Source organism: Lactuca saligna, chromosome 6, assembly GCF_052625555.1.
Source record: "Lactuca saligna cultivar CGN05327 chromosome 6, ASM5262555v1, whole genome shotgun sequence".
Taxonomy (NCBI): domain Eukaryota; kingdom Viridiplantae; phylum Streptophyta; class Magnoliopsida; order Asterales; family Asteraceae; genus Lactuca; species Lactuca saligna.
In genome coordinates this window covers 137,913,898-137,985,986 of record NC_136422.1, presented here as the reverse complement: position 1 = coordinate 137,985,986, position 72,089 = coordinate 137,913,898, and the positions used below count along the sequence as shown (strand labels likewise).

General features: G+C 36.7%; 1 protein-coding gene and 1 long non-coding RNA gene across 2 annotated transcripts in view; one reads left to right on the top strand and one right to left on the bottom strand.

Annotated features, from left to right (window-relative positions):
• The first annotated feature begins 59,624 nt into the window (after window positions 1-59,624).
• LOC145000809 (3-oxoacyl-[acyl-carrier-protein] synthase I, chloroplastic-like) lies at window positions 59,625-62,326 on the top strand. The gene is made up of 8 exons (XM_078960092.1): window positions 59,625-59,996; window positions 60,097-60,443; window positions 60,530-60,961; window positions 61,126-61,299; window positions 61,527-61,640; window positions 61,742-61,843; window positions 61,938-62,004; window positions 62,089-62,326. Exons 1-8 carry the CDS (start codon window positions 59,831-59,833, stop codon window positions 62,154-62,156), a joined length of 1,470 nt encoding a protein of 489 aa, XP_078816218.1. The 5' UTR covers window positions 59,625-59,830; the 3' UTR covers window positions 62,157-62,326.
• Window positions 62,327-71,783: 9,457 nt separating this feature from the next.
• Window positions 71,784-72,089, bottom strand: part of LOC144999829 (uncharacterized) — a 5,647-nt gene continuing 5,341 nt past the window's right edge. The window contains exon 3 of the long non-coding RNA XR_013661013.1: window positions 71,784-72,089. This exon is cut by the window's right edge and continues 103 nt beyond it. This is a non-coding gene — a long non-coding RNA (uncharacterized LOC144999829).

Sequence of the window (72,089 nt, the reverse complement as noted above, 5' to 3'; positions counted from 1 at the left end):
TATGTATGTATGTATGTATGTATGTATATATATAGTAACATCTCATTGATGAGGTATTTCCAAATTGAACCCTAAGTATAAAGATTGTTGTATTTAACCCTTGTGTGTGAGAAATGTTGCAAAATGACTCATAATGGCATTTTTGTAATTATTAGCCCAACATCATGTACGTTGAGGGTGCCTAGCGTACGTAGGGCGTATGTGCATGATTCAGGAACCCTAATTTGTAGGGTTTAGACCCTATTTAAACATTCTTAAGTCCCCCAACCTACCTTCTTTCATCAGCCTCCAACTTGCCCTCATCCCCAAACAAACCTTAATCCATTTTGAGCATTATTGAGTTTTGTGTGTGTGTTTTGGTCACCTTGAATGAGAGAGGAAGAAAATAAGATCATCTTGGAGGAGTAGGACTCTTTGGATACAGAATCTCATCACCATTTGGCATCACTTAGAGGTAAAGAGATTTGAACTTGATGAAGTTATGCATAAATCTAAGTTAGCTATTGTGTCCTTTTGGTCCTATTAGTTTGGTATTTTGAGTATGAACTACTTTAATCAATTTAAGTTGTCCTTTCAAACATTTTTGAGGTGCTTAGAATGTAACGTCCCGAAAATCATAGGGTAAAAATTTCATTTTTAATATATATCCAAACATTCATTTATCTTTATCCAAACATTTATGAGTATTCCATAGTAAAAAAATTATCAGAGTAGAATCCCAAAATTACGAATTGCGGAAAAACACGGGTGTATGTGTTGCGGTCAAGTTGGGCCCTTCTCTTTCGAATTGGAAGTACCTGAAACCATAAACTACAAACTGTAAGCACAAAGCTTAGTGAGTTCCTCAAATACCACACACCAGACATAACAAAACATATTGCCAAGCATATTCGAGTGTTGGCCTACCCATTCGGTCTATTTCAACCGGATATTGTCAAGCATATATGGGTGCTTGACCTACCCCCTTCGTTCTATTTCAACCGGATAATGTCGAACATATTTGGGTGCTCGACCTACCCCTTCGGTCTATTTCAACCGGATACCGCGTCTATTTCACCCTTACCACTACCATATAATATCACATAGAAATCATCAAGCAAAACATGCACAATTGACAATTATCACAAAGACAATCACCATACTATAACATGACTAGTGGGCCGGCCTTAGTGCCTTCAACCTTCGGATTCTACGAAAGGAGACTCGCCTCAATAGTTGAACCCAAAAATATATCTCTGACTATAGATCCTCTAGAATCCCCGCACTAAAAAACATGAAGATACTCAATTAACATTTGGGTTCCAATACCTAATCTAATAATCCATATATGGGGTAAAAAGTCCATTTTACCCCTCACCTTGTTTGGTCCAAGACTACAGCCCAAAATCATAATCAAAGGCTCACAAACCAAATACTCATCCTAAGCCCACTTATGGCTAGATATTCCAAATTGGGCCCAAACCCTTACATGGGCCTTACCCTAAAACCTACTAACTTTTCCCCAAAACCAATACTTGTCTACAGATGGCCCAACAAATCCCTAAGAAAACCAAGCCTGAACGATAGCCCAAACCAGAAATGACACCATAAGACCCACTAAGGCCCAAATATCCAAATTGGTCCCAAACCCATCATGGGCCTAACTCGAGAAGGCTCAACATCCAAAAAGGCTCAAAATAACCAATAGTTAAACCTGGTTAAACTTCTGGTCAACACTTCATGGACAACAATTCAACAATACAAGAAAAGCCAACATGCTGAGTACGCCCCACATACTCAGCTGGTACGCCCAGCATACACCCTTTGTGTCACACCCCCAAACTAGAACGGAGGAATTGTTCGAGGGAGGATGACTCCATGTAGTATCGTAACAGTTGAATACATAGTAAAGACTGTAAAACAACCATCATATATATAATTTAAAAGTTACATTGTTGAATGATACTTGTTCAAAATAAAATTACAATATGATGACAAAAATGAGTTTTAAACTAACACCTTAGCATCCCTTCTCCAAAAGTTGGGGTTTACCTGTATTATTGAATCCCTAAGAAATATAAGTAGTTTTGAAAGAGTGTCAACAATTAAGTTGGTAAGTTCATAAGCGTTTATGTATAAAATTTGTAAGTTTAGTATAAAATCACTGAGTTTATTTCCGAAAAATCCAATATTTTTCCATGAGTGTGTGGTAGTTTAAAAGTTCCAAAACTGTAATGCATTAGTAGTTTTTCATGTCTAGAATAACAGATTTAAGTATGTATAAAATTACTAAGACATTTGATAACCCCGTAAATCATCGTGTTTTTAATACTCCATGTGAGTTTTATTTCCATGCTATTGGCCTAGACTGCCTGTAACAACGTTCTTCAAGCGTTGGAATTTTATGACGTTTTTCACCACAAACCTGCCGGTCTAACTGTAGCTAACAATTTAGGTGCAGGATTGTCAATCCCGTATAGATTTATACACATATATCACGCTCTCCTTACAAAAGATTATGGTATATAATGCAGGACTTTAACTGCATACTTGAAAGTACATGAAGTTGAATGTCTCACAAAACTTAGTATCAAGTAGATTTACGTATGAAAAGTGCATTTTTTATTGTATATGAAAGTATTTTCTTGATATAGTAATTATAGTATGTAAAATCTCATGAATATCTAGTAAACTATACCTATTATAGTTTTTCCAAAAGTATGTTTCGCTTGTATGGTAAACCCTAGTGTAGTGTCGACTTTGTATGTAAAGTATAAAATTATTCAACATATATACTCAAAATATAAATAAAGTGTTTGATATTTATATAACATGTTTCATTCCAAAAGACAAAGTGTTATCATGATACGTTGTATGAGAAGGTTTTCGTATGGTAGTTATAAATCACATATGATTGATTATAACAAAAAGTATAGCAAGAGATTGATGTTTTTCACACGAGGATAATCATGTGTTTACTTGTACTCCCCCCCCCCCCCCCCTAAAAGTGTATAAATCATTTGAAAACGTAGTTATAGGGGTATGAACTCACTTGTTAGTTTGAAGAAGGTGAGAGGAAAACCGAGCAGAACTTCGATAGGAGAAAAGGGGTTTCTTGGGAATCTCGAGAGCGTAAAACTTCCTTCGGCACTTGGGTATGAAAACCGGGGCTTCGGGATATTTCTTGCATCCAAAACGGAGTAAAAACGCAGGAGAAGGAGAGAAAATGAGCAATTTTGCCCGGAACCCTCGCATCCCTTTTATAGGGGGGCTGAACCGCCTTGGTACGTTGGGTGTACGAGGTTACGCGCAGCGTAATGGGACGTCATTGCTTACGCACTTCGGATGGGAGGGCTTCTATCCGATGGGAGAGCATGTGGCTGATGGGACGAGGCTCCTATCCTCTGGTTCGCGAGGCGTAAATGGATTTTTCCAACTTCAAAAATGCATAACTTTTGCGTACGAGCTCTGTTTTTCACGTTCTTTATATCCACGCGTATGTGAGAATGTACTCTACAACTTTCATTTAGACTCTGTCGGCTAATTTTGACTTTATTTTAATTATATTATTTTTCACAGCTCGGGACACGAAAGGTCCGTTAAAAATCCATAACTTCTTTATCTGATGTCTGTTTTGGATAGAATTTTTACCGTTGTGCTACCATTGTTGAGGTCTTCGATTATTATTTATATTGTTTCGGTCAAAAATCCCTCGATCTCTATTTCGAGTTTTAGTTGTCTACTGCTACATCCGAAACTTCGAAAAATCATAACTTCCCAATACGAAGTCAGATTTGGGCGTTCTTTTTAAAAAGTACTTTATTAAAACTTCGCATTTTACGTTTAATCGTATTGACGGTTTTGTTGTGAATCTTAGGTTGGTCGTAACTTCTTCGTTATAACTTGGATTTTAGTGTTCTTTATATTTCTGAAACCTTGACATGATAACTATCATTTATGAAATCCAGTAGATGACTTTTGAACAATTTATTGTCGACAATAATTTCATTATATTAAAAGGGTTTACAATTCTTGACTTTTCAGGTCATTACATTGATTCGAAATATTGGGTTATCACACTTTGGGGCTAGTACGCGCAACGTACTCCCCTGAACCCCCAACCTTCTCTATTAAGCACTTGACCACTTAAGTCCTTGCTTCAAGTTCTCATATTTGCTTCCCATGGATGACTTATCATGTAAAGCTAGCAAATTTACTTGCATACATGGCTTAATGGGAGTCTAGAGCTCAAAAGAGCCAAATAACACATGCATGAGTCCAAATAAACCATAAATATCACATTTTTATGACTTTAGGACACCTAAAATGTCCGAATCCACAAGATCAAACCACTGAAATAACCATAGCTCATAAGGACCACCAAAAGAGGCTAAAAGGACTATGAACAAACCCAAAAAGAAGATCTAACCAAAGAGTGATCAATATCAGATCTTTTTACATTCAATAGATTGCAAAAGATGACAAACTTCTGGATCCATAAGCTCCTTTCCAGGTGGTGATTCTTCAACAAGCTCCAAGCTCTTCAAAGTGCATAAAAATACTCCAAGATGCTTCACAATGGCTTAAAAGATCCAAGATATAGGCTAAGGGTCGACTCTTAGGGTTTAGGAGGCTTAGAGGTTGATAAAAGATGAGGCTCATGAAAGAAATGAGGTTTGAATAGGCTCAAGGGTCACAATTTAGGGTTTCATGGCTGAAAGGAGTACGCTCAGTGTACTCGAAGGCCACTCACGACTACTCTACTCGGTACGTCATGCATACATATCTACTCGATACACCCTGCATACATATCTAGTACGCCCCGCGTACTAGATGGCCCTCTAAAACACTCAAACTTCATTCGACCATAACTCCTTCGTCCCAAGTCCGTTTCCAACGAACTTTATATACACGGAAAGGTGACGAGATGCTTTACACTTCTAAAAGCTCACCATTTCCTTAAAACTTCCTGATCAAGAACTTAAAATTTATAAAGGCCCAAACTAGCAAATTACAATTATACCCTTGGGCTTCGAAACACCATCGGACACTTGGATCACTTAAACTGTAGCACCCCCAAAAAGGGGGCAAATCCTTTCTTCCCCAAGGCCCTAAGCATCATGATAACTGATGATTGGGCCGCAGCCCCGAATAATGAAGCAATAAGAAACCAAGTGTTACATAGAAGCATAAAAATGTGGTCTTAATTATTTCTTCCCTTCCATGCATGGGTTACAAGGTCTTAATGGGTTAAGCAGTTTTGGTTTTTAGTGTTAAGCACTTATTGTCCACGCAAAGCCATAAAGTTGGAAACTTTATGGTCAAGGATGTCATCTGGGGTTTGGATCTGATTTTGGACGTAAGGATTTGATGTATTAAGTTCTTAATGAGAAAAGGGGTGACTTGGTGCATATGTTGGCGTACCAAATAGTATGTTGCACGTACGCGGTCAAAGTCCCAATTTTTGGGTCAAGCAGGGTACACCCCGCGTACAAATGAGTACGCCCAGAGTACTCAGTTGGGTTGACTTGATTAGTTTGTTGACCTTGTACCTTTGACCAAGTTTGACCTAAGGGTGTTCTAGGTAATTTGAGTGGTATTTGAGATCGGTCATTATTTGGTGTTAGGTGACCAGTTGATTTGTCATTCGGAGCTATGTTCTATCAGATATTTTTCAGACTGAGAGGTGAGTTTTCCTCACTGTACTGGTGGGTCGAAGGCACCAATGCTGACCCACTAGATTATTTATCCTGGTTAGGATATTGTTATGCTAGTATATGTCTGATTACTAGATCTTCATGATTATTTGTGTTTTTTGGTTCTGTGTTTATGTTATTTGATCATATATCAGCATATTATGGTTGGGTTGAGGCGGTCATGCTTTGTGCTAAAAGGATAAAACACCCGGGGTGGTATGGATAGGCTGTAGGCCCTATGAAGCAGTCCAGTCATGTTGAAGGCTCGTAAAGCGGTCCAAATAGGTTGTAGGCCTTGCGAGGTGATCCAGTCAGGCTGAAGGCCCATATTTGCATGCTTTGCTTTGCTTTGTAGTGTGTTGGTACTTTATGGTAACTCAATAAGCTTTGGCTTACAATTTTAGTTTATTGTTTTAGGTACTTCTAAGGATCATTGGAAAGCAAAGGCTTGATCATGCACACCTTCCTATTTCTATGATATGGATTTTTGGGATGCTTTGATATGACTTTACTTTTGAAGCAATGTTTTTTTTTTTTTTTTTTTTTTTTTTTTTTTTTTTTTTTGTAAACAATGATGGTTAATGGTTGATTTTAAAATTTTAAAATTTTAGTGATTTTTTGAGTGTTACAAGTTGGTATCAGAGCCTTGGTTTGAGAGAATTGGATGAACATTTGTATGAATCCAGACTCAAACTAGGGAACTGCAAAAGTTTTAAACTTGGTTTCAAAATTGTTTTCAAAAGTAACCAAGTAAGGATGTGATGTGTACGATCAGCTGGAGCAAGAAAGTGTACTCCAAGTTACCCACACTGTTATTGATATTATGTTTATGTTAGAACAACATGCTAGTGGTAGGCTAGGGATCTTCAGGAATTGCATGATAGAATTGATTGATATGTGATGCCTGATGGCCTAGGATTGTTTCTTGTATGGAATTGACATCATTATTGCAGTTGCTTAGTGTGTGCATCGTAGTTGTACATAACTAAGATTATATAGCCTAAGAATGTTTGGTTTGGCCTTATTTACTAATATTGTTTAATGAAGGGCTTAGGGTATAATCAATTATTCGACTGTCTATAGGATCCAATGTTATGTATGATTAGCATACATGAGTGTTGTAGGGTTGGTGGAGGTTTCATGGATGGGTTATGTGTGAGTAGTCGACTAGCTGACGAACGTCTAGCCTTTCTCTAGGGAATGAGAATAAGATGTATGCGTATTTTAGTGTGTGTTGTTAGGGTTGTTGTGATGTTCTTCTAAGACAAATACGGGTAGGTGTGGAAGGTAGTATGGGCCCGTACTACCGGAAGCACATGATCCGTACGTGTAGCAGGGAAGTGACAACCCTTAGGGTTTCGTTATTTAGAATAACTCGTATGGTATGAAATGCGTCTTGTTTGATATTTTATGGTTTATTTTCAGTATGTTTCTCACGAGGGGATCTGGTTCAGGAGCTGGAGCGAGCTGTGCCATCCCCAAATTTACGGTCATTCTAAATTTTTTATTTATGCTTATTTTAAAATCAAAGTATCCTTTTTAAAGAACAATGTTGCAGAATTTTGTTCCCAAAAAACATTATAAAGGTTTTATCAAAGCATTCCCGAAGAAATGTATTTGTTTATATTAAAACATTGGGATGTCATCGTCAATACAGAAACATAAGCATAAACAGACCTTACATTCTTTTACACTAGTGATTTATATCTTATTTAATCTCTTAGTGTAATGTCACTTCGTATCGACACCTATGATACAAATAAACTGAGTGGGTCAGGTTGGGAAACCTAGTGAGTACATAGGGTTTTCAACCCATAATAATAAAGTTATTATGTTTAATCATCAAACAATAAACTCAATTTCTCATCCCCATTATCTTCTTTATTCTTAAGTATCTTCCCTAAGAATCATCTATTCCTCATTATTTATTCCTAAGGATTGTCCTAAGGAATAGGCATGAAGCTCATCGTTGCCAGGGTTTATATAATAGGTACTAAGTGCATAGTTGCCAGGGTTCATCTAACAGGCGCTAAGTCCATAGCTGTTAGGGTTTATCTCATTTATTGATAGTATTATTTTAGGGAGTCCACCCATAATACATGTCAATGGGTTCTTAGAGTACACCGGGTAAACACATCGTTCACAACACCTATAGGTTGCGAGCCTACTAATGTTCAACTGGATTGTCTAGAATAGTATGTGGTTGTCATCTATACTCAGCTAGATGACGAGGTCATCGCTTGGCTCATAACTTCTCACTATCTTTTATCACTCATATATCATCACTCATCATTCATTTCATATTTCGTCGCTCATCATTCATCTCATCTTTAATCTACCCATCTTTTAGCCATCGTAATTATATGTATAAAATATATATACAGTTTAACACAATTAAAACATGTATATTTTTGTTCATCCAACATAGATATCTGGAACATAAATAATATGCCCACATAACACGTAATTTATATTAAGTACGTCATATCTATGCATAGGATGAAAGTAACTATGCACTCACTTGTTAAAGTGATGATTCCAAACTTAGACAGCGCTTCGCTTCTTAACAATATAATTTCCTTCGACGAAACCTAGTATTATTACCACTAGATTTTAGTCTAATATTTACCGTGACTAATTATTAGTATTAACATTATTATTATTATTATAATATAAGCGTTTAAACAATATTTTCCAACCACTATGTACAGATAGGGGCTAGACATAAAACACCAGAGGGCAGGACCATTTTAGCATATAGCACTTCTGAAATCCAACAAACCTATGCGGCCCTTTAAACCAGATTCTCTTTACCGCGAGTAGTTAAAAAGATATTATAACGACACTTATATAAGTCATAATAATAGCTCAAATATTTATTATAAGTTCATAATAACAATACTAATTTTAAATAGGGTAAGCATAACTTACTTACAATAGGGTTTTTGCTAGGAGTCGGGCTCTGCAGGGGCAAAATTTCATCGCTAAATCTTTCCAAGAAAGATTTTTGCAGCGCTTCAGCGCTCACCTTACTATACTAAAAGTACAAAAAGAGAAGTCGAATCACGAGGGACCGAAATGCTCGAGTGATAAGAAGAGAAAGATTCTTGAATTAGAAGAATAGTGCAAGAAATATGAGAGCCTAGAGGCTCTTATTTATATTAATTGAATTTTCAAAAACCACCATCTATATTTACTAAATGACTAAATACCTCTTTATAATACTATTTAAAATAAATTTAATGATATTTGTACTAAACTAATGTTGAAAGTACTCAATACTAGCCTTATAACGACCGCATCATCGATACCTTTGTAATGATATATACATATGTGTATATATATATATATATATATATATATATATATATATATATATATATATATATATATATGTATACGTATATATGATTTACACTTTATTTTAATACTTAAATGTGCTATTAAAAATTATAACTCATTCATACGAACTCCATTTTTGACGTTCTTTATATCCACACATAGTTATCGACGAGATCTACAACTTTCGTTTAGACTCCGTCGGCTAATTTTGAATTTATATTTTTGTCCATATTTTTATAAAATTCGTAGGGACTCCGTTTTTGGCATTCTTTTTCTCAAAATTCATATTTTAGGGAGTACTACGATTTTGTTTTTTGTCGCATTAGCTAAAAGTCAATCATTCTCTTCGTAGCTTTTTACGTCATACATTCGTTGTGCGCTGCTGACTTTTATATCTTATAAAAATCATATCTAATTCATACGGAGTCGGATTTCTACGAAATTTATATTTTTGGGATTAGGAAGACGTGTACTTTACATATATATATATATATATATATATATATATATGTTTTAACGCACTTATTATTATGATTTACGAACAATTCGACTGATTTTTTTCTATTTTATTATATTATAGTAATCATGAAACATATAATATTCACATAATTCTTATTTATTAAATCAAATAGGTTACAATTGTTGACCATAACTATTACTTTGGTTAAGATTATTTATCCTAGATAGAAAAATCATTTTTAACGCTTGTTATTGACTAGCCCGAATTTGCGGGTGTTATACGGACGGCCAGGATACGCTAGGGTTGACTAAGGATTAGATTAGGGAGTTGATTTCCACTGAGGTTGTTACTGCTGTCTGGAGATCGATACCGGAGTTGTTTGGGTCTATCTAGACCACCATGATTGAGCTTTTCGACGATCGTTATGCGGTACTTTCTAAGGATGTTGTTGTTGTAGCTACCATAGTCGTTGCAACTGCTATGGTTCATGGAGAGAGAGCCTTCCAGTATTGGGACTTCGATAATACGAAGCCCCCGTTTTTCGATGGAGTTCAGGATCCAATCATTGCAATGAGGTGGTAATCTGACGGTGAGGGGAGTTTCTTTACGTGCTCATGCCCTGCTAACGAGAAGGTCAAGTGCACCCTGAACCTTTTCGGCCAGGAGCGAAGGACCGGTGGAGATTGGTGACTAATTCGTACACCCCTAAGCAGAGGGATGTTGTGCTATAAGAGCAATTTTCTGAGCTGTTTCACATGAGATATGTTCCATTGGTGGAGAGGGAGAGGCTGGCCCAGGAGTATTTGGATCTAAGGTAGGGGACTGAGTCGGTGACTGAGATCACCAAGAGTTTTACTAAGACAACATTATTTTGTCCCGAGTTATCTGCTTCTGAGCAAGCTCAGATAGCCTAGTACTTGACCATGCTCAAGATGGACATCCGCCAGTTTGTGTCAACTCAACGCTATGGTACACTTGTGGAGCTTCAGGAGGACACAAGAAGGAGGGAGAGTGAGATGGAGCTCCAGGCTAGGGAGAGGAGGCAGGCACCAGCGCAAGTGTAGGATGTGGCGAAGCAGTTCAAGGCCACTGATGTGAGATTTGGGGGTCAGAGGGGTCGCACTTGTGGAAAGTGCAGCAAGATTCATGATGGTTCCTGTTGATCTTCATCTAGGTGCCACAAATGTGCAAGGAGGGGCAATATTCCAAGTATTGTCTGTAACATCCCGGAATATCAAGAGTAGAGTTAAAGGGCTAAAAGTGTAAATTTGAAGGGCAACTCGACGAGTCCATGGGTGGACTCAGCGAGTATGGTCGCAATTTTGGTCGCGTGTTAAGTGGCCAACTCGGCGAGTCGGCGGCTGGACTCGGCGAGTCGGCGGCTGGACTCGGCGAGTTGGTGCTGAGTGGAGAAAACCCAAATTTCGGAGGATGAGCCCTATATAAAGGACATTATGCCCTCTTCCTAGTCTCCTTACCTTCCCTTGAGACCAGAAAACCCTAGAAAACACGAGTGTGAAGGATTGGAGTGCATTTGAACCTTGGAAAAGAGATTTGAAGGAAGATCTTTGGGAGTTAGGAGGCTTGGAGCAAGGGGCTTTGCTTGGATTCAGATTTCATTGCTGTTGGGGCTTCCTTTTGAGGTATAATCTCCTTCTTGGGCTGTTATTCTTCTATATTAATGATTCTTGGAATGTATGGGAGGCTTAGCTTATGGTATCTTGAGTTTGAAGAATAGATCTGAGGTTGCTACCTCGGATCTGGAGTGGAGAAGGTCTTAAGTGCATTAAAGTCCCTGTTCTTGAGTGATTGGTGAAGCCATCATATCCCAAACCTTAGTCCTAGAGGGTAAAATGCCTAAATCTCTTTGGATTCACGTAAAGTTTGCCACTTTACGTGATGGATGGCCTTAGGAGGGGTAGATCTATGGTTTGGATCATCTGCATGGCTTGGAAAGCCTCTGTATGGATTCAGACCCGGTGGTACTCGGCGAGTCACATGGGTGGACTCGGCGAGTTGGATGAAGATGGCATGGAACTCGGCGACTAGGTTGAAGATAGTCGTAGACTCGGCGAGTCTGTTCTTGGACTCGGCGAGTCTGGTCGTAGGGTCCAAGTTTCTTTTGGGAAGGCTGTGACTCGGTGAGTCAAGGGATGACTCAGCGAGTTAAGTCGCGAATTGAAGGAGGTTCTGTGTATGGGGACTTGGCGAGTCATCGGGTTGACTCGGCGAGTAGAGTCAGTCAGGGGTAGACTTTGACTTTGACTTTGACCAAGGATTGACCAGTTGACTTCCAGGGGTAATTTGGTAATTATTGGTATTTATTGGACTCAGTCTTTTGGGTATTGATAGTGTTGGAGTTCGGGTAGGAGGTTGCAGCAACGTGATCTTATCCTTTCAGTCAGCAGTTGCGAGGTGAGTTATCCTCACTATATCGACAGGGTCTAAGGCACCAAGGCCGGCCCTTTATTTGATTGAGATTCGGATATGGTTGTTATGTTATTGCTTTGATATGTCTACATCCTGGTAGCTAGGATGGTATATGCTAGAGACCTGGTTAAGGTCGATTTCCCGATGTGTGGAGTGATGCTATGCTAGTGACCGGTTAGGTCGGTATCCCGGTTAGGGTAATTATATGTTATGTGATCTGTTTGATCGGTTTGTGGACTATGAACTGTTATATGATTGTATGTTATGTGCACATGGGTGTTTGGACTGGAGTTGGGTTGAGGCGGGTCCTGCTTTATGTTGTAGGCCAAGATACCCAGGGCGGACCGGTTGTTCCGAAGGCCCAGCGAGCGGTCCGGATAAGCTGTAGGCCCTACGAGGGCGGACCAGACATGCCAAGGCTCGGAGAGTGGACCAGGCCGACTGAAGGCCCAATGCGGGCGGACCAGTCATACTGTAGACTCAGAGAGTGGACCAGGTGGGTTGAAGGCCCGGCGCGGGCGGACCAACCACACTGCAGACTCGAGGGACATGACTAGACTCGGAGGGTGGACCAGGTGGATTGAAGGTCCGACACGGCGGACCAGTCCCACAGTAGACCCGATATGCATAGCTGTTCTGCGATTCGTTATGATATAGCATGTTATGTGTATGGTATATGTGGTTGGTATTTTGGGGGTATCTCACTAAGCTTTCGGGCTTATAGTTGTGGTTTAATATTTTTCAGGTTCTTTAGGAGACCGTGGCAAGGCGAAGGCGTGATCGTACCGTTCCTCGTGTTTATGTTTTATGATATGTACTTGGGAATGCTCTGATAATAAATGTATTGAAAACCTTTTTGTAATAACTTAATGAATTGGCATGTTTTTGAAAAGTTTAAATTTTGGTCGTTACATTGTCGCCAATAGGCCCCAGTATTGAGCACCAAGATATGTTATCACTGTGAGTAGGTTGGTCGTAAGAAGGCCAACTGTCCTTTGCTTACTATGAGACCGATGCAGGCTCCAACACCAACTACATTGAGGATCAATGATGGGTTCCAAGGTAGGGTGGAGGCCCTGAAGGCTCGAGTTCGTTCTTTTCAACTTACAGCAGAGGAGGCCAGGGCGGCACCAAACGTCGTTACTAGTATGTTTCCATTTATCATTCTGTCAATTATTTTAATGTATGCTTATGTTCATGCTTCAGATAGGTACCTTCTTAGTGAATTCTTTGTTTGCTCATGTGTTATTCGACTCAGGTGCGAGTCGGTCCTTTGTATCTCAGTCTTTTGGTAGGGGTTTTGATATGACTCTTGGAGAGATGGAGTGTCCGTCGCGGGTTTCTATCGCCAACGAACATGAGATTTATACATTGATTGTTTTCCGGGATTGTGTTTTGGAGATTTTTGGGGTCCCTAACTCAATTAAGTTGATCCCTGTTTCCATGGGAGATGTGTATGTGTGTATGTGATAGTAGGGATGGACTGGCTGAGTAGATTCGGGGCTATGATCGATTGTGAGGGTCAACAGGTAATAGTTTGATCCTCAAATGAGGGAGAATTGGTTATTTATGCAGAGGGTACCAGATTGGGATCAACCTTTTTTCTACTGCCAGAGCTCGACAGTATATTCAGCACGGGTGTATGGGTATCTTTCTTATGTGGTTGATGCTCGAGTTAGGAAGCATGTTTATATTTCAGAGGTGCCAATGGTTAGAGACTTTGTTGATGTGTTCCCGGAGGAGTTTCCTAGTGTGCCTCCGAAGTGTTGTGCATGAAAAAATTGTATATTTTTGCATTGTGAAGAACCAAAAACCCATAGCCCTTTCTCCATCTCACTCTTTCTTTCTTTTGAAGTTAGTCATTTGTGTTTTGGTGCTACTCTGTGTTTCTCCTTTAGTGATTATTTGTGTTAAGCACTTACAGGCCTAAGAAGCTCAATATACAAGAATGGTACTAGCATTCCATAATGTCTTACACTTGGTTGTCGATACTTGTAAAGAAGATCAAACTTATTATCTTTTGTCATTTACTTCAACACCCCAATACCAAGTGGGTTCAAGGGCTCTAAAGGTTGTCATTCTAAAACATCATATTATTGTTTTATATCATTCTAACCTATGTAAAAGGATCCTTGATAGTTTTGTTTTAAAATTATATAAATAAACTAGTTATTTTATAAATGCTTACATTGTCGTTTTTTTTTTTTTTTAAAAAGCTCTATATTTTATGCATCAAAACCCTATATATATATATATATATATATATATATATATATATATATATATATATATATATATATATATATATATATATATATATATATATATATATATATATATATATAATTTCCTTATTATTTTTACCACAACTCACTGCTCAAACACTTATAACTTTCTTTTCTTATCCTCACAACATACACTTATTTTATGAAACATATTTATAAAACTTAGTTGCATATGGTCGACGAAGATTTGGGCAAGAATTCTGACATGGACTCATACAAGGATTCTAAGTAATGTACTATTTTTTTTAATTGTGATGTGTTTTAGTTCATTTTTATCAACATTTTAAAATTTTAACTATTATAGTTTGAATTAATGAAAAAGACGCATCTTTATTTAATTTTTATATATTTATAAGTAAATTATATTTATTATACATTTTATATAAAAAAATTATATGAAGTACTAATGGGTGATCATTTCCTAGGTTAGAGGAGAGTGAGCAAAAATTGTGTCACGCTACATTAGCATAGCAAAGGAAAGGGTGTGATGAAATCATTACTTTTGGTCTAAAAAAACTTACTTTGTACTCACATATGTAAGTGGACTTAGAACTTTACAATTAATTAGTCAAACTGATAACACACTCACTAGAAAATAAGGTTTCCTTTTAAAAAAAAATTGGGGATTGATTTTTTTTTATGTAATAAATGTTTTTATAAGTCCCGGCCTCCTTCTCTATTTCACAAATTGCAATTATATATAATTTAAGAGGCAACCCTAACTTATTTATTATAGATAAACATGGAAATTATCTACTAATTCTATTATAAAATCATCTAGTATGTACGCACCACCTCAGTCGGAGGAAACTCTTCGAATAAAGTTTTTGGAAGCCCCTTAGTGAAATGGTTGGTGCTTTGATAGTGTAATTGGATACACAAAAATACAACACAACATTTGACAACATTTTCTTGAACAATATATAACTATATCTCTCAAAATGTTTGGTAATTTGGTGTCAGAGAGGATTTCCATATGTATAGGTAGCACTGACATCATTATACGATAATGGATTTAGTAATAGGAAGTGATAATTCCAAAAAGAAAATTATAAATACAACTAGTTTTCGAGACCATATTTGCAACCCCCTATAGTATTGTTTAACATTAGACCTGGAGATTGTGGCTTGTCTTTTGGAGGATCCGAAAATAAGATTGTTCCCGGTAAACACATATTAGAAAAATGTATATGTAACACTCCGAAAATCATAATAAATTTAAAATTTTCAAAATCAACCATTAATCAATATTGTTTACAAAAATAGTCATTGTTTCAAAAGCATTGTTTCAAATCGGAGTTTTTCCAAGACCCAGTGATATAAAACATGAAGTTGTGTACGATCACGCATTTGCTTTCCCACGATGTTCAGAAGTACCTGAAACGATAAACTAAAAGTTATAAGTCAAAGCTTAGTGAGTTCCCCGAAACTACCAACACATGCATTCATATAACAGCATATACTGGTTCCACAGCCAAAAAGACTGAATTGCCCATGAGCCCACAATATGAGTCTAGCATGCCAATTGGTCCCTCAACTCATAGTTGGATTTCTCCCGAGCCCACAATATGAGTCTGGCATGCCAATTGGGCCCTCAGCTCATATCCGGATTGCTCCCAGGTTTGTTGGCTACCAAAAAAAACCAGTACAACCTCAACCCAACGCAATATGTCGACATATGTAACATATAAACATAAACACTAAACCAAAAATACAGATAATCATACAGATCTACTAATCACCCACAATCCAACATAATACTATCCTAACCAAGATAAATAATCCAGTGGACCGACATTGGTGCCTTTGAACCACGGTACAGTGAGGAAAACTCACCTCTCAGTCTGAATGCAAGCTGAATAAATCTCGGTCCCGAAAATCGGCTCAGCGATCACCTAACAAAAAACAAGGACCTAATCTCAATTAATCAGCTCAAAATACCCAAAATACCTCTAGGTCAAACTTGGTCAAAACTCTGGTCAAAGGTCAAGGTCAATGAGTCAACTCGGTTGAGTACGCGGGGCGTACTCTACTCCTACGTTGGGTGTACTCAAACTTTGACCAACATCGGACAGTTAATCCCGTACGCAAGGCATACACTGGGTTACGCACGACGTACACACCGAAACCCTTTTTCCTCAATAAGAGCTTAATGTGTTACGCTCTCACGTCCCAACTGTAGATCCAAGGTCAAAATACCACTAAGAGTCATAAAGTTTCCAACTTTACGACTTTGCATACCCATTAAGTGCTTAATACCAACAAACTTAACTTCCTAACACCTAAAGACTATGATGCCTTATTTGGTTAAGAGCACGCCTTGCTCAAGAATCACCATAGTTGGGACAAAAAATGCCTTAATGACTAGATCTATAAGAAAAAACAATCAAGCTAGGAGATTTTTACCTCCTGGGGGTCGCTAGCAAGTAGAGAATCCCATATCTAAGCTTCTTTTAAGCTCCAAGGTCCTTCTACCACCTTCTTCTTCTTCAATAACACCACCAAAACACACAAATGAGCTCAAAATGCACTATTCTCACTTAAGGTTAGCTGGAGGACTATTGTTAGATGGAGGTTGATGAGGGTGAAGGTCTTGGGGCCATAAAGAGGATTATATAGGGTGCAAAACCTCAAACTAGGGTTTTGGGTCTGAACAGCGTACGCACCGCGTACCTGAGGAGTACGCCGAGTGTATGCGTGTAAGGCCCGCTTCCTTAATGCATAAGTTTGCCATGCATACACCCCGAGTACATACAACGTACGGACCAAAAATTCCAACCTTTAAAATTTAGGGTAAAATATGTATCTTCTCGAAACGGGTGTTACAATACATGTTTTAGTGCCAGATAGACAACATGATCAACATCATGGTATGTAATAAGTGTGTCAGATTTGCGTTCACTCAAGTAAACTAATGTCGTAATTGATAGTACCACCAATGTATCATATGATGAGTTTAAGGGCCATTATGTGAATGTCACAAGGGTCGTATATGTGGAAACATAACTATGACAATGCCAATGATGTCTATTATCTATAATAATAATAATAATAATAAGACAAATTGCAAAAATGGTCCCTGTGGTATGCATGGTCCAAACCACGAGTTTTTTGGATTCATGGTCCTTTTGGGCTAGTTTCATTGTAAAATTGGTCCCCGATAAACTTGAAAAAAATAACTTTGCCCTTTTAATTTGTCTTTTCCATTTACTTAATTATTTTTTTCTTTTATTTAAATACAAATGTTAAATCAAATCAAGAATGGGACCCACCTGCCCTCTTTCTCTCTCTCTCTCTCTCTCTCTCTCTCTATCTGTGAAAAAAAACCCACTTCCCCACCATTGGCTACCATTTGGCAACCAACAACCCTAACATCCTCTCTTGTTCTGATAATCAACCACCACCACCATTTTTGTTGCAAGGAAGGCCGAAAACCGCCTTCCACCACCTTCACCGGTGAGAAAACCACCCACTACCACCGTCACTGTTGATTCCGATCACTATCGAGTTCCCCCTCCTCCCCCACTCGTGTCTCCATCCAATTAAAACAAAAGCGAAGCGACATAAGGTCGTCAGAGCAGCCCCCTGCCGCACGCCACCATAAATCGCTACCATTCGGTACTGCTGCCGCCGATAGCCTCCATCCACCATCGTCCGATGCTGCTGCCGTCGTTGGTAAGCCATCCATCCCCTCATTCCATGTAGATTGGTCGTTTCATCAGTCGAATCGAGGGACGAATGTCTTGATTTTTTTTCTTGTGTGTTGAAGACGGGTCTATGAATCACGATTTGGAGAATGGTGGTGCAGGTAAGGAAGAAACATAAAGAATGTTTGAGAATGGTGTTGCAGGTAAGGACGAAGAAGAAGAAGAAGAAGAAGAAGAAGAAGGGGTGGGGAAGTGGTTTTTTTTCAGAGAGAGAGAGAAAGAGAGAAGGTGGGTTCCATTCTTGATTTGATTTAACATTTATATTTAAATAAAAGAAAAAATAATTACGTAAATGGAAAAAACAAATTAAAAGGGCAAAATCATATTTTCAAGTTTATTGGGGACCAATTTTACAATGAAACTAACCCAAAAGGATCACGAATCCAAAAAACTCGTGGTTTGGACCAAAACCCCAAAAAAGTGCATACCACAGGGATCATTTTTTCAATTTTGATTAATAATAATAATAATAATAATAATAATAATAATAATAGATTTTATTTGCTTTGGGTAATAATAGTTTCCGGTATAATATTTTAATTGATGTGAAAAAAATAAAAAACAATATGAAAAGTTATTATTGTTAAACGAAACATTGAGTTGTTAATAAGATTTAAGTAATTTATGTAAGGAAAAACATCATAAATAGTCGTTGTGGTTACCCAAAATCTGAAGTTTAGTCCCCGTGGTTTAAAAACCTCATAGATGGTCCCTGTTCTTTCAAAACTTTTGATGTTTGGTCCTTTTTACTAACTATATTAGCTTTCTACCGTTAAATGAAAGGTATTTTCATCATTAACTATCCAGGGACCTTTTATGAGGTTTGTTTTATTTTATTTATTTAAAAAGAAAAAAATAATTAAATTTAATATCCAATGGGTCTCTTTCTCTCGTGTCGTCTTCTTCCACCTGCACCACCAACCCGTCTCCACTTCCTTTCTTCCTAGATGCAACAATCTCTTTACCCAACTGTTATCCCTAACCTTTAAAGCTTCGTCTACCATCTAATCCTACAAAACCGAAACCCATATTCATTGTCTTCTCCATCAAGGTTTGCTACCAGGCTCCAGAAAGTGAGATCGAGGTGTCAATGGCGGTTGCCCATCGATCACTGCCGTATAACCAGATCCACGTTGTTGAGCGGCGATCGGATCATAAGAGTCAATGATTTCACTTTCCATTTTTTCAGGAATCATAATAATTAACAACTTGTATGATCGAACACAAAATAAAACTATTTCCACTCACTAACAGGTGTGTGAGTGTGAAATTTGCAATCGCTTCTTGTGTTATTTCTTCAGACTCTTTTCTGTTCACTTTCATTCATCATTCTACTTTCATGTTACTTTTTATAATTTGTTGCCTATAGATTGGATTTGGTTATAAGGAGGCTGTGATGATTTCATTTTTTGTAGTTGATCTGAGCATCAGATTAGGGGAAATGGTGAAATTGCATCCTGTATTTTGGCGGGGAAAACATTGTTGCAACCATGACGATGATGTCCCTTAATTTCTATCCCTTAAGGATCTGTGGCAAGAGAAATACACAATAGAAAATTTTCAAGGAGAGAGGAGGTCGTACAATAACTTTTAGTCTTCTTCATGTTCTGTTGATACTGATCTGTATTTGATTACAGTGAATACATTTTCAAAACAAATGAGAGAGAGATTCCATACCTAGGTTTGATTTTCTTGCTCTGTATTTGATTCCAAATCTGAGTATCTGTATCCTTGTGTTTATCATTCTATGGTTTATCAAATGGAGATGTGATTCATATCCTTTTTCTTTCATCTTCATGCTGCCATATCACAGCCAACACCACCACCTAAAATCGATTACAAGGGGGAAAGGGAAGAGAGAGTATCGATATAGGGATAGGGAGAAACAAGTGCATAATGAATTTTTGTTTGGTGAAATGTTTTGCTTGATAATTTGGTTAGATAACAAAGGAAACATTATTGGAAATTTCATTGGTTAAAGAACATATATGGATGTTGTTGGATTTACACACACACACACACACGAGAGAGAGAGAGAGAGAGAACCGTAGATATTAAGTTTATTTTAAGAAAATAAATAAATAAAAGAAAACTTCATAAAAGGTCCCTGGATAGTTAAATGACCGAAACACCCTTCGTTTAACTGTAGAAAGCTAACGGAGTTAACAAAAAGGACCAACCATCAAAAGTTTTGAAAGCACAGGGACCATCTATGAGATTTTTAAACCACAGAGACTAAACTTTAGATTTTGGGTAACCACATTGACCATTTATGATGTTTTTTCTTTATGTTATTTTAGATGTTAGGTATGAAAATAAAAAGGAAAAACTAAATTAAAAATCATCAACATAAGTAGTAGTGTGATTAAAAAAAGAAAAACATATATTAGTCATAGAACTCAAAGGATTAGACAATAGTAAAGAGTTAATATTGTACGAGACAACATAAAACAATGAAAAAAATACTAGCAATGCAACAATAAATAAACACAGTCAATAAAAGCTGAAACTAAAAATGAGACAAGCGTAAAACAAAATATATCAAACGAAAAGCACACACGATAGAAGGAAGACTAGTACATAGACCACTCATATACTCTTTCACTGTCTACATTTCGACTTGTAGCAGATCCTTCTACCAGAAGTCATTTCCCTGATAAAAATTAACTCATTTAAGTCTAAACTCCAAAGTCACTATATTATCTCTATCTGTTATCGAAAGTCATCTTCTCCTTGCATCATTGACACTTACCATATCCACTATCCTAATTGCAACCATCAATTTTGAATCACCCTTCGTGTGGGCTAGTGGAAATTAGTGATTTCATGAAAATCCTTTTTGTAATTTTTTAAAGATCAATGTGGAATATTTGCACCTGATTATAAAAACAGTTCAAAGTATTAAAGTTTTAAAGTATGAGAGTTTTCAAGTTAAATATCATAACATGATTTTAACTAAACCATACTTGCATGAACTTTAAAAATCCAAATATATGCTATGAGTCTTCAATCTCTAATCTGTGAGTACAAATCAAAATAATAGGTAAGGATTGAGTATCCTAATGAGTGATACTGAATCTAATTATGGAATGCAGTTGGGAATGAAGATGCCCAATTCTTAAATTTTGATTCCAAAAATCATTTGAAAACCTTTTTAAACCATTTGTTTGCATCATAAACCCTTTCCAAAAAATTTCAATGTGGTACTGGTAAATTTTTGGGTTAGTATAAGTTTAAAAGAGAGTCAATGCTTATGCATATGGAATTAACCCAATCCTCATCCACTACTCTCCATTAAGTCCTTTTCTATTAAAGGTCCAATGGTCAGACAAATATTGGATAAGCTACCCGCTTATAACTATTGATGATGGCTAACCGCCATCCTCAATAGGAATGGTTTAGGATAAACATATGAACATTAAACATGTCATCCATGGAATGGGATAGCATATCCCATCCCGAAGCATTGTGCTTTCATAAGGAGTAATGTTTCTCCTTTACACCAATATATTGGGTCGTTCATAAGGGAATTTCATCATCTATGTGTAATAAGTAATGGGGACTCTCATAACCCATCCTACAAGAAGTGCACAAGCAAGGATCCTCTGGATTCACTTTTCCAAACCATACAACATTTTTCAAAACCAATTTGTGTTCCAAAATGTATTTTCGTGTATGCATATATAGTTCATAAGGCCACATAGCATTCAATTCATATAAATATAAATATTACTTTCAAAATATTTCAAACAAGTAGCAACATGTACTCTGGGTATGTACTCACCTTAATCTAATTATATGCTTTTAATACCTCCTTCCTTAGTCGAAAATTATTTATAAAATTCAAGTATCGCCTATTAGCATCATTAGGAGTGTCAAAATCATATTAAGTGTTCCATTAAATCACTTATTACGGGGACCAATCTGGAGGTCAGATGCAAAACTTAGGGTTGTTATAAGTTTTGGTCCTATGTCACCATCTTTACGTGACCGCACGAACAAATAACCTACTAGTTGAGTGAAACATGCGGTTCGACATTTTGACTCTCACGTGGTCACATGAGTTGTTTTGATGTTTGCTTTTTTAGGCAATGTACATATCTTATTTGCATATAAACCTCTTATAGCTCACCCGAAAGACTCTAAGGGATGTAATAAATGTAATAAGCATATTTTGAACTCAATTACATCTTATTCACTTAAGAATTAAGTGATTAAGAGCTTAATACTTCAAGTGCCTAATATGGAAGCTTATGAAAGCATCAAAGCTCCAATTAACCTATAGCCCATAAAGTCTTAAAAACTTTCCAAAACACTGTTTATGACTTAATAAACCTACTTCTTACTAGAAAAGATTCAAATTATCTCAATGAAACCTTTATTACCTCATCAATACATCGATTCAAAGGTTGGAGGTGATGTTCCAATATTACTTAGTAAAAAAGACGAATCTAATTCCAATGAGTCGTTTAGGTTACAAATCACTTCATAAATCATTTTTCAAAATATATCATCAACCTTTCAACCTTAATTTGACATAGTGATCCCTTTTCAAACTTTTCATTATAGTTCAAATGACTAAAAAATGAGTTTGTTTCATGATTGATATTCAAAATTACCATAAGAATAGTAGGTCAAAGTTTAAGGTCACCAATGATTTAGTTGATCAATATCAATGTGGTTTGATGGATTCTAAGCTTTCAATGGTTTTTAACACATTGAAATGGCCTTATAACAAGACAAGATTTAATTCCATCTATATAAGAACCATGATTGCGATTCACCATTAGAGATGAATCAAGTTCATCAACTCTCCCCAAACTCCATAACAGTCTAATGGATGTTCTTATGAGAATTATAAAGTAGATGCTTGAAATAATTGAATAAAATAATATGTATCGCATTATACTAACATTTTTGGATTTGAGTGTATTTCTAAACCCAAGATCGACAAATCAAATAAGGGGAATAATTACTACATCTTGAGCTCCATTTCCAATTCCAACACCAAATGCTAGCTTGTTCTTCAAGTGATTCACTCTAGATATTTAAACTTCATGGGAATCACACCCTCTCTAGATCGATCTCAACTCAAATGGGGAGAAAACCTAACTAGTTTATGTATAATACTTTCTAATTTACATATTTAGTCTCTCATGTTGTATTTTTATTTTGGTCACCATATAATTCAATAACTTAATATTTAATATTTTACATATGTAGTACTTCTTCACCAAAATACATATCATTTAATAAACATTTGGTCAACTCTCTTATTCAAATATATATTTTATCCCGCTGCCAAGTTTGACTCATTTTTCATAAATTTATCTTAATCATATTTTATTTCTTTATTATTTTATTTTATTTTTCATTTTGATTGGTATTTATTGTTTTTATTATTATATTAGATTATTATTGTAACAACATAAATTTTCAAACAAAAATTTTAATTTTCAACCATAATAATAGTCATTTCATAATTCTCAAAATCACATAAGTCTCAAATGTCAACAAATAAAACACAATCCCATAATCATAAAAACAATCTCTTGCCAGTATGTACAATTATGTCGGTGCCTTATCGCGATCCTCGGAACTACCTGAAACACATAATACCACACACAGCACACTAGCCACTCGAGGCTATAACTCAATAAGACCCTCCAGTCAATGTGTCTCAGCGGGACCCTCCGGTCCCACAACTCAGATGGACCCTCCGGTCCCTCAACTCTACAGCTCAATATAATACACAGTAAACATATCACAAAACAAATAGCAGGATATCTCAAAACACAACTTATTCATATAAGACCATCTGGTCACACATAAAGTTAGCACACAAGGTAAGTATAGTGAGAAGACTCAGCTCGTAAGCTAGCAAATGAAACCCTGAACTCGGAAATCTCGAACTCTACCCACCGGTCTAGCCTCCGCCTAACACATAATAATTATCCATAATTAATATCGGCTCCCAAGAACTAGACTAACCCTTTTACACTCACAGAAGGGTGAAAAGACCATTTTACCCCTCCATAGGCTTAATACTCTATAATTTGACAAAACACTAAAAGTCAACAAAAGTCAACGACAGGGAGTACGATGCGCATACTCACTCTCTACACTGCACGTACTCGGCTGCCATGCAAACATCAGGGTGCTCGAACCCTACGACGCGTGTACTGGGATTACTCCCAGCGTACGCACCAGTTTCAAACTCCTCTCATTTTTTGTCTTAACCAGTTAAGACACAGGCTCATATCTCAGATTCGGACTCCCTAACGTCTCTTAGTCCATAAGTCAGTGACTTTAATCCTTTGCATGGCTGATTAGGTCACAAACACTCAAAACATCCATTCCATTTCCTTAAGAAGCTCATAACTCATGCATGGCTCACTCCTAACACCCAAGATTGGATTTTTATGACTCTACAACACACAATACACTAAAAAGGGGCTAATCAAGGTCTATGGAGTTCATTATCTCATAAAGTCTCCATCTTTTGGGACAAACCCTAATATACTCATCAACATGATTATGACAAAGGAAAGGCAAAGTCTGAAGCTTCATACCTCAATAAGAAGCTTCTCGCTCAGATTTGCTCGGATCTAGAAGCTTGGGCTCCAACTCCTTTTTCTTCAAGATCTTCTATTCTCTTCAAAACCACACAAACACTCTAAAGGCTCAATTACACACACAAGATTTAGAACGAGGGTTAGGGTACTCTTAGGGTTTTCTCTCTGGGAATGGTGGCCAGAAATGAGGCCATCATATCACTTATATAGGGGACTCACCCCAAATTAGGGTTGCACTGTGGGCCTAGTACGCCCAGCGTTCTCACGGGTACGCCCAACGTACTAGGTGGTTTCCGCGTCACATGCACGCTGACGAGTACGCTAAGCGTACACCTCAGGTACGCCCCGCGTACTCGTTTTTTACTCTTTTTATAATAAGTGCTAAAATAGACAATAGTTCAAAAGATCAAGGTTCTCGAAGTATACCTGAACTTGGGATGTTACAATTATTTATTTTATTTAGATTTTCTAAAATTTTATTTTTCTACTAAAAATGGTTAAAATTACTAGGCCTAAAGATTGTATGCTACAATTTCTCTTTGGGTGGACTTAAAAAGTCCAACATTTTAATTAAATCATATTTTTCTTATTTTCAAAAAAAAAAAAAAAAGATTTATTTGAAGAAAAAAATAACTTTTTAGCGACACATTCTATAATAAGCATAATTTTTCTTTAATCATCAGTTTAATTAGATTCAAGAGTCTGATTATGATTAAAAACAACATATTTTGAATTACTTATTGCATCCTTTCAAACAAAGTAAACTTGTTTGAATATTGCATTAGTTATTCCGTTGTATAATTGAAGGCTTCAAGGGCACTAAACAACGAACTAAGTATTCTGTATTGTAAGTCTATTGAAAGTTAAAGGGCTACAATGAAACTATTTATAAGGATAAATGAAAAAAAAAAAAGTAAAAGCGAAGGATCATCAATCTAGAAGGTCTCGCGTTGAGGTTTTCGTTCACACCTATTTTTCTAAGGTATAAAATTTGACATTTTATTACAAGCAACATTCAGTTAACTTTTGTAGGTTACTTGAATATATTTTTGTTAAAGTCGATTTTTCTATATGTACAAAAAAGTTATTTGAATTGATTTAAATTTTGCCTGATTTTCATAATTGTCTTTTTTTTATTTTTTTATTTTATTTATTTTTATTTATTTTTATTTTTTATTTATCAGTTAATTGGATAAAAAGATAGTAATAAACTTTACTTGGGTACTAAGGTAGAGTGAAGTTGCGGCCGGGCTGTCATTGGTTACGGTACGTGTCCAAAACGATCATGTCACGTGCTCTATGCTTACGTGTCATCAAGTTGTGGTTTAAGTTCTTATTGGCCTCTAATGCATATATATATATATATATATATATATATATATATATATATATATATATATATATATATATATATATATATATATATATATATATATATATATATATATATATATATATATATATATATATATAAAAGTTAAGGCTACATGGAGTGGTCACTACAAACTCACCGGAAAAGTGACGCCACTTCTGCGCCACGTCACCTTCACCACTAACCCACTCCACTATGGAAATGGTCACCACTAACAACATTCACTTTTATATTATTTTTTTATTTTTTACCATTTTGTTAAATAAATAAAATATTAAATAAATAACATATTTTATAAATAACATTTTATAAATAACATATTTTATAAATAACATTTTATAAATAACATATTTTATATTAATTAAAACCACATTACATAATTTAAAACATAGAAAATTAAAACTAAAATACTAAAAAAAACCATAATCCATACTTAGAAAATTAAACCTAAATTATTAAAAAACATCAAATCTAGTTGCGATATTGGTCGAGAACTTCTTGCTGAATTTTCATAAAGACCCTTAAATTTTCCGGGTCGAGATTGGGTTGCGGCACTGTGTTTACGATTTGAAGATTGGTGAGTGCCAATTGTCGCCGGCGTTGCTCCTCCGTTGCATCAAATTTTTTTTTCTAAAAAATTTAGAGTTTTTTCGATTTTGTCCGCTAACATGTCTTCGTTGGTTGATTTTCCGCTAGACGAAACCCCCTTTCTCGCTTTGTCCCTACCCGGTGGTCGACGAACATGGACGTCCGATGGACCCTCACCCTCGGTGGCGTCAAACTCATCATTGAGGTCGAGGTTAGCACCGATCTCCGACTCGGACGTTCTCGGCCTTTTATTGGAACCGGTGGTAGATCCCGAATGCGCCGTTTCCGGATAAAGGACCCATTTTGGGCCATTGCGACAAACTTCCCACGCTTTTTGGTTGCCAAAAGGTTTACCATTGTTGGTAATTTTGTATTGGTGCAACGCCGTTGACAAAATGTTGAAATCGTTGCTACCACTTCGATGCATTTTTTAAATTGTCAAACACGCCGTTAAATTTGGTACACGTTGCTCTAAGATCGTGCCATTTAGCATTGACTGAATCATATGTCCGGCTCATTTGTCTTCCTAATAACGCGTGAAAGTGGTATAAAATACGATTCCAAAAGCTATGTCCCGATTGCGCGTTGCCGACATCCCCGTCTTGTGATATGGCAATCCAAGCTTTAGCTAAAGTCGCCTCCTCCTCCTCGGTCCATTGGGTGTTTTTCTTCTTTGTTGAATCTTTGGATTTTTTTTGCCTTCTACGACTTGGTTGTGTTTCTGGAACCCTTTCGTCGTCGTCTTCATCGTCGAGGTTTACGGGTTGAGATTGCGATAATGGAACTTGAGAGGGTTGTGAACTTGGTTGTGGCTGTTGGAAAGTTTGGGGCTGAAAAAACGGAGGAGGTTGTTGTTGAAAGGGTTGAAATTGGGTTTGAACAAATTGTGGTTGTGGTTGGTTTTGGTAGTAGTGTGGGTGGTATGAAAGATTGGTAAATAAAGGTTGTTGTTGAACGGGGGATGATAACAATTGCATATAGCCAATGTTTGCTAAAGGATCATTTGGAGTATTTGGGGTGTTTGGGGTGGGTGGATTATTTTGGTTTGGATCCATGGAGGAAAGTGTATATTTTGAATGAGAGTAAGTTTCTTTGTATTCAAAATGTTGTGTGTGTTTGAATGGTAATATGTATGTGATATATATAGAGAGTTTGTGGTAATTAAATAATTAAGTAAATTTTTTTTTGTTTTTTCAAATGGTAAAAGTAACGATCGAAATTCAATACCCAATCAAATCAATCGTCTCCGGTCGTCTTCGCATCCACGGATCAAGACCCCCACCGGAAGGTGGGGCGGTGTTCACGCGTGAAGGGAGCTGACCACGCGTCTTCCGAGCTCCACTCCGGATAGCCTAAGAGTGGTGGCCTAATCTCATAATTAAAGAAAAAAGAAAACACAAATATAGCTATTTTTAAATTTAAAGTTAGAGATTTAATTTTTTTTGGGTTGGCTAAAAAGATATTTTATTTTTCTATTTAGACACCCTATTTGATTTTTAAGATTTTTTTATCAGTTAAATTTGCATTGTTTTTATAAGTTGACTTTTAATAAAAATATTCTTAGGTGTCTAAGACTAAACGGAGTGGCCCTCACTATTAATCTCGCTATGGACACAAAACACCACCCCTTAGCATTCGTTAGGGGAGTCGTCAAGGAGGACTCGCCACATACATAGCGAGAGGAGAGAGGGGATTGAGTTGAATCTGATTGGTGCGCCTCTCATTTTTTATATTTCCCTTCCTATTAAACAAGGCATAAAACAACCCCCCCCCCCCCCCCATCCCTTCTGAAAATCACTGTTGATGCCCTCCTTCTTTGATTACTGCCAAAAACCCCACCGGTGTTTAACGGAGGCGCGAAAAACTCCACCGGCGTTGAACGGAGGCGCGATTGATTGAATTTATTGTAGCAGATGAGAGAGAGAGAGAGAGAGAGAGAGAGAGAGAGAGAGAGAGAGCTTTGTTTTGTTGTGTGGCACGTGAGGTCACGTTCTTCTTTTGAATGAATACAGTAGACCAAAAAAAATTAGATTCTTTATGAAGGTATCGTTTAAAGTTTAAAATTTGAAGGTTTAATCAATGAAGTCTACTAACATATATTATTTAATATTTATGTCTATAAATTAATGTTTCGGTTTTGATTATACAAGTGTGATTTGCTTTTGTTTCTTGCTCTCTCTACGAACTGATTTAATATTTTGGATATTAAAATAATATAACTTAATTAAATTTAAAAAAAAGGAATGTTAGGAGTGTTTTGAAATGCCAAGAATAGGATGTGAAGACAAAAAAAATGAGGTAGCATTCAAAAAAATGACATGACAAGGTGTTAGAAGTGTTACCACTCCTTCTACCTTAAAGGGTGTCAATTTAGCAACACTTTTTTTTACTTAGCTATATTTATGTCCTTTCTTTCATGTCAATGAAGAAGATACGGATTGGAAGTGTGCTTCTACCTTAAAGGGTGTCAGTTTAGCCATTGCAGGGATGAATCTTCTACTCGAAGGATTATCTGAGCCTTCTATCAAGTATAAGTATTCTACAGTCGTTATGGTCAGTGATTTTGTCTCTGATGGTAGCATCGAGATAATCAGGATTGGAAGTGTGCTTTTGATCGGTTATTAGAGGAGGACTAAGCATGGTACTGCTCGACATGGGCGGTATGTCAGGAAGTCAGACCAATGTGGATGGTTTAGGGGAGGTAAAAGTGGTTTCTTTCGGAGACTCAAGGTTGGATATCTCCAGATTGTGGTTTTGATTTGGTGTGTTAGTAAAGAGTGATTTCGAGGAAGAAATCTAATTTAAGCGGGGGAGAGTTGTAACACCCAATATTGAAAGTGTTTTACTGCTTGGGGCTACCGACCAATTATCATTGTCATAGGGTTTAAGGCCTTAGGAAAGGAAGGATTTGGCCCAGTTCAGAGGTGGAAGTCATGGCATGAGTGACCGAAGTATTCATTTTTGTCTTCGAAAGCCAAGGGTATGTGTAACGACCCAATTTCTCAAATAAAATTTTCATTTTTAATTAACCAAAACATTCCCATAGAATATAAATTAATAATGACAATTGTTTTCAAAATTCATAACATCAACATTTTATTTCAAATATCAGAGTGTCCCATCAAATCAAATGTTAGAAAATGCATGCCGCACCATCAAACCTTACCCTTGCCCTTAGGCTCTGAAGTACGTAAAACCAACAACAAACCGTAAGATAATGCTTAGTAAGTTCCCCCGAGCATGCCCCACACAATCCACATAATCACATAATCCATATTAGCTATAAAAACTACATAAACCACATAAGACATGCATACAAACATATAGGGAAGCCCTGGAAACCCTTCATGGTCTTACTTCGGGTGTCATGGGAACCCCCACATGGTCTTATTCCAATGCCTCGGGAACCCCCCGAGGTCTTGATTAAGGATGCCCTGGAAACCCTCCAGGGTCTTATACCCTAATTCCTCGGGAACCCCCCGAGGTCTTTACTTAGGATGCCATGGAAACCCTCTAAGGTCTTACACCTAAATGCCTCGGGAACCCCCAGAGGTCTTCCATGCAATTATCATAGATACAACTAGCATACCACATATCACATAATCAACTAGCACAACACATAGCAAGTAATGGGCCAACCTTGATGCCTTCGACCCATTAGTATGGTGAGGAGATTCACCTCTCAATAAATGATGAGCTGATAAGATAAGTTCTAACATGCAACTCCAACTCAAATGTCTATAATCATCATGTGATAACTTGTCAAAATACCAAAATACCAGAAATACCCTTAAGGTCAAACTTGATTAACCCTGTTCAAAGTCCAGGTGAACAGTCAAAGTTAACAGTCTGTGTTGACCCCAACTCATCGTGCATTTAGCAACTCTTCGAGTTCCTTCAGATTCCAGAAAATCGGGACAAAACCCTATCCAACTCGCCGAGTTGTCTCATCAACTCGTCATATTCACTCAATATCCAGTAGACGGGGAAACCCGATCTAACTCTTCGAGTTGCTAGAGCAACTCATCGAGTCTTCCCCCTGTTTGTATAGTCAGATGATACTTTGATTGTAGGGACTCTGGGCTTAGATTTGAAATCTAAATGTGTCTAGAAGGATAAAGTTTCCAACTTTATCCTCTAGAGCCACTCCGAATGCTCAAAGCCCTTAACAAAGGTTGGAAAAGCTCAAAAGCTTAGCCATATAGTTCAAGACTCTAGGGATCTGGAATCCATCCTTTCCAGAAGACGTTCTAATCCTCAAAACATTCCAAAGATGGAGACTTTATGGACATGCATGTCCAATGCATGTCTTGAATTCAAAATGGCCAAAGAGGGAAAATATACCCTAAAATCCATGCATGGCGCCCACGCATGACCAAAATTTAGATCTAGCCCACTATGGGACCATTTTTCCCTGGAGATTCATAAAGTTGCAAACTTTATGAAATCCATGCATGCAATTGAGAAAAATGATAGGAAATGAAGAGTAAACTCAAGATCTAGCCATACTCTAAGATAAAAATAAAATCTTGAGTGCTTAAAATAGTCCACAAGATGGTCAAGCTAAGGAGTAATGGCTTCATTTGTTGGATCTTCTCCTTCTTCTCACTATCTTATTCTTTTTAAGCTCCAAAAGTCACTTTAGCTCAATATGAGAGAAAATAGAGATTAGGGTTTTTCACTGACATTCTTAGGGTTTGGAGGCTGATGGAAGGTCAACCTCAAGGTTTTAAGGAGATTATATAGGGTACAAACCCCTGAAAATTAGGGTTTTCCTTTACAACACCTACTCATCCAGTAGATCCTAAATTCCGCATCTCACAAATGATCTAAACTCGACGAGTTGGAGCTCCCCAACTCGTCGTGTTCTAGCCTAAAACCCTAAAATTCTGAAAAGTAATTTAATACCTGAAACGAGCGTTACAGTATGATTGTAAACAGATATCTCAATCTTTTTACGGGGTTTGGGTTTAATCTGCGAAGGTTTTAAGGATTGGGAGTGTTGTTAGAAGTGTATGGCTTTTCGTCACCTTTCCATAGATATAAAGTTCGTTGGAAACGAACTTCGAACAAAGAAGTTTTAACCAAACTAAGTTTAGGGTTTTAGGGGTTCCATAAGTACATAGGGCATACTCATTGAGAACGCGGGGCATAGAAGGTTTCATGGTCGCGGGTGGTTTGTGAGTACGTCGGGCGTACTAAGAGGTACGCGGGGTGTACTCCATTTAGACCAAAACCCTAAAATTTAGGGTTTATCACCATATAAGGAGCCTCAAAGACCAGCCTCCCTCTCACCCTAAAGCAACTACTACGAAACCCTAATACATACTTGAGTGATCTTGGAGCTTAGAAGGCCATTGGAAGAGTATTTTGGTGCTTTTGAAGAAGGTGTTCATTCTTGGAGACTTAATGGAGAATATAGAGCTTTTAGATCCAGAACTACACCAGCTTTTGGCTCTCATTTGAGGTATAAAGTCTTAAACTTGGTGGTTTTTTCCTTAGATCTTTTATGTTTGGTTTTTGGACTTTTTGGTCCCAAGGATGAAGCTTTATGGCTCAAATCGATTCCTAGGGTTAGGGTTGATACCCTTGTTGCTATTTTAGCCCCTAAGTCAAAAGTTTCCATCTTGAAGGTCTTAATAGGTTCATGCAAGAGTTAAAATCATTTTCGTTGAAGTAGAATGCCATTTTTGGAGTTTGGGCTTGTTTGGGGCATTCAAATCACCAAGTCAGTGACTTTATGGGTTTAGACGTTAAGTAGAGCTCAGATCTGTGATTTGGTCCCTTGGTTTGAGGCATTAAGTGCTTGTTAGGGCTAAAATGTTGTAATAAGTCGAAGAGTCAGTTTGTTTGTTACGAAGAATGTTGTGTCTTCGTATGTATGGGTCTTCGTATATATAGTTATTTTACTAAGGCATTATAAAGTGAAGGCTTAACGTTTAGTCCTTAGTATTGTTGTTATGCTTTTATTCTCCTATAAATAGGGGTATGTACTAGTGATCTAGAAGAGAACTTTTACACACAATTTTACAGTTTATTCATTGTATTCTGTAAACTGAAAGGCATAACATGAGCTGATCAAAGATTCTATTTACTCTCGTGTTCATCGTTTCAATACTTTACTCAATTACTTCTAGAATTACATTCAAACTCGATTCCAAATCTCTTCAATTGGTATCAGAGCAGGAATCCTTTATGTGATCTGTTTTTCATACGTTCAAAAAGGTTTTTGAGTCTACTGTTTGATTCAAAAAGTTTCCGTTCTTTTTGTGTGGAAAATACTTCTTGAGCTAGGTCTAGGATTTGATTCTGCGAAAATTTTTGTGAATCGTTTGTTTGTAGTGTGATTCTAATCTGAAATATACAATTTGATTTCAAATTCTTCAAGTTTTCATAATATTCTTAAGTTTTGTTCCGTACAACAATGGCGTCATTCAATCTTAACTCCATGACATCATTTTCTCATTTGCTTGGATCATTCACAAAGATTCCGATGTTAATTCCAGAATATTACGATCAGTGGGCAGATCGTATGCAAGACTACTTGAACGGATTGGATGAAGAACTATGGAATTGCATTTCAGGAGAAATCAATCCACCTGCAAGAGTTCAGCCAATCGGTGCATCTTCAAGCAATTCGGAGGTTGATAATCAATCTAATCGTTTGAAACAGCTGGAGAAGAGGTGCATGAGGGAATTAAGAGGTGCTTTGCCTCCTGTTGTGTACAATTATGTCAGGACTTGCACAACAGCAAAAGAACTGGAACAATGTCAAAGACAATTTCAAGGCAGTGAAAAGACGAAGATCACTTCTGTGAAACAATGTTTAGTGGAACTCAAGGATTTCAAACAGAAGGAGTCTGAATCCATTGAAGTTTACTATGATCGATTCAACGAGTTAATCTACTGTTGTAATCATTATGGTATCACAAGGTCATCAATGGAGTTCAACTTGATATTTGTAATGGGACTTCGAAAGGAATGGAGAAGTGTAAGTATGATGGTGAAAAATCAGCAGAGTTTTGACACTTCGACTTTAAATGACTTGTACAATCAATTGAAATCTCATGAAAATGAGGTTAATGAAATAGCCGAGGAAGCTATGGCAAGTCTTGGTGGTCCGTTGGCACTAATTTCGAAGGTTTCAGAAAAAGAAAGTGAAAAATCGAAGTCTGATGAAGAAGAAGGTTTTCTGATGAATTATGATGATGAGGCTGTTGCATTTTACTCAAACAATAGAGTAGAGAAATTTTTTAAGAAACCTTTTAATACAAAAAACAAGTCATCAGATTCGAAGGGAAATTATGAGAACAAAAGTAGAATGGATGAAAAGGTGAAGGAAGAAAAGAAGGATTCGAAGAGCGAAGAGGAGAAAATGGAAAAGAAGTTAAAGGGTGACACTGGTATTAACTGTCACTATTGGAATGGTGCTAATCACTTGGCAATAGATTTTTTGTTAAGAAAGAAGGAAGAAAAGAAAAATAAAACAAAGGATGAAGCTTATTATACTGAGAAGTTGGAGGAAGTGAAATCAAAAGCAAAGAATATGTCTCTGGTGGCTCATGGAGAAAATGAACCAGATGGTACATATCAAATATGGTCTTCAGGATCTGACGATGAAGAGATGAAGAATCCATCACATGGAGCTATGTTTGCAAAGGTTGAAGAGGATTCAGATGAAGAACAGACTTACGAAGTGCGTGGGCAGTGCTTCGTATCGAAGTCTACTAACAGGTCGCCTATGACAACGAAGGTACGTAACATTCTTGAATCTTTTAATATTCCAGTTTCTGCATATAATTCTGAATTAGTATCTTTTGATGAAACTGTTACTTACTTTGATTCACTTGTCGTGTCTGCTAGCAATGAAGCGAAAAAGTTAAATGATCAATTACTAGAGACAAGAAAGAAATTAGATTCAAAAGTCACTAGGATTGATTATCTAGAATTTCAAGTTTAAAATATTATGGCAGATAGGGACAGTTTAGCTAAAGAAATAAATTTGTTATTAGCACAGCGTAATATTTTTTGTAATTCTGCAAAAAGACTTTATGGAAAATTAACTGAATTGCATTATTCTAGTGAGATTAGTGATAGAAAAAAAGAGCTTAACATGGAGTATGATGGGTGTACAACCTGCTACACGTAGCGTACATGTCACAAACCTAGTACGCGCTACGTATATATGAGTACGTCCCACGTACTCAGTCATTGAACTAGTTTTGTTTTGGGCCTCAGTTTAGGCCACTTCTTAGACTTCTTAGCTTTGGGCATTATTGGGCCATCAGAAATCAGATATTTAGGCTAAGAACAAGTTTAGACTTTAGGGTAAGGCCCATATGAGGAGTTGGGCCCAATTTGGAAAATTAGGCCATTAGTGGGCTTGGGAAGGCTAACTAGTAATTGGACCTTTGTGTGTGGATTTGGACCTTAGTTATGAAACTTGTTGGTCCAGGGGTAAAATGGTCATTTTAACCCCCAAGTATGGATTATGGATCATGGTTTGGGACCTAATTGCTAATGGATGATATTTTGGTATTTATAGCTCGAGGAATCGTCAGGGCATCATCTAAGGATTTCGTGCAGTGAGCTTCAACATTCGAGGTGAGTTTCCTCCTGTATGAACGGGTCGAAGGCACCAATGTCGGTTCGTATATATATATATATATATATATATATATATATATATATATATATATATATATATATGTTTGTATGTTATGGACTAAGGTCCGATGCCGGGCGGTGCCCTATGATTGTTTATATACTTTCCGGACTACGGTTCGATGTCGGGCAATGCTCGAGGAATGTTTGTATGCTTGATGTCTTCGTGATTTTTGCATGTGTCTGTATCTGTATGTGTTCCGGACTACGGTCCAATGCGGGGAGGTGCCCGATGTAGGTTTATATGTTTTTCGAATTACGATCTGATGTCAGGCGGTGCCCGAGGAATGTTTGTATGCTTGATGTCTCCGTGATTCTTGCATGTGTCTGCATTTGTATGTTTCCGGATTTCGGTTCGATGTCGGGCAATACCCGATGAATGTTTGTATGCTTTCCGGATTACAATCCAATGTCGAACGGGGCCCGATGAATGTTTATATGCTTATGTTATTTGATTATTCTATGTGCATTTGTTGATATGTTTATATGTATACCGAGCTTTGCTCGATGCCGGCCAGGGCCTAATGTCTGGCGGGGCCCATGATATGTTATTATGTGATTATATGATTATGTGTATGGTACGTGGTAGTTTGGGGAGCTCACTAAGCTTCGTGCTTATGATTTTCAGTTTTGTTTCAGGTACTTCTGGTAGCGAAGGGAAGAGCTCGGGATGACTGCATTGCACACACCATGATATTTAGCCTGAGATGTTTACTCTAATTTTTTGGTTTGGAAACTCGGATAATAATGTTTTGAGCTACTTGACTTGAGTTTTGATGGAATGTTTTGATAACTATGGTTTTATTTAATAATTAAAAATGAATTTTTTGGTCATGAATTTTGGGATGTTACAGACATGATTGAGCTAAAATATTTGATAGTTTTACATTGTATAGTTTTTAGGTTTCAAATATTACCTTACTGGAGGAGATGAAGTGGGGTTGAAGCTATGGTTGGAGGAGATGAAGTGACGATGGTGGTGGTAAGGATAACAACAAGAAGTCAGAGAAGGGGGGATGGAGGTGTGGGCGGCGGAAACTCCGACAAACCATGTCATATTTCATTTCCGGCTCCGACAATACCTCTCTGGAGAGGAGGTTGGGGCTCCGATGTTAAGTTTCTGATAGAAGAGAGGATAAAGAATGAGAGATTGAGGAGAGTTAATTAAAAAGAATGGGGGTGGAGTTGGGGGGTTAGGTGGGATGGGTTTTGTTTAGTTTTTTTTTATTAAAAAAAATGATAAAAAGGAATTACAAAAATGAAAAAACAAATGAAAAGGGTAAGAGAGTCATATCAAATTGTTTAGGGATGAAATCCGCAGCAAGTTTGTAATTTTGGACTAGTGGTGCAAGTTAAAAATGTTTTAGACTCAATCCACACTTTTTTGCTGACCATAGGGACCAAATTTGCAGTTTAGTCTATTCAAATATTCAACCAAATCAAGATAATTAGAAATGACTAAGGGGCCATTTGATATAGCTTTTGACCGGGTCTAAAGTTAGGATTTGATCCACATTTTCCAACCAATGTGTTTGTTTTGCTTCAAAACCGCCTGACTTGGTCCTAACTTCTAACATAGTCCATCACTTTTGTTTTGATTCGGTCTGAAAAAAAAAGCTTCAAACTGAGTTTTACTCTTTAGTTCTAGAATTGGTCTTCAGTCCAAGTGTTTGGTATCAATTTTTGCTTTTGACTCGGTTCAAGCTTCTAACACAGTCAACTTCTAACCTAGTCCGTTCATACCAAGTTAGCAACTATCAAATGATCCTAACTTGGAAAAGCCTTATAACAACCTATTTGTATTTTATAGACGTACAAAATACAATAATCTGTCTGTCAATTTAGATATAATACCACATGTATTATTGACTATTGAACAATAAGTCAACAATCTTCTAGCACCTACATCGATAGGCAAGATGAGGCTCATAAGTAGTTTTCCGACAACTATTACTTAGTAATTTTCTTGTATCTTCTCAATTTCAAGCATTACCATAAGTAGTTGTGGAACCACTAGTACTTAGTAATCTTCTATGTAATATGAACCATCACACATGTACCACACCAATGATTGTGATAACTTGAATTTTTGTATTAATTTTAGGAGGTGTTTGGCTTAGCTTTTTAGAAGCCAAAAGTTCTTCTTGGAAAAATTACAAAAAGTCAGGTTTTCTGATTTTTCAAAAAAATTGATTTTCCTTCTATGCAAAATCCAAAAGTAACTTTTAAGAGTTTTGTCAAATATCTTTTACCTATGATATTTTTCTAAAAGGATTTTTTGTCACTCAAAAGTTAAGCCAAACACCCCTTAGTATGGATTTGATTTTAATTTTATCATTTTTAATATTATGTTTTGCATTAAATCATTATATTTATTGTTTTGAATAATTTTTTCTCGTTTAAGATAATTTTATATAAGTTTCTATGGACCAGACGATAGCTTTGAACACTGAAAGCCATATGGAACACCTTACAACAACGATTGAAATCTTGTAGCAAAGATCCATGATCAAGATAAAAAACAGCACGATGCGTTCTTTCTCATACGATCGTTTATATTTTATCCAATAAAACATGAACAGAGTGAGACGACGTTTTCAATGCCTCATGAGCAACAACGGAAATGCTGTCCAACATCAATTGTAGCTACCCATTTTGCCATAAATAGAAACTAAAACCGAGCCCATTTTTTTCCATCAGCCCATTTAATATATTATGTACGCCCAAAATTATTTATGAAGAGCGTGTTCTTGGCCTCTTGGGGCTGCAAATACCCAACATAAAAAGAAAACTAGGCATCAACCAAAAAATCCTCTCTTTTTTATTTATATTTATACTTATTTTATTTTATTTTATTATTTTTTTTCTTAATTTGGAACCTATTTTTATGATACTATTTATCAAGATATAATTATCATGATATTTAGTTATTTATCGATTAGATTAGGCTATTTATTGTATTAATATTTTGATCTGGAATGAAGTTTTTATTGTTATTATTATTATTAGTTTTTTATTCCCAATATAAGGTGAATCAATGGAACTTTTGATTGATTATGAGTAATTTTGTGTCGGTTTTGATTGTATTTTATTAATGAATTTCTAAGTTGTTCTTGTTTATTTATTTCATGAATTAAATGCTTGAATAATATTAGTTAGTTATTTTTTTTATTAAATAATGATCTTCAAAACAATTAGTAACAAATGATTTTTGTGGATGTTTTCATCTCATTTTAAAGTCATCAAATTGTATGTAACACCCGGAAACAAGAAGGCGTCCATGGGGATAACTCGACGAGTAGGAAGTTAGTTTTGGATGCGGGTAGAGAGACCTACTCGATGAGTTGGTTTGGGTTTGGGAAACCCTAGATTCGAGGTTATGCACCCTTTTTAAGCATCTTAATCCCCACCCTTCAGTCTCATTTACATCCTCCATTGTCCAAACCCTAATCCACGAAACCTTAGTGCTTTGTTTGAGGTGGTAAGCCATTTTGGGTGATTTTTGTGTACTTTGAGGCTTGTGGAAGAAGAGGAAGCCAGAAGGCTCAAGAAGAAGAGAGTAGATCCAAAAACTACACTTCATTGGCTACATTTTCTAATACTCAAGTTTCTATCTTGACCATTAGTTCACTAGATCTCTTCCTTTTTATTTTATAAAGGTTTTGGCCCAAGAATGATAGCCTTTGGAGAATGGTCGACCCAAGTGGGTATTCTTCCAGATCTAGGACCTTGAAGGGTTGGTATGACATAAGGTGCAAACTTTATGCCATTAGTGTCCCCATGCAAGCCATAAAGTGTTATTTTGGCATTTTTAGCCCAAAAAGGCCATGCATAAAGAGAAAGGTGAGAGCTTTACGTGTCTAAATGGTGTTAGGGGTTTAGATCTATGGTTGTAAGTTTCAGTTTGGTGTATAGATGGCTTAAGGACTAAGTTTTAGGTCCCAAGGAGTTAAGGTTTGAGCCAAACCCATTAAGAAGAGGTATTAACGGGTAAAGTTGGAAACTTTACCCTCAAAAGGACATATTCGAGGTTTATGTGAAGTATGAAGCTTGGATATGAGGTGTAGGGGCTTAATCCATCATGATAGCCAAAACAGACAAGGGTACTCAGCGAGTCCAGAGGGGGACTCGGCGATTTTAGTCAAGTTGTCCCGATTCCGGACCAAGTGGAACTCAACGAGTCTGTGGAAGGACTCGACGAGTTGAATCAATTAATCATGAGTCTGAATAGCAAAGGAACTCAACGAGTTAGGAGGTAACTCGAAGAGTTGGGTTAATTGGAAGTTGACCTTGACTTTGACTTTGACTTTGACCATAACATTGACTTTGACCATGGGTAAAATGGTCATTCTACACATAAAAGGATTTTCAGTTTTTAATTAAGTATTATTATGAAATTAATAGCTCGGGGAGTCGAGTGATCAGCAGTTTGGGTATCCGCCAGCTAGCAGCGAGAGGTTATTCGCGGGATTCTACAGTTAGCTTGTGAAATGAGTTTTCTCCAGTAGGAATGGGTTGAAGGCACCAATGTCAGCCTATTTATGTATGTTAGTGTATGCTGGATTAGATCCAATGTCGGGGATAACCCAATGTGGTTATATGTTTTCGGATTTCAGTTCGATGTCGGGCAGGACCCAATGAAGATTATTATGTATGTTTCTGAACTACGGTTCGATGTCGGGTGGTACCTGAGGAAGGAAAGCATGTTTAGTTATACTTGTTGTCTTTGTGATACTTGTATGTACCTATTAGGGAGGTGAGTGTGGGCGGGGACCCGTATATCATCACTAGATGAGTGTGGACGGGGTTCCATATCTCATTATTAGCATAGTAGGGGCGAGGACCAAGATAGGTCGGGCCTTGAGACTAGCAGTTATAGCGTTGTGTTTGTCTGTTATGTATTAGCATGATTATGATTATGTGTTTGTATGTATATAACGGGCGGGGTCCATAGACAAGGCGGGGCCTGGTAGAAACAGATCTGTATACTGAGCGGAGTCGATGCCAGGCGGGGCCTGACGCCAGATTCATCCGATGTTGGGCGGAGCCCGATGTAGTGGGCAAGGCCTAATGTTTGTAGTGTGTGATTATGTGTATGGTATGTGGTAGTTTGAGGAGACTCACTAAGCTTCATGCTTACAATTTTCAGTTTTGGTTTTAGGTACCTCTGGTAGCATGGGGAAGAGCTTATGATGACTGCATGGCACACACCACAGTTTTCAGCCTGGAATATATTTTAGACTATGATATTTTGATACAATATTTGATATGATGTTTGAGATACACGACTTGTGATTTTATTATGTTATTTTATGAATTATGGGTTTTTCTTAAATGATTTAAAACAAAAATTTTGGGCTATATTTTTGGGATGTTACAAGTTGGTATCAGGCCTTTGTTTGAGGGATTCAGGCACATTCTCGGATGTATCTGAACTCAAACTGAGGACTTGCTATGAAAATTTTCAAAAGATAATCATTTTTTTAAAAAGAACTTGGAAAAGAAAAAGGAATTTTGAAAAAAAGAAAAGGGTGTGGTGCATGGAATCATCCAAGCTTAAGTAAGTGCTCCTAAATTACCCATACAAGTTTATGTTATGATATTCTTATGATAACTGCATGCTAGGACTAAGTATCTAGGAAGGATGCCTTATGTGTCTATTATATGTGTATCAACTTTATGAACTGCATGCTAGTATAGATTTGTCAATGATATGATGGTCTGATTGGGATATCCTTGATCATGTGTACTCAATGCTTGATTGCTACTTGCTTTGTGCATATAGGAGTTCTAGTTAGCTTTTACTAACTAGTAAACGAATATGTTAAGTTACATATACCAAGGACTAAATAATTTCAGAAGGTTAGGTTTAGCTCTATTATTCGCAACTCTTGTCTGAGTCCAACCGTTGTAGAGTAGAACCTCTCATTCGAAGAATTATCTAGTCTTAGTGATATGTAATGGTATTCGTGAGCTAGTTAGGGGGAGATAGCAGGTACTTCTTATGCAACTGATGGCGGAGAGTGGGATGGTGATTACCCTAGGGAAAGCCTAGGATGAGAGTAGTGTTGGGAGCATTAGTAGTAGTGAAAAGGGACTTGGTGGAGTCGAGGCAATCCTTAAGGAAAGTACGGATAGATGTGGAAGGTAGTATGGGCCAGTACTATTGAAAGCAGAGGATTCGTACTTGAGTCAAGGAGGATTGAGATAAAACTAGGAAACTTGTAGTGCATGTGTGATCCATCGATAGTGATGAGTATTCTGATGGTTGTTATGTTATATTTCAGTATGGTAACGCTACGGGGTAAACCAGTAAGCAATTTAGGTACCGGTGAGGGATCAGGCTCGGGCTCTAAAGTCGGGCAACTAGATTAGCAGACGAGAGAGTTTATTTCAATTGAGATTACGCGCAGTATTTTAAACTAGATTCCTGTGATCTTTGGTATGGTCAAGGAGGGCATTATGGATGTTTTGTAAGTGAGGTTGGGTGCGTTACGCACCAAGATGACGGCTATAATGGGAGTGTGCATGTTGACATTCAGGGAGTTTAGAGCATGTGGAGCTCCAGACTATCATGGGGATTGGGATCCCATTGCTAGCAGCTGATGGTTGGCAGATGTCGCCAACGCCTTCCGTTCTAGCCGATGTCCTGAGGGGGACAAGGTCCGAATTGCCTCCTGTTTTTTGAAGAACAGAGCGCATGACTAGTGGGAGAAGGTTGGACATGCTATTAGGGACGATGACGCGTTGGAGGCGATGATATGAAGTGACTTCTCGACCAGGTTTCGGGCAGAGTTTACACCAGTTATTGAGGTGCAGCAGTTAACACGGGAGTTCCAGGACCTCCAGTAGACAATAGAGATAGTAGCAGAGATCACCACCAAGTTCAGAGAGAGATCCCTTCTTGTTCCGTAGTATGTGGCGAACGAGGAGATGAAGATGGCTCGATACCATGAGATGCTGTGGAGCAACATTAGATAGTTTATGAGCCAGTCCAGCTGTAAGACGCTGGAGGATATTGTCGCTCGAGCCAGGGAGAGGGAGATCGACTTGGAGGCATATAGGAAGAGGAAACCAGACGAGGTGCATACATTTGCAAGGTCTGGCAAGAGGCCCAAGGTATCAGACTCTAGATCAAGAGGTCATCAGGATCGTATCCATTGTGGCAAGTGCGATAGGACACATAAGGGTGCATGTAGGAGCGGTAGTGGTTGTGATTCCGTTTTCTTCAAGTGTGTCCGGATCGGTCACTATAGTATGGATTGTATTGCTACCACCACCCAGGGATCAGACCTGATCTGCTTCCATTACAGTCAGCGGGGCCACAAGAAGGCCCAATATCCAAGTTTGGCTGTACCAGGACAGATGATAACACCTTCCCTTGAGACATTGAGGATCACCGATGGCCATCAGGCCAGGAAGAGGCGCCTGCGGCGAGGAGCAAGGCTGTCCAATTGATTGCAGAGGAAACACGAGCAGTTTTTGATGTTGCAGGTGTGTATATTTTGCTTTCCTATCAGTTTTTATTTATGATTTTATTATTATTTTCTCGCATCCATATGAGTAGTTGTATCTCGGGATTATACTTCATGCTTATGTTCGGATTATATGTTATCTGCATACCATGGGTCTTATGGTAGTAGTGTGGGGACATATTTTTATAAATAGAATTCTCATGATGCGGTAGTTGTAACAAGTGTGATTGGAACCCGAGAAGTATTCTGACAGTCTTTAGGGGTCTTACTATTTTAGTGTTAGTTAGTTTTGGGAACACTAACAGTGGTAAGCATTGGTTGCCATCAATATTGATCACTGGATGATACGAAGGATTGGGGATCTTTCCATCCAGGCGTGTTGTAAGATGTTACTGGAACCAAAGTGAGGGAGAGTTCTCCAAGGGTTCAGGAACAGAAGGAAGTGTAGATTTAGGATGAATTTGCAATCTCTTTAGGATGGAAGCCGGACCAGGTGGCTGATTGGATCGAGGGGTATGTGAGTTAGGAGTTTGGGAAACTTCCTAAAGCAGGGTTTCACGTCTTTGATCGATAGTTAGCTTAGGAATCAGGATGTGGTTTCCATTCAGGACGCGATTTCATCCAGGAAGATAGGTTGTATGCATGATTGAAGTGGAAAGTGTTATAAGACTACGGGATAGCTGTAGCATTCACTAGCAGCCAAACAGTGTGAGAAATGTTGTAAGACTATGGGTTAACCGCAACTGTCGTTAGCAGCTAGTTAGCGGAGTTTGGGCGGGGGCACGTATCTCCTAGATAGTGGAGTGTGGGCGAGGGCCTGTCTCTCCTAGTCAACAGAGCGTGGGCAAGGCCCGTAGCTTCTAGTTAGCATGATCAAAGCTAGGAAAGGATAAGTAAATAGGATTCGAGGAAGTGGTGCTTGCGTAGCCCTATATAAGTGAGACATGAGGAAAAACCACACAATAGTATGGTTTAGGTAATACCTACGGGCGAGGCCCGTGCGTTAGTAGCAATGCAGGTGGGACCTGGCAGAGACCGTGTGGTCAAGATACAGGATCGGGGATTCTAGGATTTATAGATCCACGAGTAACATTACGGATAGAGCAGTTTCAGTAGCCGAAGTTTTGTGCGGAAGTCACTGGGAGTGACTGAGAGGGTGATTAGTGGTTCAGTAACCGGATGGAGTCCGGTATTCCAGATAGTGGACAGTTAAGTTTGGACGTGGGAGGTCCCATTTCCTTGGGAAGGTAGATAAGAGACAACATGATGTTCAGTTAGAAGTAGTGATGTTAGGATTCTTGTGAGAGGGGAAGTTGATCGAAAAGTGAAGAAACTTACAGTTAGGTTGGATAATCTCATAGTAATTGATTTGACCCTGTTGCTGATAGTTTCGTTTTTAATACTTCTTTTCATAGTTTATTTTTAGTCAAAACCACCTCATTTTAGTTAATCTTCATGCATATTTTTCTCTTTGTGTTATTTTTCTCATTTACTGGGTGCTTTCTAGTCTTTTGAGCTTATTTGCAGGATTTACTGAAGACTATTTGTTATTGGAGGTTTGGAAGGAGTGCGGGACTATTGGAGGCTTGCAATTTGTTCATGAACTTGAAGTGGTGCAATTAGGCTTGGTGTCAATATAAGCAAGAAGCGCGTCAGACTTAAATTTCGGGCGGGACAACGAGAATTCGAGCTATAGAAGATTAAAGGAGCATTGGAGCATCTTGGAAGAGTTTGGAAGACATAATTCGGCTATCAAGAACTTGCACAAATGGGCTGGACAATGGATAAGAAGAGTAATCTAGAAGGCCAATCAAATGGGCCAAAAAGCCCATTCAGCAGAATCCACGCGGTCCGCGTGGATTTACAAATGGTCCGCGTGGATCGCACTGTGAAGAACCCGAATTTTAGCCTTTTGCCTCTATATGGGGAAAGTTGGTGGAATACTTTTGGGCAACTTTTGGATCCGATTTTTGACCACTTTTACTGAAGTTTTAAGAGGATTTTTCATTATGAAAACTTGAAGAACACATTCCATTTTTCTCTCTAAGAAGCTTTGGGAAGATTTGAAGAATATTTGGAAGATTAGTGTAATTTCCTTTCATCTTGCATCTAAGACAATGTTTGGTATCTCTAATCCCTTTTGTTTTTGTTTAATCTTAGCCATGCTTGGCTAGATTTTCATTTGGTTGACTTGGATGTAATTGCTTGAATGTTTTCGTTATTTTGAAGAACTCCATGAACTTGTGTTGAATATTATTGATTATATTTTCTATGAAAACTTCCTTCATGTTTGTATATCTCTAGTCATGAATATTGATATATGAACGTTATCTTTGCTGGTTAAATTCTTGACTAAGTAATGGATCTTCAATTTAATAAGAAACAATTAGTTTAAATGTTTGTATTCATTTCATTTTGACTAAGAAAATATTTTCTCCATAGTGGTAATGAAAGCAATAGATTACTCTTTGGATTTGGTGACTCTTAAAAACCCAATGCTAATTGATTTTCACAAAATTACACGCTTCATTAGTTTTGTGACTTTGATTTAGGAAATGTGCTATGAGCTTCTCTAGTCATTTTAATACAAAAGAAGAGTTGAGGCAAGTTATGCTTATAAATTGCTATAGCCAAATTAAATTATAAACAAAAGTATTGCACCTTGGTATTCTCATGATTATTTAACCAAATGTTCAAGTAATGAAAGTCTAAAGTCAACCATCTTTCCCTTATTGATTTTACATCAAAATCTTATTTTTGTTGCAATTGTCTATTTAAATCATAGTTAATTCTAGTTTGTTTCAAGTATTTCATAACATCAAAACCCCCATTTTCAATTTATTGTCATATTCCAAGTATTTTTACAAAGAGATCTTTCATAGAGTTATAAATTGAACCAATCTCTGTGGATTCGACCCCTTTACCACTATACACTATTTTAGTGTGTAATATTTAGGGTTATTAATTTTATTGGCCTCGACATCCACCAAATTTTGGCGCCGTTGCCGAGGATTGGTTTATCTTGAAAATGAGCATTCCTTGCATTGAAGATCAACTTTCTGAGCTAGCTCAGTTAGTTATGATGATTGAAAGTGACCAAAGTGTGCAGCCCATGCCTATTCTTTGCGATTTTTGCACCCAAAATGGACATCATTCCGACATGTGTCCATATTTACAAGGAAGATGGGAAAAAGTGCAATATAAGGGAAGCTACTACCGGTCAAATCAATGGAGTTATTATCAGCCTCAACATGATCAGTGGTGGGACAACAACCAAGTTTAGGGAAATAACCAATGTCAAAACCCATACCAAACTTGGGGAAATAACCAATACCAACCAACTCCGCAGTTCCAAGAACCATATCCTTACCCTCCTCAACAAACTGTAACGCCAAACATGTCCTTGGAGGAAATTGTGAAAATCATTGCCACTTCTACCCAAATTTTCCAGGAAACAACTCAAGCTAGCCTCAAAAGCTTAGAGCAACAAATAAAACAAATTGCTCAATCATTGAGTATAGTGGAAGCTCAACACAAATTACAATATAAAGAGAGCCAATGTCATAACGCATGTTGCATTCCTTTGAAAGATGAGAAAACTTTTGATGGCCCAAGAGTGTTATATGAAGAAGAGGAAGAAGAAGTAGAATTGGAAGAAGTTGTCAAAGAGGAAGAAGAATGTTGTCAATGAAAATGTAAAGGAAGTAATAGCGGTTAATGAAAGAGAGATTGAGCAACTCACTGCCATTGAGAAACTAAGTCCATTGGTAGACCAACCACAAGAGCAGGAAGCGTTAAATTTTTCAGACTCTTTAAAGGATACGTATCCCGAGAAAGAAGACGCTCAACCGGTCATCTACTCAACCACCATGTCAAAGGGGGAAGAGTTGGTCACCTTACTAAACAAGTACAAGAAAGAATACGGTTGGATGATTTCTATTATCAAATGTCTAAGTTCGATATGGTTCTCTCGTAAAAAGAAAGTAAAATACAAGAAAAGAGTCATAATGGAGGTGTGGGAATTAAACAATATCAACACGGGGAAAATCTTCAAAGTCAATGGGAATCGTTTGAAACCTTTTTCTGAAGGTTTTAATGCAAATGTATTAGTTGTCATCCATTTGTATTCCCCGGTATACTGAAACTGATAGGGAAGTATGTCTCGCCAAAGATGTTAAAGAAGGGCACTTTTGGAAAACATTGTTTTTTCATCTTTTCTAATTCCGAATAAATGTATTAGATAAATCCTTTTTGCATTTCACATTTCTTCTTCTTCCTTCTTGCAGTAAAAGAGTGTTGGATTTTAAGACCCGATATTCGTTTTGGTCAAAGGGTGAAATTGAGAAGTTGCAGCAGGACACACGCGGTCCGCGTGTACTCGGGGATGAGTCCGCGTTAATAAACAAATGGTCCGCGTGTGGTCCCCAAAAATGTCCACGTCCATCTTCAAATTTTGGGGTTTACAGAACATTTTACGCGGTCCGAGTGTACTCGAGGTGTCGTCCGCGTGTTTATAAAAACGGTCCGTGTGTACCCGATGCCTTGTCCGCGTGTACTACAAATGGTCCGCGTGTACTCCAGACACTGTCCGGGTGGATTCGTTGACCAGATTTGACCAGCTTTGACTTCCATTAACTTTTGACCAAATAACTTTAGTGACATGCAACCCTTCTCCTTCATTAGCATGCCGGTTGTTTCCCTCTTTCTATGCATGCTTTCTCCCTCAAGATACCATTAATCCATACCCATATCCTCCTCCCGATCCCCCAGTTTAGGTACTTTCGCCTCACCACAAGCATTGAGGACAATGCTTATTTCTAAGCTTGGGGTGGGGTATTCCTTGTTCTTTTTAATTTATCATGCATTTTAATTAGGTTGCATAGCATTTTAGTATAAATTGCATTCATTTTTTTATATAAAACCCCAAAAAGATTTTATTTTCTTCTTTTTCATCTTTTATTTTTGCATAACATTTAGCTTAGAGCATTAGCATTCATGCATTTTTGTTTTCTGTTTATTCTCACGTTTCTTGGATGTCATTGAACAGTTTCATAGTTATTGTAACATTATTGGTCCAGGATCTTGTTGCTATCTCACCCATCGAACCGGGACCACTAGCTACAGCTTGGGATTTCATACTTGGGATCAGATGTTGGTAGCTTAAAGGGGTAAGTGATCATGGCCAGGTAGTTTTCATGAAGAATTATGCATACAATACTAACGACTGTAGGATATACTATAGCACTAAATGTCTTACCCTTGCGGTTACTACCACCGAGAGGATCACACTTGATCATGTTAGAACCGTTAGGATGAAGCACTGATGCTTGTCCCCGAGTAGAATCCATATCCGGCCTCTTTACATCACCATATCTTTTTGCAATTTTCTTAGGATTTTAGAGAGTCTTTTAGTCCAAACTTGGACATTTTTATCTTTTTTTTTGTTTGAAGTACAAAAATAAAAAAAGTTTATAAAGGAGCTCACATTACATCTTTATGCTCCACACATGGTCATTTTCACACTTAGACCATTCAGATTATATTACTACCCTTCTGGTTCCACTTACACACTTTTGGGAACCAAATTTTGAGTAAAAGGGTTTTCTTGATTCCGATTGTTAATACATTACCTTCAAGTATGCTATATTTATTTAAAAAAAAAAAAGAAATGGCGCCGCAGCTATCTTAGGCAGGTGGCCGGTTCAATTATTGAACAAATTTTCCAACATCTCAGTCAACCGGCGTTTAATATTCATTTATTTAGGATTGTATATTTGTACATAGATCGAGTTGTTTCTTTTCGCAAATTGGTGATATTAGAGAGGCTGTTGAGTCGGATACAACAAGAGGTTCGGGCCAACGCTAAGTGAGCCGATTCCTACAATGGTGCCTGAGCGATTAAACCTAGCTACACATAAGAGAAGCCGGCAGACGTGAGATCAGAATGTGTACTTAAAGAAAAGCTCCATCCGAGCCCATTCAGTCGCTTTCTCCCTACTACAGATGTTATTCATTGTATCCATGTTCCATTGAGGCTGCGACTGACCATCCCTCCTTGCTCACCTAGAGGAGTAGTCCTGGCTGTGGGTTATGATCCCATTGTCATCGGATGAAAAAGTTGTGAGATAGCAACAGGATCAATTCTGATCATGTTGACTAACGATGAACAGGTTCCATGGTTCTATCCATTCTTTTTATTTTTAGGGTAGTTCGTCCCAAGTTCATTTTAGTCTTGTCTTACTTTGGGACAAGTAAGATTCAAGCTTGGGGTGATTTGATAGTTTCTTTTTTATTACTTCTTTTCATAGTTTATTTTTAGTTAAAACCACCTCATTTTAGTTAATCTTCATGCGTATTTTCTCTTTTTGTTATTTTTCTCCTTTACTGGGTGCTTTCTAGTCTTTTGAGCTTATTTGCAGGATTTACTGAAGACTATTTGTTATTGGAGGTTTGGAAGGAGTGCGAGACTATTGGAGGCTTGCAATTTGTTCATGGACTTGAAGTGGTGCAATTGGGCTTGGTGTCAATATAAGCAAGAAGCGTGTCAGACTTAAATTTCGGGCGGGACGACGAGAATTCGAGCTATAGAAGATTAAAGGAGCATTGGGGCATCATGGAAGAGTTTGGAAGACATAATTCGGCTATCAAGAACTTGCACAAATGGGCTGGACAATGGATAAGAAGAGTAATCTAGAAGGCCAATCAAATGGGCCAAAAAGCCCATTCAGCAGAATCCACGCGGTCCGTGTGGATTTACAAATGGTCCGCGTGGATCGCACTGTGAAGAACCCGAATTTTAGCCTTTTGCCTCTATATGGGGAAAGTTGGTGGAATACTTTTGGGCAAATTTTGGATCCGATTTTTGACCACTTTTACTGAAGTTTTGAGAGGATTTTTCATTATGAAAACTTGAAGAACACATTCCATTTTTCTCTCTAAGAAGCTTTGGGAAGATTTGAAGAATATTTGGAAGATTAGTGTAATTTCCTTTCATCTTGCATCTAAGACAATGTTTGGTATCTCTAATCCCTTTTGTTTTTGTTTAATCTTAGCCATGCTTGGCTAGATTTTCATTTGGTTGACTTGGATGTAATTGCTTGAATGTTTTCATTATTTTGAAGAACTCCATGAACTTGTGTTGAATATTATTGATTATATTTGATGGGTTTTGGACATAAGACATCCTATGTGCTCATACAAACCCTAAAGCTTGGATCTAGGTTTCTCTATTGTACATGCAAGTTATCCAAAACTATAAACCCTAATTCTAGCATACATATAATCATATAAACATGAGAATAAGTTTATAGTGTTACCTTGATTGTTATGCAGCAATAACAATCCCAAATCTCCTTGTATTGACTTTGGAAGGCTTAGAGTCACAAGTGTCACTCCTCTAATGGTTCACAAACACCATAAGCAAGAGGATGAAGAGGAGAGAGATTGGAGGCTACCAAAAACGTGTGAAACCCTAACACAAAGCTTAGCCACGTTTTTGAGCCTTAAGGGGTCTTTATATAGTTGGGCTGTTAGGGTTATCTAACAAGGAAACCCTAATTTGGATGCTTAATCCTTTAGCAACCCATAGACTCCTTTTAATCAAGCCCTTGGACGATTTCCTTATGGGCTTCCCCATAGAATTCGTCCAACCCTTGATACAAGGCAATCCATGGCCCAAATTGCAATTATCTTATAATTACAATTCCAGTCCCTTAAGTTTAATTAATCTCTTTTATTCACAAAACTAATTACTAATTAATTATTGACTAATATTAATTAAACAATATGATTTCTCCTTTAATATATTATTCCCATAATATATTAATAAATCATATTTAGTCATTTCTCTCCATAATTCATCCTATCAAGTTGCTTTGGTGAAGGCAACCCAAAAGGACCATGCACCATCGGGTCAAGTACATACCAAAATAGTTATGGACTTAGACACTAATCCAACAATATTTTCTATGAAAACTTCCTTCATGTTTGTATATCTCTAGTCATGAATATTGATATATGAACGTTATATTTGTTGGTTAAATTCTTGACTAAGTAATGGATCTTCAATTTAACAAGCAACAATTAGTTTAAATGTTTGTTTTCATTTCATTTTGACTAAGAAAATATTTTCTCCATAGTGGTAATGAAAGCAATAGATTGCTCTTTGGATTTGGTGACTCTTAAAAACCCAATGCTAATTGATTTTCACAAAATTACATGCTTCATTAGTTTTGTGACTTTGATTTAGGAAATGTGCTATGAGCTTCTCTAGTCATTTTAATACAAAAGAAGAGTTGAGGCAAGTTATGCTTATAAATTGCTATAGCCATATTAAATTATAAACAAATGTATTGCACCTTGGTATTCTCTTGATTATTTAACCAAATGTTCAAGTAATGAAAGTCTAAAGTCAACCATCTTTCCCTTATTGATTTTACATCAAAATCTTATTTTTGTTGCAATTGTCTATTTAAATCATAGTTAATTCTAGTTTGTTTCAAGTATTTCAAAACATCAAAACCCCCATTTTCAATTTATTGTCATATTCCAAGTATTTTTACAAAGAGATCTTTCATAGAGTTATAAATTGAACCAATCTCCATGGATTCGATCCCTTTACCTCTATACACTATTTTAGTGTGTAATATTTAGGTTTATTAATTTTGTTGGCCTCGACAACCACTAGTTGCACAGCTATTTTATGAGTCTAACCGTTGCAGGGATAAATATTCTACTTGAAGGATATCAAAGCCTTTTATCATGTATAAGTATTCTATAGTTGGTTATGGATAGGAATTTTGTTTCGGATGGTAGCATCGAGTTAATCAAGGCAGGAGGTTTTACTGTAGGACAATTATTTAATGAGGTTCCGACATGGTGGTATTTCAGCATGAGCCGTCTGTCAGGGAGACAGACCAATATAGATTTCAGATCTCGGAAAGATAGAAGTAGTCCTCTGTATGATAGTAAAGATGGTCCTTCTTCATGTTTAGAAGGTTCCGATGGTTAGGTTCAGCTGCCTTGGGAAGGCCTTTAAAAGCACAAGATGTTAATGGTACTACTAGGAGGGCGAGTGTCGTTGACACATGAAAGGGTTGTAGGGTAGGTGGCTGTAGTGGACTTCAAGGACGAAGTCCAGTTTAAGTGGGGGAGAATTGTAACACACGGAAACCAAAAGGCTAATTAAGGAAAGATATTATGCAAATTAAAGGTCTACTCATCGAGTCCATGGGGGATAACTCGATGAGTAGGAAGTTAGTTTTAGATGCGGGTAGAGAGACCTACTCAACGAGTTGGGGAGGAACAACTTGACGAGTTGGTATGGGTTTGGGAAACCCTAGATTTGGGTTTATGCACCCTATTTGAGCATCTTAATCCCCACCCTTCAGCCTCATTTACACCATCGACTGTCCAAACCCTAATCCATGAAATCATAGTGCTTTATTTGAGGTGGTGAGCCATTTTGGGTGATTTTTGTGTACTTTGAAGCTTGTGGAAGAAGAGGAAGCTAAAGGGCTCAAGAAGAAGAGAGTATATCCAAAATTACACTTCATTGGCTACATTTTCTGGTAATCAAGTTTCTATCTTGATCATTAGTTCATTAGATCTCTTCCTTTCTATTTTATAAATGTTTTGGCCCAAGAATGATAGCCTTTGGAGAATGGTCGACCCAAGTGGGTATTCTTCCAGATCTAAGACCTTGAAGGGTTGGTGTGACATAAGGTTCAAACTTTATGCCATTAGTGCCCCCATGCAAGCCATAGAGTGTTATTTTGGCATTTTTAGCCCAAAAAGGCCATGCATAAAGAGAAAGGTGAGAGCTTTACGTGTCTAAATGGTGTTAGGGGTTTAGATCTATGGTTGTAAGTTTTAGTTTGGTGTATGGATGGCTTAAGGACTAAGTTTTAGGTTCCATGGAGTTAGGGTTTGACCTAAACCCAATAAGAAGAGGTATTAACGAGTAAAGTTGAAAACTTTACCCTTAAAAGGACATTTTCAGGGTTTATGTGAAGTATGAAGCTTGGATCTGAGGTGTACGGGCTTAATCCATCAAGATAGCCCAATCAGACAAGGGGACTCAGCGAGTCCAGAGGGGGACTTGACGAGTTGAGTCGAGTTGTCCCGATTTCGTACCAAGTGGAACTCGATGAGTCTGTGGAAGGACTCGACGAGGTGACTCGATTAATCGTGATTCTGGATAGCAAAGGAACTCGACGAGTTGGGTCAACTGGAATTTGACATTGACTTTAACTTTAACCAGAGCGTTGATTTTAACCAGGGGTAAAATGGTCATTTTACCCTTTGAATGATTTTCAGTTTTTAATTATGTATTATATTGAATTAATAGCTCGGGGATTCGAGTGATCAGCAGTTCGGGTATCTGCCAGCTAGCAGCGAGAGGTTATTTGTGGGATTCTACAGTCAACTTGTAAGGTGAGTTTTCTCCAGTAGGAAGGTGTCGAAGGCACTAATACCAGACCGTTTATGTATGTTAGTGTATGCCGGATTAGATCCGATGTTGGGGATAACCCGATGTAGCTATATGTTTTCGGATTTCGGTCCGATGCCAGGTGGGGCCTAAGGAAGGTTATTATGCATGTTTCCGAACTACGGTTCAATGTCAGGTGGTACCCAAGGAAGGAAAGCATGTTTAGTTATACTTTTTGTCTTTGTGATACTTATAATTGATTGGTAGGGAGGTGAGTGTGGGTGGGGGCCCGTATCTCATCACTAGCTGAGTGTGGACGGGGTTCCATATCTCATTATTAGCATAGTAGGGATAGGGCCCAAGATGGGTGGGGCCTTGAGACTTGCAATTATAGTGTTGTGTTTGTCTATTATGTATTAGCATGATTATGATTATATGTTTGTATGTGTATAGCGGGCGAGGCCCAGAGACAGGCGGGGGCTGGTAGAAACAAATCTGTATACCGAATGGGGCCCGATGCTGGGCTGGGCCTAATGTTGGATTCGTCTAATGTCGAGCGGGGCCCGATGTAGTGGGCTAGGCCCAATGTTTATAGTATGTGATTATGTGTGTAGTATGTGGTGGTTTGGGGAGACTTCACTAAGCTTCGTGCTTATAGTTTTCAGTTTTGGTTTCAGGTACCTCTGGTTGCAAGGAGAAGAGCTCGGGATGACTGAATGACACACACCACAGTTTTCAGCCTGGGATATTTTAGACTCCGATATTTTGATACATGGTTTCAATACAATATTTGATATGATGTTTAAGATACAGAACTTGTGACTTTATTATGTTATTTTATGAATTATGGGTTTTTCTTAAATGATTTAAAACAAAATTTTTGTGCTATATTTTTAGGATGTTACATTGTATTCTCCAACATGTTAGTGAATGCCTTAGACTCCTCTTTCATTTGATGCTTCTTAAATCACAATGCTAGTCAATTTTCATGAACCAAGTGTTTATTTGACTCATGAATTTGATTATGAATGTGTGTTAATAGCTTTTCTAACCATTATATCATTTATGAGGAATCTAGGTGACACAAGTTTTGAGTTGCTATAGCCAAATAAGAATCCATCAAACTTAATGCACCACAAAATTATGATGATTAGTCAACTAACTAAACTTGCAATTTAACCCAATATCAGAACTTTTTGCTTATAGATTTATATTTTTTCAATTTAGTCGTTTACTACAAATTAACTTTTATCGCATTTAGCATTATAAGAAAACCCCTATCATTATACATTTTGTTTTTTATACACTAAATGCATAAAAGTGGTTTGAGCCAATTTTTATGGATTCGATCCTTATTACCGCTACTATAATTCATTTTTATATTGCATAGTTTTTAGTATTTTATTTATTTATTTTTTTAATTTAGTGGTCTCGTCAACCACCAGATTGCAAAGCCCGATATATCATGATGTTTTCTAAAATGTCATCACAAATATTTTCAATATTTTCAATTTGAACATTTAATTCATCTCAAGTGCCTGAATCATACTAGTCTCACACCCAACCCCTTTGCATGGATGCACATGACCATGAATTAGAAAACTTGTAAATGTCTTTAAAACATAAAAACATTTAGAAGATCTGATCATGTTTCTAAACTCTTTCTATATAAAAAATAATTGAATGAAAGCATAAACATGTACACACAGTATTCCAAGTACAACATAGCATAGAGCATATAATGCAATGTCATATAGTGAACATGTGTTAGTAATTATATGTACTAACCTTGATCGTATAGGTTATCATCCCAAAATCTCTATAACACCTAATTCCTGGTGCACATTTAATTATAATTTATTTATTTTTATAGAGCTACTCGACGAGTTGGGAGCCCCAAACTCGTCGAGTAGAAATGAGATTGGCCGCGAGGTTTTAAGCAATCTACTCGACGAGTTGAGAGCCCTCAACTCAACGAGTAGGTCTGCTAGAGTGAAACCTAAAATTTGGGGTTTTGCACCCTATTTAAGCATCTTAATCCCCACTTTATGGCCTCATTTCCAGCCTCTAAGTCCCAAACCCTAATCCACGAAACCCTAGAGCATTGTTTGAGTTTGTGAGCCATTTTGAGTGAACTTTGTGTGATTTGAAGCTTGTAGAGGAAGGAGAAGAAAGAGGCCTCCAAGAGAAGATTGTAGATTCAGAAGCAACATCTTATCCTCTTCATTTTCTGGTAATCAAGCCTCTAACTTGTCTAGTAGTTTCTTAGATCTTCTTATTTTCACTTTATTGGGTTTTTGGGTCCAAGAAGCTTGACCCTTGGGATTTGGACGTACCAAGCAAGGATCCCTTCAGATATGGAATTATTAAGGGTTATTATGGCATAAAGGTGCAAACTTTATGCCATTTGAGCCCCCATGCAAGCTCTAAGGTGTTATTTTGGCCTTATAAGCCCAAAAGGTCATTCATGGAAGGAAATTTAGGAGCTTTACGTGTTCATTTGGTGTCTAGGACCTATATCTCGGTTTTCATGCTTTGGTTTGGAGTATTATTGCTTTTGGACAAAGATCTATGTCCTAAATAACTAGGGTTTGAGCTAAACCCATTAATCAGGACTATTAACGGGTAAAGTGGGAAACTTTACCCTTAAAACGAAACTTTAAGTATGTAGAAAAAGTATGGAGTTTGGATATGGAGAGTAGAGGCTTAATATGTTAAGATGGCCCAAATAGACAGATGAACTCGTCGAGTCGATAGAGGGACTCAATGAGTTGAGTCGTATTGTACTGATTTTGTACCAGATAGAACTTGACGAGTTGGGGGATGAGTCGGTGAGTTGGATCGCACTTTCAGGATTTTTAAGTTATAGAACTCGACGAGTTGATTGGTCAACTCGGCGAGTTGGGTCAACCAAAAATGTTGACCATGACCAGGGGTAAAATGGTCATTTTACCCTTAGAAGGATTCTCAAATTTTAACTAAGTGATTATTGTGATGTTGATAGTCGGGGAGCCGTTGGAGCAACCGTCAGAGATTCCTCACACAAGATTTCAGTAACCAGCTTGGGAGGTGAGTTTTCCTCCGGTAGGAATGGGTCGAAGGCACTAATGTCGGCCAATTTATGTATGTTAGCGTATGCTGGAGTTAGGTCCGATGCTAGGGTTAGCCCGATGTGGATTATATGTTTTCGGACTTCGGTCCGATGCTGGGGAAATCCCTAGGAATGTATGTATGCTTGATATCTTCGTGATTCTTACATGTGTATGTTTATATGTTCCGGGCTTTGGCATGATGTCGGGGCAAGCCCGATGAATGTTTAGCTTATATGTTATGTGTTATGTATTCCGGGATTCGGTTCGATATCGGGGCAAGCTCGAGGAAGATTTAGATTATATGTTATGTTAGGTGTTTATTTTATATGCTTGATGATATGTTATATGTATACCAGACTTCGGTCTATGCTGTGTGAGGCCCGATGCCGGACTTTGGTCCGATACCTGGCGGGGCCCGATGTCGGATTCGTCCGATGCCTGGCGGGGACCGATGTAGTGGGCATGGCCCAATTAATGCTATTATGTGATTATGTGTATGGTATGTGGTAGTTTGGGGAGACTCACTAAGCATTGTGCTTACAGTTTTCGGTTTTGGTTTCAGGTACTTTCGCTAGCAAGGGGAAGAGCTCGGGATGACTGCATGATACATACCATAACTTTTAGCTTGGGATATTTCACAATGATTTATTTGACATGTGATTGATATGGATACACTGTTTTGACATTTGAGATATTATGGTTTATGTTTCAATTAATGATTTTTAGTAATTCTGTTTAATTAATGATTTAAAAATGAAAATTTTGGATTATAGTTTTGGGATGTTACAATCTCCTTTAAATGGACGGTGTAATACATGTTTTCCATCAAATGTATTATTACAAAAGATGTAACTTGTTAACACGACAAATAAAAGGAATAAAACATGACCCTTGCTTGAGTGTATGTGTAAAAGGGTGTACTGTTGTCGTATCATGAAGAGAAGGTTGTTGAGCCTTTAAATATGAGTTATGAAGAACTACACGACGGGTAGAGCCCATTAGACGTAACTCAGTGTTGTAGGTTGCTATTCTGGAAAATGGTAACCTATATTGTTAAGATGGTGTTAGAACATGATATGTAGGAAAGTATGTTGTTAAAACCAATATAGAAGATGACACATATGTTGTAAGAACACGATGTGTTTAAAGCCAACGTGATGCGTACAAGTGATGTACATACGTGTAGTCGTCGACCATAGAAAACAAATTAAATGTGAAAAGTCGGCCGTTTGCTTAAATCTTACACACATACACGAAATGGAGAGTAGGAAGAGGCGATTTAAAGGCTTAGTTCAGAGATGCATGCCAACCACATTTTCGCATATGTTGGTGTGCAAAATTTATGTCAATTTTGGTCATTTTTTATTTTGTGCCTATTTTTTTGGTAAACTTTGAAAAAAAATATTATAGTATTTTTATTAACATTGTATATAGAAATTCTTTACTTATTCTTTCAAATATGTTTACGTAAATATAAAATTAAATTAAATTTGAAAAAAAAGGATGTGCTCTTGACATACATTGAATAGTAAGAATGCTTGTTAGTTTTGTATTAAGTTTTTAAAAATATACATAAATATCAAAAAATTTAATTTTAGTGCAACAATTTTAGTCATCCCATAGGGTGGGATAGAACCAAGTTGCTTTCAAAGTTGGAAGACATCTTATAGACTATGTTACAAGTAGATTGTCTGTTTCAGCCCCAATAACGATACAAGATTGGGACAGTCGCCTAATTTGCCTCTTTTTAGGTATGACCTGAGTGAGTGTGTGGTGAGGTGGACATCAATGTAAACATGTGGGTGTGGGTGTGACGGTAGGTGTGGGTTTGGGATGGGGTGGGTGTGGGTGTGGGTGTGGGCGTGAACATCAGTGTAAGAGCGAGGACGTGTAAGGTAAGTATAGACATAAGGGTGAGTGTGGCGTGGACGAGAAACAATAGTAATTTCTTTTGAGTTAATAAATCATAACTAAAATAAAAAGAAGCTTATTAATTGATTTTTTTAATAAACATAATATTTAATGGATTTGTGTCTTAGCCAACCTTTTAAAAAACAACATATACAATATAATATAGGGATATGTTATTAATACCTCCTTTTTATCTTACCACCCATTTAATTATTACAAATTTGGTACAAATTTATATTTTTAAAATTTATAACAACTTTTTCAGAATTTTAACCAATAAACACAAAATATTTTCTTTTAACACATTGAGTTTCGAAGTTGTTTTAATCAGATTTCCAACTAGAAGAATAAAGCCACATCCAACCACCAACAACCATTGTAAGCCACTACCACCTGCCATCGGTGAGAGAGAGAGAGAGAGAGAGAGAGAGAGAGAGAGAGAGAGAGAGAGAGAGATGTCACCATTATCCAACGTCGGTCCACCTATTTCGCCGGAGAAGAATGAAATCGTCGTAATTGAGCAAGCATGAGAAAGAAATACTCGTTGGAGCGTTGTACAGATGGGTAAAACGTCGTCGGAAATATGAAAACGTCCCTTGAAACCATGTGAATCGTTGGAGTGTGAGAAAGAGATAGTCGTAATCTAAAAACCTTACCGGAAAGCGCATGACACCTTGCCGAAATCGCTTGAAACACTGCAGGAAATCGCGTGGGCAGTGGCCAGAAATCGTGTGAATAGGGGACGAAAATCACCTCTCTCCCGTCTTGGTGGCTAGGGCTTAAGAGATAGTATCCTTTTTTATACTTAGAACTATACTATAACAACCTATCAGTTTTAAAAATATTTCATTTTATACCCCCTGACTTAAGATTTTTTATAATTTTTGTGTATGTATATTTATTTAAAAAACATCAATCTAATTATTAAAAAAATATTTAATATCATTTATGTATTTTCTTTTAATAAAAACACCAGTTTTTATAATAGTTTTAAAAATTGAAAATATTTATTTATTGTAAATACATAAATATTTTTTAATTTATTAACTTATTTGGTATCGTTTTTGTAAATAGATTTATAGATATTAATTATTTATATTGTAGATAGATTATAAATAGGGGTTGGTTACCAAATGCCTTCTAGCGGTTCCCTCATTGAGATTGAAGGTTCAAACATCATTGAAGATATAAATGAAATTATGAGTAGTTTAAGAGTAAAGTACATTTGTTGTTTTAAAAAATAAATAAGGGTAAAAAAACATTCAATTTTATCATATTAACATCCTAATTAAATTTTAAAATATTTTTATCGGTTGAAATTGTATTTGTTTTTCGAAATAACTTATTATATATTTATTATATATATAGTTAATTAATTATATATTAATATTTTATAAAGGTGTTAGTATATATAAATCTTTAAACACAAATTCAATGGCTGATCCGGTGCTAATGCCTTTAAACACAAAATTTAATGCAATTTAAAGGAATTTGATTTCCTTTAATTTTGTTTACCAAACGTTTTACTAAAAATTAAAATTCTTTAACCTTAACTTCGTCAAAGGTCAACAACAATATGGAAAGTCTACGAAAAACCTCAATCCTTTCGAAAATCAAAATCATCGTCCGTTACGATTTTCATCAACCAGTTGGTGGGCGGAGTTCCCACAAACACTTGTTAACTTAGTTTTTTTCTCACTGAAAACCCAATGTTTTCTTCAGCTGTATTCCCTTCTTTCTTTCTCTATATCTATCCACCATAACTATTCATGATTCACAGAATTCACACCAGCAAAAACGTCAGAAACAAGAAGATTCGGGAAGAATGGCGAGCATTGCTACCACTTGTTCTTCCGGTTTGATTTTGAGGAGAAAAGAATCAACCACCAATGCAGGTTCGATGCTTCAGTTCAATGGCCTTAGAGCCATTGAATCTAACCAGATTGCTGCTTCATCTGGATTCAACCCTAGTTGGTCTGCATCTACTTCAGGTGTGATCCTCTTATAAAACTCCCCATTTCATATACAACTTTTCGCTAAATTAGTAAATTACAACTTGTTATTTTGACTTTCGATTGAACATATTCGCAGCGTCGAAATCTAGACCAATCAAGGCTATGGCTTCGGCTCCCAAACGAGAAACAGACCCGAAGAAAAGGGTTGTCATCACCGGAATGGGAGTTGTCTCCGTTTTCGGCAACGATGTCGACACATTCTACGACAAACTCCTAGAGGGTCAGAGCGGAATCACTATAATAGACAGATTCGATTCTTCCACTTTCACCACTCGTTTCGCTGGTCAGATTCGTGATTTCTCTTCCGTCGGCTACATCGACGGGAAAAACGACCGTCGTCTTGATGACTGCTGGAGGTATTGTTTGGTCGCCGGCAAAAAGGCGCTCGAAGACGCCAACCTCGGCCCAGAGATCCTAAAATCCGTGAGTCTTTCCAACAAATTCTCAATCTTTCCTCATCCACATAAGCGAATAACACAAAAATCTGATCTTTTTACTGTTTATTATAGATGGACAAAACGAAAATCGGAGTTCTGGTCGGGTCCGGCATGGGAGGTTTATCGGCGTTTAGCACTGGAGTCGAATCGCTTATTCAAAAAGGATTCAAGAAAATCTCTCCGTTTTTCATTCCATACTCCATCACTAACATGGGATCGGCTTTATTAGCTATCGACACCGGTTTAATGGGCCCAAATTACTCGATTTCTACAGCTTGTGCGACTGCAAACTATTGCTTTTTTTCAGCTGCAAATCACATTCGAAGAGGAGACGCCGATATTATGGTTGCAGGTGGAACCGAAGCTGCTATCAATGCTACTGGTGTTGGTGGGTTCATCGCTTGTAGGGCTCTTTCCCAAAGAAACGACGAACCCCATCGGGCTTCTAGACCTTGGGATCAAAATCGCGATGGTTTTGTCATCGGTGAAGGTTCAGGCGTCCTGGTAATTTACAAATTACAACTCTTTAATATATGAAATTAAACTTGGGCTTGGGCCACTGTTGTTAGGGTCCAAATTGGTAATATATGTCAGGATTGGGCCTGGGCCCGTTTAGAAGTTGGACTTTTTGAAAGTCACATGGGTAGTAACATATTGATTATTGATAGATTATGGAAAGCTTGGAGCATGCAACAAAGCGTGGAGCTAATATACTCGGGGAGTATTTAGGAGGAGGTATAACTTGTGATGCTCATCACATGACTGATCCTCGCAAAGATGGGCTTGGAGTTTCGTCTTGCATAACCAAGTGTTTAGAAGACTCTGGTGTTTCACCCGAAGAGGTAATATATTATACAGGATAGAACAGGTTGTACTGTGTTTGACATACAGTACTAGTTTCACGGTTAATGTCAATTAATATCCAAAAAGGTGGAACAAAGAACAACATGAACTTCTCTCAATCTCTCAGTTGTGCAAAAAACATGAATATCCTTATCATCGTAACCTGTTGTTACATTACACGGGGCTTCTAACATAATAATAATAGTTGATCTTCACACACTTGTAGGTGAACTATGTGAATTGTCATGCAACATCGACCCTAGCCGGGGATTTAGCCGAGGTTAATGCAATCAAGAAGGTCTTTAAGGATACATCTGAGATCAAGATGAATGGAACCAAGGCAAGAAACGTTAAAAGTTAAAACTCATTTGAATAATCGTTTTTTTTTTGGACATTTAAATTGTTTATTAGAGGCTAACATGGAAAATACTTTTGTTTTAGTCGATGATTGGACATGGTCTTGGAGCTGCAGGTGGATTGGAAGCCATTGCATGCATAAAAGCAATCAACACCGGGTGGCTACACCCTACGATTAACCAAGATGTAAAAATGGCTAAAACCCTAAAACCCTTTTGCTACATTAATTGGCTCTTTATGTATTCAGTCATGTTTTAATCTTTTTCTTTTGTGTATGCAGAATTTGGAGCCACTGGTTGACATCGATACAGTCCCAAATGTGAAGAAACAACATGAAGTCAACGTTGGTATGAGTCAAATATAATGAAAGTTACATTATATTAAATAGTTCGTATATCTATTGATTTTGATGATTTCTTGTGTTGATGCAGCCATTTCTAACTCATTTGGGTTTGGTGGGCATAATTCGGTGGTTGCATTTGCTCCTTTCAAACCGTGAACCTTTTTCAACTACATGTTCCCATTTCTGCACACAAAAAATTCGTTTTTGGGACCCGATAAACAGTTGAGCATATTTGAGCGAATTACGTATGTGTGATGATCATTCCAAGAAGAGTTTTTGATGTAACACTATTTTCCTGATACATGTATTCGAGGTGATTAAAAAGATCGGTGATTAATAAAATATTCATCATGTTTTGCAAAAATTTCTCTCATACTTTTATATATATGATTGTTATTGTTAAAAATAGAATTGCTACACCAACAGTTATTCTTTTGCAAAAAAAAAAAAAAAAAAAAAAAAAAAAAAAAAAAAAAAAAACAAACAGTTTCGGTTGATACATTCTAGCTAGTATGATATCAACTCATAATAATTAGCTTCATAAGCATGCAAAAAAACTATAAAATCCATAGAGGGGTTATTATCAAAGTTAGTTCGGTAAAACTAGCCATTAATTGGAAGTTGTTGTTGTAGTTTTTAATTATGCAATAATGTTCGCTAAAAGTATTTGTTAGCTTTTAAAGGTATAAAATTAAATGAAAATTACAATCTAAAAGCTACCAAAAGCTATAAGCTCTAACTAGAGTTTTTTATGAGCTTTTTATTAAAGGGATAATGACTTAAAAGGGTAATATATTTTTAGATTTGTACATATTTGATCACTAAGTTTTTTTTTCATCTACATTTACCCCTTCAACTTGTTAAACTGTACACATTCAATATTTATGACCGGTTACTCCAGGTTAACCGGGAAAAATGATATAATAGGGTAATATATTTTTCATTTTGTATACATTTAGTTCTTAATATTTTTGTACACATTTAGACCTTAATATTTTTTTGTTTCAGAATAAGTCATTTTTGTTTTTGTACACATTCAGTACTTATTAATGTTTTCTTTAGGTTTTCTCACGACATCTTACGTGAGATAATCATTGATGAAGTGTGTGAGACTGTTGATGTTTATATGGAATGTCTCATTTTCACAACAAAAAAATTTCATTTTTAAATAAGGCAAAACTTCCTAATTATAAATCTATTATTAAGAAAAAAAATTTATTCCAAAATACATTTATCGAAAATCAGAGTAATATAAGAAAATATGTAATGCTCAATAATGCAGATGAGTGTGTATAATCATGCATTCGCCTTCCCATGGCCAACGATAGAACCTGAAAACATAAATAACTGGGTAAGCACAAAGTTTAGTGAATTTCTCCCAAAATACCCAACACAAGAAACGTATTATAATGCATAACGGACCCACACTCATTAGATTGGTATACATTGGCCCAATTAGTCATCAGACTGGAATGCCAACATGCAACAGGTCCAATCAGTCATCGAACTGGAATACTTAGGGTTTGTTGGCATGACGCCTTAATCCAACCGCTCTTCTCGAGTCTTCGTGCCTACAGCCTATAGCCGGCCCGCACCAGGTATCTTGGCCTACAACATATAGCAGGACCACCTGAAAAGTATCCTAACACCATATGACTATCACACATAAGATGTCGTGAAAAAAACCTAAATAAACCATTCATAAGTACTGGATGAATAAAAAAATAAAAATGACTTATTTTGCAATAAAAAAAATATTAAGGACTAAATGTGTACAAAAATATTAAGGACTAAATGTGTACAAAGTGAGAAATATATTACCCTATTAAGTCATTTTTACCGGCTAACCTGGAGTAGCCGGTCATAAGGACTAAATGTATACAGTTTAACAAATTGAAGGGTAAATGTGGACGAAAAAAAAACTCAGTGACTAAATGTTGTATAAATTGAAAAATATATTACCCTTTTAAGTCATTATCCCTTTATTAAAAACTAAAAGTTTTCAAAAGATCACTACAAAACACACACTAAACATCCATTATAATTCCAAATTTGATTTTTAATAGGTTTGTTTACGGTTTTACGATACATGCAAACATCCATTAAAAAGTTATTAGTACAACATCAAGAATTAGAATGACAATTAGATATTATTTTCAAATTAAATGATATCTTGAGAATTTTACGTTTGCTCTCAATGATATATATATATATATATATATATATATATATATATATATATATATATATATATATATATATATATATATATATATACCGGTCATAAGGGTAAAATGTGAACAGATTCAATAGTTCAATGGCAAATAGATAACGAAAAAAAGTTTAGTGACTAAATGTGAACAAAATCGAAAGTTCGTTTCCCTCTAAAAAGTTCAATGACTAAATGTAAACAAACTTCCTATTGTATTATGTTTTAGCAAAATTATTTATTTTTGTTTGATTGTAGCAACATTTGTTGATGAAGAAATCTATGAAGTAAAAAAACAAAATGTAACATCCGGATTTCCAGGTATCATAATTTAAGTATTTTTCTTTTGAGTTAAGAAGAGAGACTCGACGAGTTGACGCCTCAACTCGTCGAGTAAGGTCGCGACTGATGACTCAGATTAATGAATGGACTCGACGAGTCGGTGAGGCGACTCGACGAGTCCACGTTGTTGGCAGAAACCCTAAATCTTTTGCCCCAAGCCATATTTAAAGGCACTTATGGCCTTCAATTGCGACTACCTTTCCCATAAGTGAGAATCCTAGCGAGCTTGAGTGTGTAGAGTGAGAGGAAGAGCTATCTTGAGCTTTTTGGTGTGATAGATCTGGACCCTTCTAGGTTTAGAGAGCCGAGAATATGAAGCTTTAGTAGAGTAAACCTTGGGGTTCGAAGTTAGGAAGCATAACCTTAACTAACAATCTGATGAAATAAAATGATGAGAGATAGGTGATGATAGAAAGGTGATGATAATTAGGTAAATAAATGATGATGAATATGTGATGTAGAATGAAAGATGATACCATAACATTAACCAGCAATGTGGCGAGGTAGTAATCTACCAGAGTATAGATGGTGACCACGAACTATTCTAGACAATCCAGTGGAAACACTAGCATGCCCATAACCTGTAGGTGATGAATTACAATTTCAGGCGATGTTGTAACTACGTATTCATGCGATGATACTCTAACCCCTTACTATGAATTACGAGTTCAGACGATGTTGTAACTAAATATTCATGGGATGTCACAAATTTTGCATGCCAAACCAATGGTCAGAATTCACATCAGTGAGAATGGTTCATTTTTTTGTAAAACCAAAATCAGATTGGAAATTTTGATTTTTTATTTTGGAAAATGTCAAACTATTGGTTTTTTATTTCGGTTTTGGTTTTTTGTTTTTTTTTTTAAATATATTTTCATGGTTTTCTTTTTTTTTTTTTTTTAATTTTTTTATTTAATAGATTTCTTCATCAACAAATGTTGCTACAATTTAACAAAATAAATAATTTGGTAAAACATAATACAAGAGGAAGTTTGTTCACATTTAATCATTGAACTTTTTAGAGGGAAACGAAATTTCGATTTTGTTCATATTTAATCACTAAACTTTTTTTCGTTATCTATTTGCCATTGAACTATTGAAACTGTTCACATTTTACCCCTATGACCGGCAACATCCGGTCATAAGGGTAAAATGTGAACAGTTTCAATAGTTCAATGGCAAATAGATAACAAAAAAAAATTTAGTGACTAAATGTGACATAACTCGAAAGTTCGTTACCCTTTCAAGTCATTATCCCTATATATATATATATATATATATATATATATATATATATATATATATATATATATATATATATATATATATATATATATATATATATATATAACGTTAGTTTCATATGAGACAGTCTAATTTTGTGAGACCGTGAGACTCAATCTTAACCACTCATTTAGTAGATAAAAGAAAATATTTTTAAAATGCAAAATAATTGAAAATTTTCGAATTTTTTTTTTCAAATATTATTTTCGGAATTTATATTTTCCAAAAAAAAAGTAAAAAATACCAAAAAAAATAAATAAATAAAAAATATATATTTTTTACATATTCTAGTAAAATATTAGAATATTCTATATATTGGACAAATCTAGAAGAATATTCTAACATTCTAAAAATTATATTAGAATATTTACAGTGTAATATATTGTATTAGAATATTTCACGTATTTAAAAAAAAGGTAGTTATTATTATTATTATTTTATTTTTTGGTAATTAAAGTTCTGATAATAATAATTAAAAAAAGAATTTTGGGATTTTTCCTTTTATTTTGCATTTTAAAATTATTTTTAGATTTCATCTCATGGTCTAAAGAAATTAGCATGGTATCAAATGAACCTGAATATATATATATATATATATATATATATATATATATATATATATATATATATATATATATATACACACACACACACACATATATATGGTGATTTATTATAGTAACATTTATATCTTGCTCATTTTAGTTTAAATTTCAGCATCGTCATGAATATCACTCATGTCATTTACAATAGGCAAATATTATACGAATTACATTAACATGTAACTCTTAGATCTTATATGTCATTTCAATTATTTATCATCAAGGTATGTTTTTAGCCGATCCATGTGTTGATGATTTTAGTGTTATCAATACATGCTGAATATTTACTAACCGAGCTTGGAGGTGCGGGGGTGCATACTTGGTGTGATAATTGTGAACTCGGGAATACAGGGGTCCGGGGGCAGTGCCCCTGTATGCAGGGTTCCAAGGGGCTGCAACCCTATGACAGGGTCTAGGGGCAACGCCCCTAACAGTGGTTCCTGTTGGTGATTTTGTATCATCAATGTGTATTTAAGTGTAATGGATTGACTTGTTGACAAGAAATCAATGTTGATGAGTATTAAACAAGTAAGGAAAGTGCGGAGTGCACACTTGTTTAAGTTCATTCAATATTCAAAGTAGACTGTCATTTAGGGGCGAAGCCCTTAAACGAACGAGTGTCTGGGGGTAACTCCCCTGGGAGCGGGGTCCAAGGGGCAAAGCCCCTGGCTAGGGTCGAGATGTTTTGAAAATGAACCCGGTGTTGACTTTATTTTGACCCTTATTAGTTTTAGTGATAGTTTATGACTGTTATAAACTGTTTTGACAGTTTGAGTAGTTTTTGGACAAAGAAAACTGCCTTGACCGTTTTTAGACAAAGGATGTACTAAATCATTTTGGTCATAATTTTCTTGGTACAATAACAATCACAAAAATCATAACTTAATATTCTCTGTTTTTGAAAGTCTTATGAGTCTTATCCAATTAAAGGTTGGGAGTACCACCCAAATACTTTAATCTGAAAGTGTACACATGATTCTCAAAATTTCTAACCCTTTTATTACCCTGAATTTCTAACAAAGATTAAAGTATTTATGTGATCACGACAAGTGGCGATTATGTGAAGGAAATGGCAAGTAAGTTTGATTAACATAACAAGTTTAAAGGACAAGATTTTCATAGACTGCAGATGAAGATGAAGTTTCTCCTTACTACTCTAAAAGTGGTGTATGTTCTGAGTACACCTATGCCTGTCTTACCAGAATCTGTTGAATGTGAACCATTGGAGGCAACAAGAAAGAGATCAAAGTAGGAAAATGATGATCACATATGTTGTGGTCATATTCTTAATGGTATCTCTGACTCTATTTTTGACATCTATCAAAATTTCGAATCTGCAAAAGAACTATGAGATTCTCTTGAATCCAAATACATGGCTGAAGATGATTCTAGCAAGAAGTTTCTTGTCAAAAATTTTATGGGTTACAAGATGATTGACTCCAGTCCTGTTATGGAACAATTCCATGAAATGTTAAGGATCCTAGGACAGTTTGCTCAACACAATATGAAAATGGATGAAGCCATTTATGTGGCTGTGATCATTGATAAACTGCCCCCTTCCTGGAAAGATTTTAAACATAATCTGAAACATAACAAAGAGGAATTAACTTTGACTCAACTTGGAAGCCATTTACGGATTGAATAGTCTTTAAGGACTCAAAAACTCGATAACAATCCTAAAGGCAAGAACCAAGTTGGTTTCTCTTCTATGAACATGGGGGAAGGAGAAAGTTCAAAGAATCCCAAGAAGTCTAATGGAAAAAGAAAGTTTAAAGGAAAAGATGACAAGTCTTCCAACAAGAAAGCTAAGTTGGTTTGTTGGAATTGTAACAAAACGGGTCACTTCAAGAAAGATTGTTGTCTTCATAAAGTGAACAAGGATGGTGTTGGACCACATGGATCCAAGGATCCAGAAAAGCAACAAGGTCAGATTTCTGTTTTCATGCAGAATTCTAAATATGTTCAAAATTATATTTCTATGATTTCTGAAGCATTTTATGTGCAGGATGATTATATTTAATGGTGGGTTGATTCGGGAGCAACACGCCATATATGTAAAGATCTTCGTTGGTTCAAGGAATGACAACCAATCGAAGATGGATATGTGGTTAAAATGGCAGGTGTTGCAACTGAACCAATCAAGGGTTTAGTATTTGTTTTACTTTACTTTACTTCTGGAAAGTGTTTGTGTCTAAACACTATTTTATATGTACCAGAGATTCGAAAGAATCTCGTGTTTGAAATAATTTTGGTTACGAAAGTGGCAAGTATATCTTGTCAAGACATAGTTCTTTTATGGGTTTCAGATATGTATGTAATGGAATGATTAGGGTTAATATTAATTATCCTAGTTATGATAATTCTGTTTGCATGGGTTCTTCTAGTTCTAATAATAACTTTAATAAACCTGATTTATGGCATGCTAGATTAGGACACATTTATTACAAGAGATTATGAAAGACCCTCACTTTCATAATACTAAACCAATTTGTTACTCCAAAACATGCTACATGCATATTCACAAACAACATTTTACATTGATAATTTATTTACAAACGACTGGATACAAACCGACTAAGTTTAAGTTTATTACAAAACTACCCAGGCTATTGTATATTTTATACATACTAAAACTTAAATACAAAAGTAATAGTATAAACTATTTTAATTCTTCCAACAATATAAAGCTATATTGGATGCTTATTGCCTGCAATATATTAAAACATTGAGAGGGTAAGCGGCGATTCTTAGTGGGTTCAATAATAGATATAATATAACGTTATGCCATATATATACTTCAATATGGTAGAAGCAAAGAGGAACAAGGAACAACAAAGGCATATATGAATCATGTGATAAACTTTCCATATCAATCAATGACTTGATTCAAAGATATACAATCAATGAGACATAACAATTTCCAAACTTGATATACATCAATAAAGCTTCGGCCCAAATGACACAGAAGACATACAATTTCTGATTAACATTTTGGTAGATTTCAGGCTTATAGCCCTGTCTAACCATTTGCCAACACCATAGAATAGAAATCCTCCTCTTACGGACACATGCTCTACATGGCCAGAGGCTACATACTAGTACCAACATAAATCTAAGTCCTTTTCACTGATCACATGGTCAAGGTATTTTTTTGCTATTAAAAATAGCGAATAAGAATAACACAGGAAAAAACCCGGAATAATAACATTGAAAAGCACATAGCACATATAACACATATCATACAATTGTTCCTATATATTAAACTCACTTTGAAGTAACCGGGGGTTAAAATAGTAATTTGGGCAGCACTTCGTTACTATAAATAACTTTCTTCTATAAAAACCGGGAGCTTTCTTGAAAACTGGGCTCTGTGAAGGTACGGCTTCAAACCGAAAAAATAAATTTCTTGGGCTTCTCGGGCACTTCGGGGCGTGTTTTGGGTGCTAAAATTGATACCGGGGCTTCGGGGGATGTCAAAATAGATAAAATATGGAATTAAGGGTGAAATAGGGCAAAATCTCCAAACTACCGTGAAGGCTCGCAAGCCTCCCTTTTATAGGCCGAGGATGCGAAGGTCGGCCGAGAAAGGTGAGTCAGCGAAGGCAGGTGGCAGCGAGGGAGAGAGACACGCGGCAGGCGTGTGGAGACGTCTTACAACTCGTCTTAGACGACGCCTAGGATGCGATGCGCGTCGGATGCATAATGGACCTCGGCTTCGGACCAAACAACGGCGGACACGGGTCGGATTCGCGAGAAGGGTGGCGTGGCAAGTACTATTCATGCGAGTTTATCCGAAATTCTCAGATTTTGAGCCAAATTCTTCCGAAATTCATAACTTTCGCATATGAACTCCGTTTTTGACGTTCTTTATATGCACGCGTAGGCAGGAATATAATCTACAACTTTGTTTAGACTTGGTTGGCTAATTTGGACTTTATTTTTAATATTATCATTTTTAACAGACCGGGACTGGTAAATCCGTTAAAAATTTATAACTTCTTCATCCGATGTCCGTTTTCGTCAGACTTTTTACCGTTGTTCTACTATTGACGAGACCTTCGATTCTCGTTTAGGTTGTGACGGGACTGGTAAATATCGCTCGATCTTTATTTCGAGTTTTTAGCTGTTTACTGCTATTCCGAAACTTAGAAAAATCATAATTTATTCATATGAAGTCAGATTTAAGAGTTCTTTATATGAAAGTTTATTATTTTAACGAGTTCTACAACTTTCATTTAGATTACTAAGGCTAAAATGTAATTTATCGAAAACTCACTTTTTACGCGACATAGTGTTTGCCGGTTTTATCGCAGATCTTCAATTGGTCATAACTTCTTCGTTATAACTCAAATTTCGACGAGGTTTTCGCCTAAACTTTTCTAACGAGATTCTTTACAACTTTAAATAATAAAATTTTACTTATTTCAAATTTTATATTTCGCTAAATTTCACTATATGATATTTGATTGGAATCTAATAAGACTTCCAATACTTTCTGAATGATTCTAAGTATAATTTTACTTTATTTCTAGTAAAAACCATCTGTTAGAACTCAACATTCAAATTTACATAATATTTCATAATATTATTCACTTTTATAATTTACAATACACGATAACTGAACGTATATGTTACAGATTAAAAGACATGTCAAAAATAAGTTTAATTCCTGCTTTTGATATAAACAATGAAAAATGTAAAACATGCATGTTAACTAAAATCACAAGAAAACCTTTCAAAGATGTTGTTAGGGAAAGCAAGGTGCTGGAACTTATACATAGTGCTTTATATGATTTCCATGCAACACCTTCCCTTAGAAACAAAATGTAACGACCCGATTTTTTAAAGGAAAATTTTCATTTTTGATTAACCAAACAGATTTCCATAAATTACAAAATCCCATATATATAATTATTTTCAAACTCATATCAATTACAGATTTTATTTAAAATATCAAAGTGTCCATAAGACGTCTGTGTGAGAGTGCACGCCGCACCATCACGCTAGGGATGTCAACGGGACCAAACGGGAGCGAGAATAGCTGCCCCCGCTCCCGCCCCCGAAATCAATTGTTGCCCCCGCTCCCGGTCCCGCCCCTGACTCCCCCGTTTACATAGCCCCCGGTCCCGCTCCCGGTTACCTCCATCACCCCCGGTCCCGCCCCCGTTCCCCCGGTTCCCCCGCTTAAAATTCGTTTTTTTGCTAAACGACTACTTTGTGTTAGGCTAAAAAGCTTGTTTTTAATAACTTGAAAAGTTTAAAACATAATCTTTTAGAAACTAAACAATTAAAAATTCAACATTACGAATTCAATATTACAAAACGACAATTCCATCAATCTTAAAAATATAAAATATGACAAATCCAATATTACAAATATAAAATACTTACATATCCAAAAATATATGATCAATTCACTACCTCTTCAATATCTATTAATTGAAAACGGGAAAGTGAAACCTAACCTACATTTAAATTAGAAAATCTAGTTTGTATATGTATTTTATATTAAATATATATTTTTTACATAAATGTACAACCGGGGCCCCACGGGAGTACGGGACGGGAATACCAACTCCCGCTCCTGGTCCCAAAAATAAGCGGGGTTTAATTTTGCCCCCGCTCCCGCTCCCTCTCCCGGTTTTTTTAAAA

Coding starts and splice junctions, on each gene's coding strand:
- LOC145000809 (XM_078960092.1), top strand. CDS start 59,831: ATGGCGAGCATTGCTACCACTTGTTCTTCCGGTTTGATTTTGAGGAGA. Junction 60,962..61,125: donor GTGAAGGTTCAGGCGTCCTG/GTAATTTACAAA, acceptor GATTATTGATAG/ATTATGGAAAGCTTGGAGCA. Junction 61,641..61,741: donor TCAAGATGAATGGAACCAAG/GCAAGAAACGTT, acceptor CTTTTGTTTTAG/TCGATGATTGGACATGGTCT.